Source organism: Nicotiana tomentosiformis, chromosome 12, assembly GCF_000390325.3.
Source record: "Nicotiana tomentosiformis chromosome 12, ASM39032v3, whole genome shotgun sequence".
In the NCBI taxonomy this organism is placed as follows: Eukaryota; Viridiplantae; Streptophyta; class Magnoliopsida; order Solanales; family Solanaceae; genus Nicotiana; species Nicotiana tomentosiformis.
In genome coordinates, this window is record NC_090823.1 from 8,046,935 (window position 1) to 8,107,882 (window position 60,948).

Below are 60,948 nucleotides of genomic sequence, written 5' to 3' on the forward strand. Positions count from 1 at the left end.
AGGACTTGTGTGCATATTTGGTTTGGAGCCCCAAGGGATCGGGTGAGTTTCGGATAGGCTACGGGATGTTTTGGACTTTGAAAATCTGGTATTTTACTGCAGCGGGTGTTCTGGCATGTCCTTCTTCGCATTCGCGAAGGTACTCTCGTGAACGCGAAGAGTAAATTGGGCAGCTGAAGTTTTCTTCTTCATGAACACGAAGGCTTGGTCGCAAACGCGAAGCGATGGGGGAATTACCCTTCGCGAACGCGACCAGCTCCTCGCGAACGCGTAGTGTTAGGCACATCTGGGAGCAGGTTGATCATCCATTCATCGCGAACGCGAGCAATGATCGCGAACGCGAAGGCCAGGGGGGAAAGCCTTCGTGAACGCGAAGGAGGACTCACGAACGTGAAAGCCACGGGCTGCTACTCATCGCGAACGCGACAAGCCCTTCGCGAACGCGAAGAAGGCCCGACACCTGTGACTTAAAACAGAACCAAAACGGGATTTTTTCCATTTTTCACAAACCCTCAATTATAACTCGGCTTAGGGGCGATTTCAAAGGAGTTTTTCACGATTTCGAACTGGGTAAGTGTCCTTTATTATATAGTGATTGTATTTCATAAATCTAAGCCTATATTCATCATTTATTTCGGATTTAGATAGAAGAAATTGGAATTTTTGTAAAACTTTCCAAAACCGAAAAAATAAGATTTGAAGGTCCATTTAATATCGAAATTGGACAAATTTTGTATGGTTGAACTCGTATCGGAACGGGTGTTCGGATTTCGCGAGTTTTTTTGGGATTTGAAATGTGGATCCCACTGCTGAATATTTTAATGAATTTCGGATTTTTATCCAGAAAATTTGTAAATTCATAAGGAATTAATTCCTATGATTAGTATTGAATTGTTTGTGAATAGATTTGAAGCTTTGGGAGGCAAATTCAAAAGGAAAAGCTGTGGTTGAATAGTTGATTTGGAATTTGCAAAGCGAGGTAAGTGTCGGGGTTAACCTTGACTTGAGAGAATAGAAACCTTAACTTATTTGTTATGTGAAATGCAAGTGAACGAAGTATAGGCGAGGTGACGAGTGTCTATACATCGTCAAATTGATTGTTTGCCTATTTACTTAAAAAATCATAAATTATTTTAAATCATGAATTAATTATTATAATAATTGTTTCTCTCATATTCTTTGTCAAACATTAATCCTTGAATTCTTCCATTAATTGTTTCATGCTATTTGAATTATGTGTCTTAATTGTTATTTGACATTTAACATATTAAATATTAAACTGCCTATTTTCTCCCTGATTTCTGTAATAATTTCCTATTTGTCATTGTTTGTTTCATAATTACTGTATGCTTGTTGTCTTATAGTTTTATATTAATTATTGCAATTACGGGAAAAATTTCTTCTATAAGAATTGGTAAATGAATATGTTGGAGGAGCGGGTTGCACGCCGCAACAGAATTGATTGAAATGGATATATATTGGAGGATCGGGTTGCACGCCGCAACAGACTTATTAAAAAGTCCATATTGGAGGATCGGGTTGCACGCCGCAACAGACTTATTAAAAAGTCAATATTGAGGGATCGGATTGTACGCCGCAACAGACTTATTTAAAAGTCTATATATATACTTGATTGAAATAAATACATGACAGACTTGATTAAAAGGAATATATTGGGAGAGCGGGTTGCACGTTGCAATAGAATTGAATGTGAATATAATATGAGAGCGGATTGCACGCTACAACAGAATTGGTTGAAATAATAATGGATTATGACTGCTGAGTTTGCTTCAATTATTATAAATGAGTTACCTGATTTATTTCTATTATTTGTTGTTGTTATTAATATTGCGTACAGGTTAATGTAAGTGAACTGCCTTAGCCTCGTCACTACTTCGTCGAGGTTAGGCTCAGCACTTACCAGTACATGGGGTCGGTTGCACTGATACTATACTCTGCACTTCTTGTGCAGATTTTGGAGTTGGTCCCAGTGGCGTACCATAGACTTGCTCGAATTTCAGCTACTAGAGGAAACTTGAGGTATAACTGCATGGCGTCCGCAGTTCTGAAGTCCCCATCTATTTTACTTTAGTTGTGTGTTTATTTCCAGACAACTATATTTTATTCAAACCTTTATTTGTATTTATTCTAGAAGCTCGTGCACTTGTGACACCAATTCAGGGATGGTATTAAGACACCATCGTTTTTATGGATTATTTCACCATATTCAAACTTTGCTTCCGTATTTTTTTCTTGATTATTAATAATTTAAAGATTGTTTAAATATTGGTTAATATTATTCTAACGTTGGCTTGCCAAGCAAGTGAAATGTTATGCGACATCACTATCCGAAGGTGGAAATTTTGGGTCGTGACAGTGGGTATCAGAGCACTAGGTTACATAGGTCTCACGAGTCACGAGCAAGCTTAGTATAGTCTGAAGGATCGGTACGGAGACGTCTGTACTTATCTCTCAGAGGCTATGAAGTTTAGGAATAATATCATTTCTTTCTTATTCTGTCGTGCGCTTTTATTCTATCATCGATGATTGAACCATTCTACTCTTATTCTCTCGCAGATGGTGAGAACACGTAATACCTCTACCGATGGACAGGGACCAGAACCCTCGGTGGCAACTATGGCCAGGGGTAGAGGTCGAGGCCGAGGCCGAGGCTGAGGTCGTGCTAGAGACCGAGGCTGAGGCCGAGGTAGAGCTCAGTCCAGAGCTCGAGCAGCTACACCTGTTGTAGAACCTCAGGTGGACCTTCAGGAGAAGGTTCCAATTCAGAATGTACCAGTTGGACCAGTTCAGGTCCCGGAAGGATTCATAGCCACTCCAGTACTTTAGGACGCTCTAGTTCGTTTGGTAAGTCTTATAGAGGGCGTGGCCCAGAATAGTACATTTCCAGTGGCACCAGACGTCTTACATGCTGGGGGAGGAGCACAAACTCCCACTACTCCCGTTCCGGAGCAGATGGTTCCCCAGAATCAGGCTCCAGTAGCCCCTCCAGTTGGGGTAGTTCAGCCAGTTATTGCGGCACAGATCGGTGATAGGCCCGCCATGTCCTTTGAGGCCTTATTGAGACTAGATAAGTTTACTAAGCTCTTTCCAGTTCACTTCAGTGATACACCTTCTGAGGACCCACAGGATTATCTTGAACGCTGCCACGAGGTACTGCGGAACATGGGTATAGTTGAGACAAATGGGGTTGATTTTGTTGTATTTCAGATGACGGGTTTCGCCAAGAGGTGGTGGAGAGATTATACATTGACCCGACCAGTTGGATCACCTGCACTTACCTGGGAGAAGTTCTCTCAGGTATTTCTGGAGAAGTTCCTCCCTATCACACAGAGAGGAATTACGCAAGTAATTTGAGCGTCTACTGCAGGGTAGTATGACTGTTACTCAATATGAGTCACATTTTGTGGATTTGGCCCGTCATGATCTCATTTTACTACCTACGGAGTGAGAAAGAGTGAGGAGGTTTATTGAGGGACTCACTCACCCTATCAGACTTTAGATGGCCAAGGAAACCGGAAGTGAGATTTCTTTTTAGGCGGCTGCTAATGTTGCCAGAAGGATCGAGATGGTTCTTGCACAGGAGAGAGGGCAGAGGTCTGATAAAAGGCCTCGTTAGTTCGGTGGCTTCAGTGGTGCCTCTTCTGGAGGCAGGGGTAATTTTGGTAGGGTTCATCCTCCCAGACCATTTCATTCAGCACTTTATGCATCTCCCGGTGCTTCAGGGAGTCACGGTCCTATTATGCCTTACGCTGGGTAGCCAGTATTCAGTGCACATTCAGCTCCTATCAGTGCACCACCACTCCAGAATTACTACAGTAGTTATCCGGCCCATTTGGGTCAGCTTCAGCTTCAGCAGCCACGGCATCAGGATGGGTGTTATGAGTGTGGGAACATTGGTCACATCAGGAGGTATTGCCCTAGATTGGCGAGTAACAGATCTCGGCAGGATTCTCGTGCCATCATACCGGCACCGGTTGCTTCACCGCCTGCTCAGCCAGCTAGAGGTAGGGGTTAGGCAGCTAGAGGTGGAGGTCAGGACATTAGAGTGGAGGTCAGACCGTTAGAGGTGGAGGCCAGCCAGTTAGAGGTCATCCCAGAGATGCAGTTTAGAGTGATGGGGCCCAACCCCGATTTTATGCTTTTCCAACTAGGCCTAAGGCCGAGTCATCTGATGTTGTGATCACAGGTATTATTCCAGTTTTCCATAGAGATGTTTCGGTTCTATTTGATCTAGGATCTACTTATTCATATGTGTCCTCCTATTTTGCTTCATATTTGGTTGTGCCTTGTGATTCTCTGAGTGCTTCTGTGTGTGTATCAGCACCGGTGGGAGACTCTGTTGTAGTTGATCTTGTCTATTGTTCGTGTGTGGTTACTATTGGTAATCTTAAGACTAGTGTGGATTTTCTACTTCTTGATATGGTAGATTTTGATGTCATCTTGGGTATGGATTGGATGTCTCCTTATCATGCTATATTGGACTGTCATGCCAAGACAGTAACCCTAGCTATGTCGGGGTTACCTCGGTTAGAGTGGAAAGGAACTCCTGGCCATTCTGCCAACAAGGTTATTTCTTATATGAAAGCTCGGTGTATGGTAGAGAAAGGGTGTCTAGCCTATTTGGCTTATATTCTCGATCCTAGTGTGGATGTCCCTTCTATGGACTTAGTACCAGTTGTTCGTGAATTTTTAGAAGTATTTCCTGCAGATTTGTCGGGGATGCCACCCGACAGAGATATTGACTTCTGTATTGATTTGGCTTCGAGCAGAAACCTGCTTCTGGTTTCCTTCTTCGCGTTCGCGAGGGGAGTCTCGTGTTCGCGAAGAGCAAATTGGGACTGTCACGTTTTGTGCTTCACATTCACGAATGGAAAGAGACTGGCCAGGAAAAATTAGCCTTCGCGTTCGCGAAGGGCATCTCGCATTTGCGAAGGCCAAGCCAGGCATGCTTCGCGTTCGCGAAAAGTAAAATTTGGGCAGTAGGAATTTGTGCTTCGCAAACACGAGGCACTGACCGCATTCGTGAAGGCTTGAGGTTCAAAGCTTCGCCTTCACGATAGAAGCCTCGCGTTCGCGAAGGGAAAGAGACTGGCCAGGAAAAATTAGCCTTCGCGTTCGCGAAGGCCAAGCCAGGCAAACTTTGGAATTGGATAATATTTGAAGGTCCATCTGATATTGGAATTGGATAATATTTGTATAGTTGGACTCGTCTCGGAATGGGTGTTCGGATTTCGTAAGTTTGTTCGAGATTTGAGACGTGGGTCCCATTGCCAAATATTTTAATGAATTTTGGATTTTTATTCGAAAAATTAGTAAATTCATATGGAATTAATTCCTATTATTCGTATTGAATATATCGAATTATTTGTGAATAGATTTGAAGCTTTTGGAGACAAATTTAAACGGAAATGTTGTGGTTGAATAATTGATTGAAATTTGCAAAGCGGGGTAAGTGTCGTGGTTAACCTTGACTTGAGGGAATAGAACCCTTAAATTATTTGTTATGTGAATTGTATGTGAACGACGTATAGGCGAGGTGACGAGTGTCTATACGTCGTCAAACTAATTGGTTGCCTGCTTACTTGAAAAATATTATAAATTATTTTAAATCATAAATAAATTATTATGATAATTATTTCTCTCCTACTCTTTGTCAAATATTAATTCTTGAATTTCTGCATTAATTGTTACATGTTATTTGAATTATGTGTTTTAATTGTTATTTGACATTTAGCATATTAAATATTAAACTGCCTATTTTCTCCCTGATTTCCATAATAATTCGCTATTTGTCATTGTTTATTTCATGATTAAATCATAATTATTGTATCCTTGTTGTCTTATAATTATATATTAATTGTTACATTTATTGGAAAAATTTCTTCTATAAGAATGGGTAAATGAATATGTTGGAGGATCGGGTTGCATGCCGCAACAGGATTGATTATAATAAATATATTGGAGGATCGGGTTGCACGCCGCAACAGACTTTTTAAAAGTCTATATTGGAGGATCGGGTTGCACGCCGCAACAGACTTATTAAAAGTTCATATTGGAGGATCAGGTTGCACGCCGCAACAGACTTTTTTAAAAGTCGACATACATATTTATATATTGGGGGATCGGGTTGCACGCCGCAACAGACTTAATTAAAATGAATATATTATAAGAGCGGGTTGCACGCTGCAACATAATCGAATGTGAATATATTGTGAGAGCGGGTTGCACGCTGCAACAGAATTGAATGTGAATATATTGTGAGAGGGGGTTGCACGCTGCAATAGAATTGATGGAAAATGATAATTGGTTATGACTGATGAGTTGGCTTCAATTACTATAAATGAGTTACCTGATTTATTTCAATTATTGTTGTTGTTACTAATATTGCATAAATGCAATGTAAGTGACCCGCCTTAGCCTCGTCATTATTTCGTCGAGGTTAGGCTCAGCACTTACCAGTACATGGGGTCGGTTGTACTGATACTACATTCTGCACTTCTTGTGCAGATTTTGGAGTTGGTCCCAGCGGGGTACCGTAGACTTGCTCAGATTTCAGCTACCAGAGGAGACTTGAGGTATAACTGCATGGCGTCCGCAGTTCTAGACTCCCCATCTATTTTACTTTAGTTGTGTGTTTATTTTCAGACAGCTTTATTTTATTCAGACCTTATTTGTATTTATTCTAGAAGCTCTGTACTTGTGACACCAATTCTGGGATGGTATTTAGACACTGTCGTTCTTATGGATTATTTCACCATATTTCAAACTTTGCTTCCGCATTTGTTTCTTGATTATTAATAATTTAAAGATTGTTTAAAAATTGGTTAATATTATTCTAACGTTGGCTTGCCTAGCAAGTGAAATGTTAGGCGCCATCACGATCTGAAGGTAAGAATTTCAGGTCGTGACAGTTGGTATCAGAGCACTAGGTTACATAGGTCTCACGAGCCACGAGCAAGCTTAATAGAGTCTGAAGGATCGGTACGGAGACGTCTGTACTTATCTCTCAGAGGCTATGAAGTTTACGAATAATATCACTTCTTTCTTATTCTGTCGTGCGATTTTATTCTATCATCGATGATTGAGTCATTCTACTCTTATTCTCTCGCAGATGGAGAGAATACGTAACACATCTACCGATGGACAGAGACCAGAACACCCGGTGGAAATTATGGCCAGGGGTAGGGGTCAAGGTCGAGGTCGTGCTAGAGGCCGAGGTAGAGCTTAGTCCAGAGCTCGAGAAGCTGCACCTATTGAAGAACCTCATGTAGACTTTCAGGGGGAGGTTCCAGTTCAGAATGTACCAGCTGGACCAGTTCAGGTCCCAGAAGGATTCATAGCTACTCTAGTACTTCAGGACGCTCTAGTCCGTTTGGTAAGCCTTATGGAAGGTGTGGCCCAGATTGGTACATTTCCAGTGGCACCAACCGTCTCACATGCTGGGGGAGGAGCATAAACACCCACTACTCCCGCTCCGGAGTAGATGGCTCCCTAGAATCAGGCTCCAGCAGCCCCGCCAATTGGGGTAGTTTATCCAGTTGTTGCGGCACAAACCGGTGATAGGCCCGCCATATCTTTTGAGGCCTTATTAAGACTGGATAGGTTTACTAAGCTCTTTCCAGTTCACTTCAGTGGTACACCATCTAAGGACCCATACTATTATCTTAAACGTTGTCATGAGGTGTTGCGGAACACGGGTATAGTTGAGACCAATGGGGTTGATTTTGCTGTATTTCAGATGACGGGTTCCGCCAAGAGGTGGTGGAGAGATTACACATTGACTCGACTAGTCGGATCGCCTGCACTTATATGGGAGCAGTTCTCTCAGCTATTTCGGGAAAAGTTCCTCCATATCACACTGAGAGAGGAATTCTGCAAGCAATTTGAGCGTCTACAGTAGGGCAGTATATCTGTTACTCAGTATGAGTCCCGTTTTGTGGATTTGGCCCGTCATGCTCTCCTTTTACTACCTACGGAGGGAGAGAGAATGATGAGGTTTATTGAGGGACTCACTCACCCTATCAGACTTCAGATGGCCAAGGAAACCGGAAGTGAGATTTCTTTTTAGGTGGCTGCTAATGTCGCAAGGAGGATCGAGATGGTTCTTGCACATAAAGAGGGCAGAGGTCCGATAAGAGACCTCGTCAGTTCGGTGGTTTCAGTGGTGCCTCGTCTGGAGGCAGGGGTAATTTTGGTAGGGGTCATCCTCCCAGACCATTTCATTCAGCACTTCATGTATCTCCCGGTGCTTCAGGGAGTCACGGTCTTATTATGCCTTACTCTGGGCAGCCAGTATTCAGTGCACATTCTACTTCTATCAGTGCATCAGCACTCTAGAGTTACTATAGCGGTTATCCAGCCCATTTGGGTCAGCTTCAGTAGCCACAGCATCAGGATGGGTGTTATGAGTGTGGGAACATTGGTCACATGAGGAGGTATTGCCCTAGATTGGCGAGTAACAGATCTCGGCAAGATTTTCGTGCCATCATACCGGCACTGGTTGCTTCACCGCCTGCTCAGCCAGCTAGAGGTAGGGGTCAGGCAGTTTGAGGTGGAGGTCAGGCTATTAGAGGTGGAGGTCAGGCCATTAGAGGTGGAGGTTAGACCGTTAGAGGTGGAGGCCAGCCAGTCAGAGGCCGTCTCAGGGATGCAATTCAGAGTGGTTGTGCCCTTCCCCGATTTTATGCTTTTCCAGCTAGGCCTGAGGCCGAGTTATCTGATGCTGTGATCATATGTATTATTCCAGTTTTCCATAGAGATGCTTCAGTTCTATTTGATCTAGGATCTACTTATTCCTATGTGTCCTCCTATTTTGCTTCATATTTGGTTGTGCCTTGTGATTCTCTGAGTGCTTCTGTGTGTGTATCTACACCGATGGGAGACTCTGTTATAGTAGATCATGTATATCGTTCGTGTGTGGTTACTATTGGTAATCTTGAGACTAGTGTGGATCTTCTACGTCTTGATATGGTAGATTTTAATGTCATCTTAGGTATGGATTGGTTGTCCCCTTATCATGCTATATTGGATTGTCATGCCAAGACAGAGTGACCATAGCTATGCCGGGGTTACCTCGGTTAGAGTGGAAAGGAACTCCTGGTTATTTTGCGAGCAGGGTTATTTCTTATATGAAAGCTCGGTGTATGGTAGAGAAAGGGTATCTAGCCTATTTGGCTTATATTCGCGGTCCCATTATAGATGTCCCTTCTATGGACTCAGTACCAGTTATTCGTGAATTTCCAAAAGTATTTCCTGCAGATCTGCCAGGGATGCCACCCGATAGAGATATTAACTTCTGTATTGATTTGGCTCCAGGCACTCAGCCCACTTCTATTCCACCATACTGTATGGCCCCGCCAGAGTTGAAAGAATTGAAAGAGCAGTTACAAGACTTGCTTGATCAGGGATTCATTAGACCCAGTGTCTCGCCCTGGGGTGCACCAGTATTATTTGTAAAGAATAAAGATGGCTCTATGCGGATGTGTATAGACTATCGGGAGTTGAACAAGGCCACTATCAAAAACAAATATTCGCTGCCAAGAATTGATGACTTATTTGATCAGCTTCAGGGTGCCAAGGTATTTTCGAAGATTGATTTGAGGTCTGGTTACCATCAGTTGAAGATTAGGGCATCTGATGTCCCTAAAATAGCTTTTCGAACTCGGTATGGGCATTACGAATTCCTAGTGATGTCATTTGGGTTGATAACTGCCCCAACAACATTTATGGATTTGATGAATCAGGTGTTCAAGCCTTATTTGGATTCTTTTGTGGTTGTATTCATTAATGATATCTTGATTTACTCCAGCAGTCGAGAGGAACATAAGCAGCATCTTCAAAGTGTGCTTCACACCTTGAAGAATAATCAGTTATATGCCAAGTTTTCAAAATGTGAGTTTTGGTTAGACTCAGTTGCATTTTTGGGGCATGTTGTATCATCAGAAGGCATAAAGGTGGATCCTAAGAAGATTGAGGCTGTTCAGAATTGGCCTAGACCTACTTCAGTTACAGAGATCCAGAGTTTCTTGGGTTTAGCAGGCTATTATCGTCGGTTCGTAGAAGGGTTTTCATCTATAGCAAGCTCATTGACCAGATTGACCCAGAAAGGTGTCCCATTCAGATGGTCAGACGAGTGTGAGTTGAGATTTCAGAATCTCAAGACCGCTTTGACTACGGCGCCAGTGTTGGTATTGCCCACAGGTTCAGGATCGTATACGGTATATTGTGACGCATCTCACATTGGGCTTGGTGCAGTATTAATGCAAGATGGCAAGGTAATTGCATATGCGTCGCGGCAGTTGAAAGTTCAAGAGAAGAATTATCATGTTCATGACTTAGAATTGGCAACCATTGTTCATGAGCTAAAGATTTAGAGGCATTACCTCTACGGTATCTCGTGTGAGGTATTTACTGATCATCGTAGCCTTCAGTATCTGTTCAAACAAAAGGATCTTAATTTGAGGCAGAGAAGATGGTTGGAATTGTTGAAATACTATGATATCACCATTTTGTATCACCTCAGAAAGGCCAATGTGGTGGCCGATGCTTTGAGTATGGGCAGTCTTGCTTATATTCCGGTTGGTGAGAGGCCATTAGCTGCAGATGTTCAGACTTTGGCTAATCAATTCGTGAGATTAGATGTTTCAGAACCCAATCGAGTTCTAGCTTGCATAGCCGCTCGGCCTTCTTTATATGAGTGCATCAGAGAGAGGAAGTATGATGATCCTCATTTACTTGTCCTTAAGGACACGGTGCGGCACGGTGATGCCAAATAGGTTGTTGTGGGGGAAGATGGAGTTCTGTGAATGCAGGGCCGTATTTGTGTGCCTAATATGGATGGCCTTCGTGAATTAATTCTTGAAGAGGCACACAGTTCCAGGTATTCTATTCATCCAGGTACCGCTAAAATATATCAAGATTTGCGACTACATTATTGGTGGAGGAGAATGAAAAAGGATATAGTTGCATATGTAGCTCGGTGTCTGAATTGTCAGCAAGTTAAGTACGAGCATCATAGACCTGTTGGTTTGCGTCAGAATTTAGAAATTCATGAGTGGAAGTGGGAGCGTATCACTATGGATTTTGTTGTTGGTCTCCCACGGACTCAGAGAAAATTTGACGCAGTTTGGGTCATTGTGGACAGGTTGACCAAGTCAGCACATTTTATTCCAGTGGCAGTTACCTATTCTTCAGAGAGGTTAGCTGAAATTTACATTCGTGAGATTGTCCGCCTTCACGGTGTGCCCGTGTCTATTATTTCAGATCGAGATACGCAGTTTACCTCACATTTCTGGAGGGCTGTACAGCGTGAGTTAAGCACGCGGGTGGAGTTGAGTACAACATTTCATCCACAGACAGACGGATAGTCAGAGCGTACTATTCAGATATTGCAAGATATGCTCCGCACTTGTGTTATAGACTTTGGAGGTTCTTGGGATCATTTCTTGCCACTTGCGGAGTTTGCTTATAATAATAGCTACCAGTCGAGCATTAAGATGGCTCCATATGAAGCGTTATATAGAAGGCGATGTCGATCGCCAGTTGGTTGGTTTGAACCGGGAGATGCTCGGTTGTTAGGTACCGATTTGGTACAGGATGTCTTGGATAAGGTCAAGATTATTCAGGATCGACTTCGCACAGCTCAGTCGAAGCAAAAGAGTTATGCTGACCGTAAAGTTCGTAATATTGCATTCATGGTTGGAGAAAGAATATTGCTCCAGGTTTTACCTATGAAAGGTGTAATGAGGTTCAGAAAGAAGGGCAAGTTGAGCCCTAGGTATATCGGACCCTTTGAAATTCTTGAGAGGGTGGGTGAAGTAGCCTACAGGTTTGCATTACCATCTAGCGATTCATCTGGTGTTCCATGTGTCTATGCTCCGAAAATATCATGGTGATCCGTCCCATGTGTTATATTTCAGCTCAGTCCAATTGGACAAAGATTTGACTTACGAGGAGGAGCCGGTGGCTATTCTAGCCCGGCAGGTACGGCAGTTAAGGTCTAAGAGTTATCCTTCAGTTCGAGTGCAATGAAGAGGTCAGTCGGTAGAGGCATCTACCTAGGAGTCCGAGTCGGACATGCGGAGTAAATATCTACACTTATTCACCAGCTCAAGTACTTTCTTTTCTAACTCCGTTCAAGGACCAACGCATATTACCATCATTTGAAATTAATCACCACCACAACGTGGCCATCATCAACCTTTCCCAAATAGTGCTTCACCCGGTGATCATTGACTCGGAATACTTCATTGTTTTTATTCTTCAAGTCCAATGCACCAAAAGGTATCACACCCACAATTTCAAAGGGACCACTCCATTTAGATTTCATCTTTTCGGGAAACATCCTCAACCGTAAGTTGAATAACAACACAAGATCGCCCACCTTGAACTCCTTGTTCCGAATTGTGATGACCCAAACTGTCATATTTAAATTTAATAAGTAATTCTGTATTCTAAGACCTCAAAAGGCTACATTTATCATTCCTCGACTTGCATGCGCAGTCCATAAAATTTTCCGGAAAGTTTTCATGTAAAAAATGAATTAAAATGTCAAATAGAGCTTTAAAACTCAACTAAGTTGACTTTGGTCAACATTTTGAGTAAATGGACCCGATCAGTGTTTTGACAATTCCGGTAGGTCCGTATCGTGATTTGGGACTTGGGCGTATGCCCGAAATCGAATTCCGAGGTCCCTAGCTCGAAGTATGAAATTTTGATGAAACATTAAAAGCTTGAAAGCTTAATGATTTCTAAGAAATTACTAATGTTGGATTTATTGACTTCGGGTTCGTATTTTGGTTTCGGAGCCCGGTATAGGTCCATTACAATATTTAAGACTTGTCTGCTAAATTTTGTGAGAATCGGAGTTGATTTGACGTGATTCGGACGCCCGGTTGTAAAAATATAAGTTTTAAAGTTTTTTTGGAAATTTCCTTTGATTTGGTGTCCGATTTGTAGTTCTTGATGTTATTTTGGCGATTTGATTGCGCGAGCAAGTTTGTATGATGTTTTAGGACTTGGGTGCAAGTTTGGTTTAGAGCCACGAGGGTTCGGGTTGGTTTCAGGTGGTAAACGGATCATTTTTGGACTTGAGAAAACTGCAGAAACCTGCTTCTGGTTTCCTTCTTCGCGTTCGCGAGGGGAGTCTCGCGTTCGTGAAGAGAAAATTGGGGCTGGCCAGGATATATTAGCCTTCGCGTTCGCGAAGGCCAATCCAGGCAAGCTTCGCGTTTGCGAAGTATCCCTCGCGTTCGCGAAGAGTAAAATTTGGGCAGTAGGAATTTGTGCTTCGTGAACGTGAGGCACTGACCGTGTTCGCGAAGGGTAAAAGTCCCAGAAACAGAACTTAAGTTCTGGAAAATGGGATTCGTCCCATTTTCAACCCTTTTCCATTTTTGAGCTCGGGTAAGGCGATATTTGGGCGATTTTCACGGAAAAACATTGGGGTAACTGTTCCTTATCCTAAATTGATTATATTTCATGATTTCATACTCAATTATATCATGAATCCGTGAATTTATGGAAGAAAAATTAATTTTTTTATAAAATCTTCCAAAAACGAAAATTTAAGATTTGAAGGTCCATTTGACATCGGAATTGGATAATTTTTGTATGGTTGGACTCGTCTCAGAATGGGTGTTCAGATTTCGTAAGTTTTTTCGAGATTTGAGACGTGGGTTATACTGTCGAATATTTTAATGAATTTCGGATTTTTATCCGGAAAATTAGTAAATTCATATGGAATTAATTCCTATTATTCGTATTGAATATATCGAATTATTTGTGAATAGATTTGATGCTTTTGGAGACAAATTTCAGAGGAAAAGTTGTGGTTGAATAATTGATTGGAATTGGCAAAGCGAGGTAAGTGTCGTGGTTAACCTTGACTTGAGGGAATAGAACCCTTAAATTATTTGTTATGTGAATTGCATGTGAACGACGTATAGGCGAGGTGACGAGTGTCTATACGTCGTCAAATTAATTGGTTGCCTACTTACTTGAAAAAAATCATAAATTATTTTAAATCATAAATTAATTATTATAATAATTATTTCTCTCCTATTCTTTGTCAAATATTAATTCTTCAATACCTCCATTAATTGTTACATGCTATTTGAATTATGTGTTTTAATTGTTATTTGACATTTAGCATACTAAATATTAAACTGCCTATTTTTTCCCTGATTTCCATAATAATTTGCTATTTGTCATTGTTTGTTTCATGATTAAATCATAATTATTGTATCCTTGTTGTCTTATAATTTTATATTAATTATTACATTTATTGGGAAAATTTCTTCTACAAGAATTGGTAAATGAATATGTTAGAGGAGCGGGTTGCATGCCGCAACGGGATTGATTATAATGAATATATTGGAGGATCGGGTTGCACGTTGCAAAAGACTTATTAAAAGTCTATATTGGAGGATCGGGTTGCACGTCGCAACAGACTTATTAAAAGTTCATATTGGAGGGGGTTGCACGCCGCAACAGACTTATTTAAAATAGACATATATTGGGGGATCGGGTTGCACGCCACAACAGACTTGATTAAAATGAATATATTGTGAGAGCGGGTTGCACACTCTAATAGAATTGAATGTGAATATATTGTGAGAGCAGGTTGCACGCTGCAACAGAATTGATGGAAATGATAATTGGTTATGACTGCTGAGTTGGCTTCAATTATTATAAATGAGTTACCTGATTTATTTCTATTATTGTTGTTGTTACTAATATTGCGTACAGGTAATGTAAGTGACCCGCCTTAGCCTCATCACTACTTCGTCGAGATTAGGCTCAGCACTTACCAGTACATGGGGTCGGTTGTACTGATTCTACACTCTGCACTTCTTGTGCAGATTTTGGAGTTGGTCCTAGCGGCGTATCGTAGACTTGCTCGGATTTCAGCTACCAGAGGAGACTTGAGGTATACCTGCATGGCGTCCGCAGTTCTGGAGTCCCCGTCTATTTTACTTTAGCTGTGTGTTTATTTCCAGACAGCTTTATTTTATTCAGACCTTATTTGTATTTATTCTAGAAGCTCGTGCACTTGTGACACCAATTCTGGGATGATATTTAGACACCGTTGCATTTATGGATTATTTCACTATATTTCAAAATTTGCTTCCTCTTTTGTTTCCTTGATTATTAATAATGTAAGGATTGTTTAAAAATTGGTTAATATTATTCTAACGTTGGCTTGCCTAGCAAGTGAAATGTTAGGCGCCATCACGGTCCGAAGTTGGGAATTTTGGGTCGTGACACGAATGTATTTGTCATGAAGGTATTTCATCTTCTCTTAGCACAAGGACGAACTTGCGTAGCCATGATACAGGAACTCATCCAATTCATTCAAATGTGCAACCCTCAAGTTAGCGGATGCATCCCAATCAAGATTCAACTTCTTTAGAGCCCACAAAGTTTTGTGCTCAAGTTCCACCGGAAGATGACAATCTTTGCCGAACACCAACCGGTATGGAGACATTCCGATAGGGGTTTTGGAAGCAACCTGATAAGCCCATAACCGGTATCAATGATTCAAAGCCATCATACGGCCTCCCTTTCTCCTCCAAACAAGACAAATGGTCTGCCACTTGACTTTTACTCCCTTTATGATCTTGGATGTCAATATAAAACTCTTGCAATAATAGCACCTATCTCACCAACCGAGCTTTTGAATCTTTCTTGCTCATAAGATATTGAAGTGTTGCATTATCCGTATGAATAATAACCTTTGCACCCATCATGTACGGGTGGAACTTCTCAATTACAAACACAATGGCAAGGAGCTCTTTCTCCGTAATGGTGTAGTTGACTTGGGCACCATTCATGGTCTTACTAGCATAGTAGACCGGATAAAAAGTCTTGTTGATGCGTTGCCCCAAAACAGCACCAACCGCTACGTCACTAGCATCGCACATGAGCTCAAAAGGGATACTCCAATTAGGAGCGGTGATAATGGGATTGGTTGTCAACTTGAACTTTAGCAATTCAAAGGCTCTCATGCAATCATCATTGAAGTGAAACTTCGCATCTTTCTCTAAGAGCTTTCACAACAGGTTTACCACTTTAGAAAAATCCTTCATGAAGCAGCGATAAAACCCCACGTGACCTAAAAAACTCTACACGCCTTTCACCGAAGTTGGAGGTGGAAGTATAGAAATCACCTCAATCTTTGCCTTGTCCACTTCTGTCATGACCCAAAATCCACTATAGGTCATGATGGCGCCTAACGCCGCCATCAGGCAAGCCAACAATGATTGATCCACTTAATTAGTCATTTTATTCTTTTTGAAATCATAATTTCCATTAATTAAATAGTATGAAATAGATTTTATAGTGTGAAACAATGATAATTACGTGAACTACCATACTAAACATCCAGTTGGAACCCCCAAAACCCGGCGTCACAAGTGCATGAACACCAACTAGGAAATATGATAAAATACAACATCTGTCTAGAATATAAATTAGACATGGAAATGTAATTAACTCCGATGGAGACTCTGTGTGCTGCGGACTCGTAACATGGGATGCAACTCACCTAAATCCCCGCAATAGCCGCGCCTATACGCCCACAAGACCACTAGACATATATGTACATGCACAAAATGTGCAACATGAGTACGTAAAATAACGTGTACCCAGTAAGTATCTAGTCTAATCTCGAAAATATAGTGACGAGGGGTCGACTTCGACACTTACTATGGGCTAACAATAAAATACCGAAATTATAATTAAGTATGGATTATGTAAATACAACTAAAAACTCAATAACAAGAAATAAATAAACAATTCTTTCACCGATAGTAAATCCTAAATTAATTTTCATCATTTAACAAATTAATCTCTCAAGCCAATGAAACAATATCAATTATAATTGGCTCCACGAATTATTACGCACGAATTATGCCGAGATCGTACGGCCCGATCCAACATACAAATATATAAATTGTGCACTACCTAAGGTCGAACGACATGAACCATATATGCATCTATCTACTACCGAGGTGTTCGGCCCGCTCCACGAGAAGAGAAAATACTTTATAAACACTCGATTCAAGATTATTAAGAGGTTAATATTCAAAGAAACACTAATTCTCACTAACAGTCAAGTGACTCATCCAAAACTCAAGTAAATGAAATTTAATCTTTTACAATTCATTTATCAAGTTCCAATATGATTTAAGCAATTAAATTAACAAGTAGGGTGCAACATCGCAAGTATAACATGATTTGGGTCCTAGACTACCCGGACATAAGCATAATTAGTAGCAACGTACAGATTCTCGTCACCTCATGCGTACGCAGCCCGCACAAATAGAAGCACGCAATACATCAATTCACCTATGGGGTTAATTCCCTCTTACAAGGTTAGAAAAGAGACGTACCTCGCTCCGAAGTTCCATAACCGAATTCAAAGCCTCTCTAACACCACAAATTGATCCCGTTGATCCAAAACTATTCAAACGATTGTGCAAACCAATCAAATATATTCTCATACCCATAATTAGTCATTTTAAATAATTTTCCAACTCTGCTCGAAAAGTCTATAAAAATCAACCCTAGGGCCCATGTGCCCGGATTCCAAATATTTTTTAAGATAAACTTTACCGATAGCCTCACGAACTCAAATATATAATTTATTCTCAATTCCACGTTCAATTTCGTGGTCAAAATCTAAAAATATCAATTTCTAGGTTTTCTACCAAAAATCTCAAATTCCTACTAATTTCCTTGTTTAAATACTTATAGAATCCATGTATTTAACTTGTAATAGATGGGAATCACTTACCTCGTGTTGCTTGATGAAAATCCCTCCTTGAAGCTCTCCAAAATTGCCCCAACCAAGTTAAAAATGAGAGAAGAAGAGCCAAATCCCGCTCTTAAATCAATTCTGCCCATCGATATTTTCGCATCTACAGGACAGTAGCTGCACCTGCGGCATCGCTTCTGTGACCACGCCACCACTTCTGCAAAAAATCACCCAAACACGATGCCTCGCGCCTGTGGATACATTCCCCGCTTCTGCGACATCGCAGGTGTGAGCCCTCTTCCGCTCTTGCACCTCCTCCCGCTTCTGCGCTCAACTCTTCGCTTATGCGCTTGCGTAAATGCGGCCAAAACTTTGCACCTACGGTCCTTCCCCTGGCTGACGTGCTCCGCTTTTACGACCCCCTACCTGCGGCCAAAACCATGCAGGTGCGATTACACCAGATGGCAGCAGCTTTATATCACAATCCAAAATCCAACTAGTCATGATGGCACCTAGCCCAACTCGCTAGGTAAGCCAGTAAACAACTAACCAATTCCAATAACAATAAATAAAGTAATTAAGTAAAGAAATTATCTGAATCTTATACATTCCCCAAGAACTGGTAGTACAAATCATGAGCTTCTAAGAATATAGTTTACAAAGCGGAAATGAAATAAATACATCGTCTGTTTGAAAAGTACATAAATAGAGTTTTATAGATCTAAGGCTACCATGAACAAGAGGCAGCAACGACCGGGACGCATGTATATCTTCAAATCCATCTCCCGTCGAACACAGCAACATCAACAGCCAACATCTGCACGCAAGGTGCAGAAGTGTAGTATGAGTACAACCGACCCCATGTACTCAATAAGTAACAAACTTAACCTTAGGTTGAAAGTAGTGAGGAACTAACAAAAAGGTCGGGTCCAACTCCAATATTACACAACAGTTCATAACAGCATAGTACAATAACAAAAGAAGAACCTCATAAATAAAAGGCTCAGTTCGTTCAAAGTTCTAGGAAAAAAAAGGCATTTCTTTTCAAGTATCTCAGTGAAAATCCAAATCTTTTACCGAAAAGCCAATATACGAGTAAGTTTGAAAACTGTGATTTTTCCCAAAACTCCTTTCAACAAATAGTAAGATGTTTCATTTTCAGATAGCATGAGGAAGGTACTTCTCTATGCCTACATGTCAAGATACAGGTGAAATCATAAATGTCCCCAAAACTGAGTAGCAGAAGGAAATACACCTCTATGCATGTATCTCAAGTACGCATGTCAAATGCAATGCATCTCGATGATGAGCTCATGTACTCACCCTCTTAGAGTACTCAATCTCACACTCTCTTACTATGCTCAGCACACTCAAGCACTCAGTGTTGTACCATACCCGCTGCGGCGTGCATCCCGCTCCCTATTTATAGTCGATTGCGCTCACTGGGGGTGTGCAGACTCCGGAGGGGCTCCTTTCATCCCAAGCGATATAATCCGCATGGACAACTCACATGCCATAATATCAATATCTGAAATCGCACGAACAACTCACGTACCGCACGGACAACTCACGGGCTATAATACCAACATCTGGAATCGCATGGATAACTTATGTGTTGCACGGACAACTCATGTGCTATAGTGACAACATCCTCACAAATAGGCCCCCGACCAATGTCATGAAACTAGTCTGACAACAATGATATGATGTATCAATAAATAACTAAGACTGAGATATGATATGAATGCATGAATATGACTGAGTATGAAATATCAATGAAATCAGTGACATGACAGTAAGAAACAACCACTATGGGTCCAAACAATATCGGCATAATGCCTAAACATGATATCTAGCACGATTGACAACTTAACTACTTTATCACATGGTGCAAACACGGATATCAACAAAATAGGACCAATATACAGTGCCATGGAAACAACAAAGTCCCAATTCACATGGTGCACGCCCACACGCCCTCCACCTAGCATGTGGGTCACCTTAATACCAATCACAAAACACGTATTTAGGAGTTTCATACCCTCATCACTAATATTAGAAGAGTTACTTACCTCGAACAAGCCAATTCCATCACCGAGCAAGCCAAGCGATGCTCCAAATGCCATCCTGCGCGTTCCGACCTCCGAACAGCTCGAAACTAACCAAAAACAACTCAAATACATCAAACAATGCTAAATGAACCAATCCCGATTGAAAAAGATCAAATCTTGAATCAAAAGCCCAAAATCGGCCAAAAGCCCAACCCAGGCCCGCACCTCGGTACCCGACAAAATTTACAGAATCCGATAACTCATTCAATTACGAGTCCAACCACACTAGTTTCACTCAACTCCGACTCCATTTCAATGTTCAAAACTTGAAAATTCATATTATGAAACTTTAGGCCAAAACCCCCCCAAATATTTCTTTAAACTCATCAACCAGTTGCTAAAAATGAAGATAGATTCATGAAATATAACCAAAACCGAGTAGAGAACACTTACCCCAATTCATATGGTGAAATTTGCTCCAAATTTCGCCTCAATCCGAGCTTGAAAATGTAAAAATAAAGCCAAAATCGCGAACCCTTGTATATAACATTTTGCTCGCATCTGGCATCGCACCTGCGACCTCTACTGACACTCTCCAACTCCGCACCTGCGCTCGAGCTGCCGCACCTGCGGCATCGCATATGCGCCCAAATCTCCTCTTCTTCAGTCTTCCTCATCCAGCTATCTTCTCGCATCTGCGATGCCTTTGTCGCTTTTGCGGCCATCGCACCTGCGCAAACCAACCATAGGTGCGATCATACCAGAACCAGCAGCCTTCAGCTTTGCACATGAAGTGAAAATGATCTGAACCTCATCCAAAACTTATCCGAGACACTCGGGACCCCGTCTGAATATACTAACAAGTCCAATAACATAACACGGACCTACTCGAGGCCTGAAATCATGCATAACATCATCAAAACGACGAATCGTACCTCAAATCGAAATCTATGAACTTTGAAAATTCAACTTCCATAACTGATGCCAAAACCTATCGAATTATGTCCGATTGACCTCAAATTTTTCACACACATCACATTTCACATTACACACCTATTCCAATTTCCAGAATCAGATTCCGACCCCGATATCAAAAAGTCAACCCCCCGGTTAAACTTCCCAAAAATTCAACTTTCGTCATTTCAAGCCAAATTTCACTACGGACCTCCGAATCACAATACGGATACGCTCCTAAGTCCAAAATCACCCAACGGAGCTAACAGAACCATCAAAACTCCGTTTCGGGTTCAAATTCACAAAAGGTCAAATTTGGTCAACTTTCCCAATTTAAAACTTCGACAATGAAATCCATTCTTCCAATTCGATTTCGAATAATCTGAAAATCAAAAGCGACGATTCACAAAAGTCATAATGCATCATACGGAGCTACTCATGCCCGTAAACTACCGAGCAAAGTGCAAATGCTCAAAACTACTGGTTGGGTCGTTACATTCTCCCCTACTTAAACATACGTTCGTCCTCGAACGTGCCGGGAGTTGTTTCCAAGCCACCACATCACTATTCTATATTACAACGCATGTACCCGGGGGTGACCCCACGTCACATTATCCCATATAGGCCTGATAATACCACATAACTGAAATTTCTTAATTCAACCTATTCCACAAGCCTTAGAATCCAATTTCTAACATCCGGAATTTCTTATAAGATCTGAAGCCCGCAACCTACACAATGTACAAGTCTGAACCAACTGTACCAAAAGCCGTAACCATAACTCAAATACCACATAGCTCAAATGCTTGAAGCAATGATTTCTAATAACAGTAGCTGCTCAAAACAACCCCATGCAAGTAATAAACCTCATATCAAACAATACTTCATTCAAAAACCTTCGTACACTGCCAATGATGAAAGAAACATGCAGAACTCATAACCATTCATCAGATCAACAAGTCATGATACTCCGTCTCCTTCGACAAAAACTATAGCAAATTTCTAAGCCGACTTTCGATATTATCCTTCCAACTATGTTGTAATCAATTCCGATAGTATCCATTCTAGGTCCGACGACATCATCTTATCAAATACCAGCTACTCTACTGACATTCCCCACCAATACTATCTAAAGCCACAACCCGTGCAAGCCGCGCTCCAATAAGCAACATTCCAAATGTACTCAATCATGGAAAATGACTCGGACAAGAGAACCATCCCCCAAGCTCGACGGTTACCACCCCAACGCAATCCTAAGAGCCCATTACACACCGTAGAACCATAACACACGAATCTAACACAAGGGATCATCTCTCAACATAACTCTGCTGCAATGCGTGACCCCATCCAAACACTGATCCATATGAAATATCTCAGCCACCTTGCTCAAAATCAATAACCACGCGCAATCCGACAGCAAGTACTCAAAGTGCACTACCATAACCATAGAGAAGCAAATGACACAATGCCACACAAACCCGAAAGAACATAATCAATGCGCAATCAATCATGCATCACCCAAATACCCATCTCGTGCAAATTCCGCCATAAGGTCCCACTAGAACTGCACCATGTGTGCATACAACCAATGAATCACAACTCCTCGTAGCATAGAAGAGTAAATCACAGATCATTTCAAAACACGAATAAGCTCAACATCAACCGAATGATACATCCCTCAACAATAGCAGTATGGAGCCAACCAATCAGGCTCGATATAGAATACACATCCTAATTGGGCCTACCAATGGACCCCACATCAACTCTGGTCACCCACAAACAAATAAATAACCCCCGAAAGTCCACAATGACTGAATCATAACACATACTATCGTCTAGCTTAGCTTCGGCCATGACTTCACAGTCCACAACCATGAAAACAACCTGCTCTTGAGAACTCCCAGTCTCCAAATCCATAGAACACACGAATCACAATATCTGATCCCAACTCCACTGCTAGAATGTCTAACTTATCTCTCATACATGATCATCCCACGAGGAATACTTCTAAAATTCTTCCGTGCCACATAGCAAAATTTGAATATCAGCAATCGATCAACTAGGAGAGTGCCGCAGTACCAGTGAAGTATCCATAATCACCCAACGGAGCTAACCGAACCATCAAAACTCCGTTCGGGGTTCAAATTCACAAAAAGTCAAACTTGGTCAACTCTCCCAATTTAAAGCTTCGACTTTGAAATTCTTCCAATTCGATTCCGAATAACCTGAAAATCAAAACTGACGATTCACATAAATCATAATGCATCATACGGAGTTACTCATGCCCGTAAACTACCGAGCAAAGTGCAAATGCTCAAAACGACCGGTAGGGTCGTTACACTTTAGCATTTTCATAAGGCCAAATTCAATCCGTTAACCATCCGGAATCCGGACCTTAACCAAATATACCAACATGTCCCAAAATACAATACAAACTTAGTCGAAGTCTTAAACCACGTCAAACAACATCAAAAATCATGAATCACGCCTCGAATCAAACTTATAATTTCCAAATTCTATAACTTGTACCGGATTGCGTTAAATCAAGTCCGATTAACCTCAAATTTTTCACACAAGTCATAATTGACATTACAGACCTACTCCCACTTCCGGAATCGGAATTCGACCCCGATATAAAAAATTCCACTCCCGGTCAAACTTCCCAAAAATCATCAAATTTCCAACTTTCGCCAATTGACACCGAAATGACCTACAAACCTCCAAATCAACGTCCGGACACGCTCCCAAGACCAAAATTACCATACGGAACTATTCTCAGGCTCAGAATCCCAAATGGATATCGATAACATCAAAATCCACTTCAAGACAAACTTATAAAATTCTTAAACTTTCAAAATGTTAAATTTCCATAATAAACGTAGAAATGCCCCTGGTGATCCGATACTCAACCCGAACATACTCCCAAATCTAAAATCATTATACGAACCTATTGGAACTTTCAAATCTCGATTTTGAGGTCGTTTACTCAAAAGTCAAATCTTAGTCAATTCTCCCAACTTAAAGCTTCCGAAATTAGAATTTTCTTTCCAAATCAACTCCGAACTTCCCGAAATTTAATTCTGACCACACGTACAAGTCATAATAGCTGAAGTGAAGTTTCTCAAGACTTCAAACCGCCGAACGACGTGCTAGATCTCAAAACGACCGGTCGGGTTGTTACATTCTCCCCCACTTAAACATACGTTCGTCTTCGAACGTGCCAAGAACTGCTCCGGAGTTGTCCAAAATCACTGTTTAACACCTCGTGAATCTGCCCGTGCTGCCACAACCCAGTTGAGTATATTAGCTTGAGCCAGACTGAAGATTCTCTCTTTTTATTTAGTCAATAATCCTTAGAACCAAATTCGAACCTCCGAATTTCCCTACAATATCTTGTTCTCACATACGAACATCGTATCGATCACTACACACAGTATCGAAACATGATTGTACACCTTTGCTGAATTCACACCTTACACCGCATAAATCACATGACCAGAATAATATCCTTTGACAACAATAACTACAATTCCAAAAATCATTGAGTCTCCTCCTGACAAGAACCATTACCTCATTCTTAACTAAATAACGATATTTGATCTTTGACATGCCCTATTATATAAATTCGATCGCACTAATCACAAGTCCAATAATCTCGTCTCACCCAGTACAAGATGCTCCGGCAATAAGCAATCGCAAACACTATCTAAGATTTCATATGACGCCATCAATGCGCCCACAAAATACAACTGGAATATGACACATAAGGAAGAACGAACTATGAAAAAGAACTATCCAGCTCGCGTAACGAATAAAATGGCCATCAAATATTATGAGCCTTTCTCAGAGGTAAGAAACGGGACACCCAAAATGAATATTAAGAATCGTGTTTAACATTTCACTGTTGCGGTGTGCAACCCGATCCAAACATGATGATGTTGTGGTGTGCAACCCGATCCACACAACATACCCGTGGCAGCGTGCCACCCGATCCAAACAATATATCTGTGGCGGCATGCCACCCGACCCGCACATGACAATCTAAAGAAAACACATATCAAGTCATAATGCTTATACTCATAAAATGTCTGAATATCAACCACAAGCACGCCAATGGCATAATACAAATCCTGGTGAGACGGATAGCGCCATACGTTATGAAACTCAAGCACAACTAAGGTGCGATATGTGACATGCATCTCGAGAGTCATCTTGCTCACATAACACTACAGCTGCGCGGGACCTCAACACAGGTGCGAATAATCAAGCTGTCTAACAACCCACATGGCACAAAAGAGTATTACATAAAATAGGTGACGACAAAAATAACATCCAATGTCCGAAGACTCCTCCATAAGAAACGTTATGCTGAATGAACTCACCCGGCCTAGTGTAGAGCACACATCCATATTTAGACCCATCAACGGACCTCAAGCCGATTATGATCATACCATGATGGGCAAATAACCTTTCAAGGACCCACAATGACCTATTCATGACACATAAGAACAACTGTCAAATTCGAAACAAACTCACACGATCTATAACCCAAGGAATAAAATGCCTCGCATGTATCAACTCTCGCATTTGCGATATTACCATAACCTCCATACTCGGTTCTAATCTATAATAATCAAGTGACTAACATGTCACACATATACAAATCCCCCGCGGGGTACTCTCCCATGACCTTCCGCTCAGGTAGCAAGGTCCGCACATCGATACCACCAACTGTTCAAATTTCGTAAAATGAAACAAAAATTCGCAAGTCAATACACAAAGCCTCTTCCATAGAACACCATTCTCAGGGGGCACTGGAGAAAATGCCAGCTTACTCTGAACATTTGAATTTCCCCCTTGCTTATCCGAGCCAGTGGAATTCTTGTAAGCACTGAATCGCAACCTTGATTCTCAACTTTCAATCCACATGCCGCTCACTGCCCCTATCGTGCCGTTATACGAGATTACCAGAACTCATCATAACTCCTGAACTACTAGTAAAATAAACACTTCCTTGGCTAGAAAACTTTTCACTCAACTCATTTCAGAAGAATCAACGCAACATACAACTGAATTCTCAAACCGCAGAAAATATAAACCTCGAGTCATGATCTAAACCGCCATAACTCTTTCGGAATCAATTTATACAATAAAGCCATTTGAATCAACTACCTCCCAAATGAGAGTGGGTTACACGCTGCAACAGAATTGAATGTGAATATATTGTGAGAGCGGGTTACACGCTGCAATAGAATTGGTTGAAATAATAATGGATTATGACTGCTGAGTTGGCTTCAATTATTATAAATGAGTTGCCTGATTTATTTATATTATTTGTTGTTGTTATTAATATTGCGTACAGGTTAATGTAAGTGAACTTCCTTAGCATTGTCTAAAACTTCGTCGAGGTTAGGCTCAACGCTTACCAGTACATGGGGTCGGTTGTATTGATACTACACTCTGCACTTCTTGTGCAGATTTTGGAGTTGGTCCAAGCGGCGTACCATAGACTTGCTCGGATTTCAGCTACCAGAAAATACTTGAGGTATAACTGCATTGCATCCGCAGTTCTGAAGTCCCCATCTATTTTACTTTATTTGTGTGTTTATTTTGAGACAACTATATTATATTCAGATCTTTATTTGTATTTATTCTAGAAGCTTGTGCACTTGTGACACCAATTCTGGGATGGTATTTAGACACTGTCATTTTTATGGATTATTTCACCATATTTCAAACTTTGCTTCCGTATTTGTTTATTGATTATTAATAATTTAAAGATTGTTTAAAAATTAGTTAATATTATTCTAACGTTGGCTTGCCTAGCAAGTGAAATGTTAGGCGCCATCACGGTCCGAAGGTGGGAATTTCGGATCGTGACAACACTTCTTTCTTCTTCAACCGCTCAAGGCCGGCAATTGTAGTATCTCGCCTTCGGCCATCATCTGGGATGTCCTGAACTGAAGTCTTTGATGCCTGGGGGCAGGTGTAGTGGAAGGATCTAGAGCCTGACTAGCACTCTTCGAATCCTCAGAGGTGCTATGTGATATCTCCCTGGTGGCCTTGATTGGACAGCTGGCTACTCATGTACAGAGGATGGGTTGCCCTCTAATGCTTCCCGAGATGGGGCATAAGAACTGGTCTCGGAAAGTTCTATACCCCTCTTCTACCAGCTTCTGTCTTCTTTCTAGCTTCAAGTTGTTGGGCACTAGGCAAGGGTCTTTTCCCTCGTCCCTAGGAAAGGTCACCCATTCCTTTTGAAGTGTCACCACGTCCTCTAAATTGAACCATGTTCTGTACCAAACAAAGGCAACTGCTAGTTGTAATTCAATTTCAGACATAGAAAAAATGCAAGGACACACAAGAGATTGCAGTGAAAAACATTATAGAAATATGATTGTGGGTTAGGGAAGTGTGGTCCGCAGAATGGGCATTGCGGACTGCACATTTTTCCAGTGCGGCCGCAGAACTGGGTTGCGGTCTGCACAATTTGCTTTGCGGCCGCACTTGAGATGTCACCAAAATGCCAACTCTCTGATGATAGAGAATTGGTTGTTTTGCGGCCGCAATCACGTTTCTGCGGTCCGCACAATTTGCTTTGCGGCCACACTTGAGAGTCACCAAATTAACAACTCTCTAATCACATGGATTAAGCTGTTCTGCGGCCGCAATGGGATTTCTACGGTCAGCACATTTTTCATTACAGCAGCAGAACCATGCCTTACTATAGTGACCTAATCTTTAACTTCTGCGGACCGCACAATTTCTTGAGCGGCCGCAGATTCTAACAATTATGAATAGAAGGTCGTATTTTACCTAGGGCTTCAAATATTTGCACAATTTTGACATGGAAACAACATCTAAGCATGAAAATCAATTTAATCATTCCCTTTAGAGCATTTACCAGGCTACCCACAACATATTTAACCCACATGGTTATTCAAATAGATTCAATCAGACAAATGGTCCAAAATTTCACTAAAAATCTAAAAATTAAAAGAACTTAATCAAGATGATGATGCATACCATATATGAATTTGTGCAAGAGACGAGTGATCAACAAATGTTAGGCTTGTGAGCAGCTAATTTAACACAAAATTTCAATTTATGCACTTTGTGAGATCAGAGGGGGAAAAAGGAAACAGTGCCCTAGCTTCTGCTATATATAGTCAACGAGTTCTGGCAAGGGAAAGGAGCTTGAGTGCGGACGCACAATTTCCATTGCGGTCCGCACTTTGTTACCTGAGGGCCCAGTTGCCCTAGCATTTTACGGTCCGCAGAATTAGTTGTGGGGCCGCAAGTTTTGTTGCGAACCACAGAATTCATGTCGCGCCCGCATATCGACCATTTCTCTGACGGACTAACTTCAGAGAGTTGACATTTTCCACCTTCAACTTGTGCGGTCCGCAATGTAATTGTGTGGCTGCGTAGAACCTTTTGTTGCAGCAACCAAAATTATGTGGTTCGCATAATACAACTGCGGTCCGTAATTCTTTCCACACTTAGCTAATTTTTTGGGCACAATTCCGGTAAAGTACACTCATCCCTGCAACATACTTCAAATCCAGTTAGCACAAAAATAAACCTATCTACCAAAGAAGAAAAGAAAAAAAATGAAACATGTGTTTCCTTCCAAGAAGCGCCTGATTTAACATCGCGGCACGACGCATATTACCATCATTTGAAATGAATCACTGCCACAACGTGGCCATCATCAACCTTTCCCAAATAATGCTTCACCCGATGATCATTGACTCGGAATACTTCATTGTTTTTATTCTTCAAGTCCAATACACCAAAAGGCATCACACCTACAATTTCAAAGGGACCACTCCATTTATATTTCATCTTTTTGGGAAACATCCTCAACCTTAAGTTGAATAACAACACAAGATCGCCCACCTTGAACTCCTTGTTCTGAATTGTGATGACCCAAACTGTCATCTTTAAATTTAATAAGTAAATCTGTATTCTAAGACCTCAAAAAGCTACATTTATCATTCCTCGACTTCCGTGCACAGTCCGTAAAATTTTCCAGCAAGTTTGCATGTGAAAAATGAATTAAAATGTGAAATAGAGCTTTAAAACTCAATTAAGTTGACTTTGGTCAACATTTTGAGTAAACAGACCTGGATCAGTATTTTGACAATTCTGGTAGGTCCACATCGTGATTTGGGACTTGGGCGTATGCCCGAAATCGAATTCCGAGGTCCCTAGCTCGAGATATGGAATTTTGATGAAAAATTAAAAGCTTGAAAGCTTAATGATTTCTAAGAAATTACTGATGTTGGATTTATTGAACTCGGGTCCGTATTATGGTTTCGGAGCCCGGTATAGGTTCACTATAATATTTAAGACTTGTCTGCCAAATTTGGTGAGAATCGAAGTTGATTCGGACGCCCGGTTGTAAAAATATATGTTTTAAAGTTTTCTTGAAAATTTTCTTTGATTTAGTGTCCGATTCGTAGTTCTTGGTGTTATTTTGGCAATTTGATCGCGCGAGCAAGTTCGTATGATATTTTAGGACTTGGGTGCATGTTTGGTTTAGAGCCCAGAGGGCTCGGGTTGGTTTCGGGTGGTTAACGGATCATTTTTGGACTTGAGGAAACTGCAAAAACCTGCTTCTGGTTTCCTTCATCGCGTTCGTGAGGGGAGTCTCGAGTTCGCGATGAGCAAATTGGGGCTGTCACATTTTATGCTTCGCGTTCGCGAAGGGAAAGAGACTGGCCAGGAAAAATTAGCCTTCACGTTCGCAAAGGGCATCTCGCGTTTGCGAAGGCCAAGCCAGGCAAGCTTCGCGTTCGCGAAAAATAAAATTTGGGCAGTAGGAATTTGTGCTTCGCGAACACGAGGCACTGACCGCGTTCGTGAAGGCTTGATGTTCAAAGCTTCGCCTTCGCGATAGAAGCCTCGCGTTCGCGAAGGGAAAGAGACTGGCCAGGAAAAATTAGCCTTCGCGTTCGCGAAGGCCAAGCCAGGCAAACTTCGCGTTTAAGAAGTAACCCTCGCGTTCGCGAAGGGTAAAAGTCCCAAAAACAGAACTTAAGTTCTAGAAAATGGGATTCGTCCCATTTTCAACCCTTTTCCATTTATGAGCTCGGGTAAGGCGATTTTTGGGCGATTTTCACGGGAAAGCATTGGGGTAAGTGCTCCTTATCCTATATTGATTATATTTCATAATTACATACTCATTTATATCATGAATCCGTGAATTTATGGAAGAAAAATCAGATTTTTATAAAATCTTCCAAAAACAAAAATTTAATATTTGAAGGTCCATTTGACATTGGAATTGGATAATATTTGTATATTTGGACTCGTCTCGGAATGGGTGTTCGGATTTCGTAAGTTTTTCCAAGATTTGAGATGTGGGTCCCACTGCCGAATATTTTAATGAATTTTGGATTTTTATCCGGAAAATTAGTAAATTCATATGGAATTAATTCATATTATTCGTATTGAATATATCAAATTGTTTGTGAATAGATTTGAAGCTTTTGGAGACAAATTTAAATGAAAAAGTTGTGGTTGAATAATTGATTGGAAATTGCAAAGCGGGGTAAGTGTCGTGGTTAACCTTGACTTGAGGGAATAGAACCCTTAAATTATTTGTTATGTGAATTGCATGTGAACGACGTATAGGCGAGGTGATGAGTGTCTATACGTTGTCAAACTAATTGGTTGCCTGCTTACTTGAAAATATATATAAATTATTTTAAATCATAAATAAATTATTATGATAATTATTTCTCTCCTATTCTTTGTCAAATATTAGTTCTTGAATTTCTGCATTAATTGTTACATGTTATTTGAATTATGTGTTTTAATTGTTATTTGATATTTATCATATTAAATATTAAACTGCCTATTTTCTCCCTGATTTCCATAATAATTCGCTATTTGTCATTATTTATTTCATGATTAAATCATAATTATTGTATCCTTGTTGTCTTCTAATTGTATATTAATTGTTACATTTATTGAGAAAATTTCTTCTATAAGAATTGGTAAATGAATATGTTGGAGGATCGGGTTGCATGCCGCAACATGATTGATTATAAAGAATATATTGGAGGATCGGGTTGCACGCCGCAACAGACTTTTTAAAAGTCTATATTGGAGGATCGGGTTGCACGCCGCAACAGACTTATTAAAAGTTCATATTGGAGGATCGGGTTGCACGCCGCAACAGACTTATTTAAAAGTCGACATACATATATATATATATATATTGGGGGACACACACACACACACACACACACACACACACACACACACATATATATATATATATATATATATATATATATATATATATATATATATATATATATATATATATATATATATCGGGTTGCACGCCGCAACAGACATGATTAAAATGAATATATTGTAAGAGCGGGTTGCACGCTGCAACATAATCGAATGTGAATATATTGTGAGAGCGAGTTGCACGCTGCAACGAAATTGAATGTGAATATATTGTGAGAGGGGGTTGCATGCTCCAACAGAATTGATGGAAATGATAACTGGTTATGACTGTTGAGTTGGCTTCAATTATTATAAATGAGTTACCTGATTTATTTCAATTATTGTTGTTGTTACTAATATTGCGTACATGTAATGTAAGTGACCCGCCTTAGCCTCGTCACTTTTTCGTCGAGGTTAGGTTCAGCACTTACCAGTACATGGGGTCGGTTGTACTGATTCTACACTCTGCACTTCTTGTGCAGATTTTGGAGTTGGTCCCAGCGGCGTACCGTAGACTTGCTCAGATTTCAGCTACCAGAGGAGACTTGAGGTATAACTGCATGGCGTCCGCAGTTCTGGAGTCCCCGTCTATTTTACTTTAGTTGTGTGTTTATTTCCAGACAGTTTTATTTTATTCAGACCTTATTTGTATTTATTCTAGAAGCTCTATACTTGTGACACCAATTCTAGGATGGTATTTAGACACTATCGTTTTTATGGATTATTTCACCATATTTCAAACTTTGCTTCCGCATTTGTTTCTTGATTATTAATAATTTAAAGATTGTTTAAAAACTGGTTAATATTATTCTAACGTTGGCTTGCCTAGCAAGTGAAATGTTAGGCGTTATCACGATCTAAAGGTGGGAATGTTAGGAATAATATCACTTCTTTCTTATTCTGTCGTGCAATTTTATTCTATCATCGATGATTGAGTCATTCTACTCTTATTCTCTCGCAGATGGAGAGAACACGTAATACCTCTACCGATGGACAGGGACCAGAACCCCCGGTGAAAACTATGGCCAGGGGTAGGGGCCAAGGTCGAGGTCGTGCTAGAGGCCGAGGCAGAGGCCTAGGTAGAGCTCAGTCCAGAGCTCGAGCAGCTGCACCTGTTGAAGAACCTCATGTGGACCTTCAAGGGGAGGTTCCAGTTCAGAATGTACCAGCTAGACCAGTTCAGGTCCCGGAAGAATTCATAGCTACTCTAGTACTTCAGAACGCTCTAGTCCGTTTGGTAAGCCTTATGGAGGGTGTGGCCCAGAATGGTATATTTCCAGTGGCACCAACCGTCTCACAGGCTGGGGGAGAAGCATAAACTCCCACTACTCCCGCTCCGGAGCAGATGGCTCCCCAGAATTAGGCTCCAGCAGCCCTGCCAGTTGGGGTAGTTCAGCCAGTTATTGCGGCACAGACCGGTGATAGGCCCGCCATGTCTTTTGAGGCCTTATTAAGACTGGATAAGTTTACTAATCTCTTTCCAGTTCACTTTAGTAGTACACCTTCTGAGGACCCACATGATTATCTTGAACGTTGTCATGAGGTGTTGCGGAACACGGGTATAGTTGAGACCAGTGGGGTTGATTTTGCTGTATTTTAGATGACGGGTTCCGCCAAGAGGTGGTGGAGAGATTACACATTGACCTGACTAGTCGGATCGCCTGCACTTATATGGGAGCAGTTCTCTCAGCTATTTCGGGAAAAGTTCCTCCATATCACACTGAGAGAGGAATTCTGCAAGCAATTTGAGCGTCTACAGCATGGCAGTATATATGTTACTCAGTATGAGTCCCGTTTTGTGGATTTGACCCGTCATGCTCTCCTTTTACTACCTACGGAGGGAGAGAGAATGATGAGGTTTATTGAGGGACTCACTCACCCTATCAGACTTCAGATGGCCAAGGAAACCGGAAGTGAGATTTCTTTTCAGGCGGCTGCTAATGTCGCAAGGAGGATCGAGATGGTTCTTGCACAGAAAGAGGGCAGAGATCCGATAAGAGGCCTCGTCAGTTCGGTGGTTTCAGTGGTGCCTCGTCTGGAGGCAGGGGTAATTTTGGTAGGGGTCATCCTCCCAGACCATTTCATTCAGCACTTCATGTATCTCCCGGTGCTTCAGGGAGTCACGGTCCTATTATGACTTACTCTAGGCAGCCAGTATTAAGTGCACATTCAGCTTCTATCAGTGCATCAGCACTCTAGAGTTACTACAGCGATTTTCCGGCTCATTTGGTTCAGCTTCAGCAGCCACTACATCAGGATGGGTGTTATGAGTGTAGGAACATTGGTCACATAAGGAGGTATTGCCCCAGATTGGCGAGTAACAGATCTCGGCAAGATTTTCGTGCTATCATACCGGCACCGGTTCCTTCACTGCCTGCTCAGCCAGCTAGAGGTAGGGGTCAGGCAGTTTGAGGTAGAGGTCAGGCTATTAGAGGTGGAGGTCAGGCCATTAAGGTAGAAGTCAGACCGTTAGAGGTGGAGGCCAGCCAGTCAGAGGCCATCCCAGGGACGCAATTCAGAGTGGTTGTGCCCAGCCTCGATTTTATGCTTTTCCAGCTAGGCCTGAGGCCGAGTCATCTGATGCTGTGATCATATATATTATTCCAGTTTTCCATAGAGATGCTTCAGTTCTATTTGATCTAGGATCTACTTATTCCTATGTGTCCTCCTATTTTGCTTCATATTTGGTTGTGCGTTGTGATTCTCTGAGTGCTTCTGTGTGTGTATCTACACCGGTGGGAGACTCTGTTGTAGTAGATCATGTATATCGTTCGTGTGTGGTTACTATTGGTAATCTTGAGACTAGTGTGGATCTTTTACGTCTTGATATAGTAGACTTTGATGTCATCTTAGGTATGGATTGGTTGTCCCCTTATCATGCTATATTGGATTGTCATGCCAAGATAGAGTGACCCTAGCTATGCCGGGGTTACCTCGATAGAGTGGAAAGGAACTCCTGGTCATTTTGCGAGCAGGGTTATTTCTTATATGAAAGCTCGGCGTATGGTAGAGAAAGGGTGTCTAGCCTATTTGGCTTATATTCGCGGTCCCAGTATAGATGTCCCTTCTATGGACTCAGTACCAGTTATTCGTGAATTTCCAAAAGTATTTCCTGCAGATCTGCCAGGGATGCCACCCGATAGAGATATTAACTTCTGTATTGATTTGGCTCCAGGCACTCAGCCCACTTCTATTCCACCATACCGTATGGCCCCGCCAGAGTTGAAAGAATTGAAAGAGCAGTTACAAGACTTGCTTGATCAGGGATTCATTAGACCCAGTGTCTCGCCCTGGGGTGCACCAGTATTATTTGTAAAGAAGAAAGATGGCTCTATACGGATATGTATAGACTATCGGGAGTTGAACAAGGCCACTATCAAAAACAAATATCCGCTGCCAAGAATTGATGACTTATTTGATCAGCTTCAGGGTGCCAAGGTATTTTCAAAGATTGATTTGAGGTTTGGTTACCATCAGTTGAAGATTAGGGCATCTGATGTCCCTAAAATAGCTTTTCGAACTCGGTATGGGCATAATGAATTCCTAGTGATGTCATTTGGGTTGACAACTGCCCTAGCAACATTTATGGATTTGATGAATCAGGTGTTCAAGCCTTATTTGGATTCTTTTATAGTTATATTCATTAATGATATCTTGATTTACTCCAGCAGTTGAGAGGAACATGAGCAGCATCTTCGAAGTGTGCTTCACACCTTGAAGAATAATCAGTTATATGCCAAGTTTTCAAAATGTGAGTTTTGGTTAGACTCAGTTGCATTTTTGGGGCATGTTGTATCAGCAGAAGGCATAAAGGTGGATCCTAAGAAAATTGAGGCTGTTCAGAATTGGCCTAGACCAACTTCAGTTATAGAGATCCGGAGTTTCTTGGGTTTAGCAGGCTATTATCGTGGGTTCGTAGAAGGGTTTTCATCTATAGCAAGCTCATTGACCAGATTGACCCAGAAAGGTGTTCCATTCAGATGGTCAGACGAGTGTGAGTTGAGATTTCAGAATCTCAAGACCGCTTTGACTACGGCGCCAGTGTTGGTATTGCCCACAGGTTCAGGATCGTATACGGTATATTGTGACGCATCTCACATTGGGCTTGGTGCAGTATTAATGCAAGATGGCAAGGTAATTGCATATGCGTCACGGCAGTTGAAAGTTCAAGAGAAGAATTATCATGTTCATGACTTAGAATTGGCAACCATTGTTCATGAGCTAAAGATTTGGAGGCATTACCTCTACGGTGTCTCGTGTGAGGTATTTACTGATCATCGTAGCCTTCAGTATCTGTTCAAACAAAAAGATCTTAATTTGAGGCAGAGAAGATGGTTGGAATTGTTGAAATACTATGATATCACCATTTTGTATCACCTCGGAAAGGCCAATGTGGTGGCCGATGCTTTGAGAAGAAAGGCTGTGAGTATGGGCAGTCTTGCGTATATTCCGGTTGGTAAGAGGCCATTAGCTGCAGATGTTCAGACTTTGGCTAATCAATTCGTGAGATTAGATGTTTCAGAACCCAGTCGAGTTCTAGCTTGCATAGCCGCTCGGCCTTCTTTATATGACTGCATCAGAGAGAGGTAGTATGATGATCCTCATTTACTTGTCCTTAAGGACACGGTGCGGCACGGTGATGCCAAATAGGTTGCTGTGGGGGAAGATGGAGTTCTGCGAATGCAGGGCCGTATTTGTGTGCCTAATATGGATGGGCTTCGTGAATTAATTCTTGAAGAGGCACATAGTTCCAGGTATTCTATTCATCCAGGTACCGCTAAAATGTATCAAGATTTGCGACTACATTATTGGCGGAGGAGAATGAAAAAGGATATAGTTGCATATGTAGCTCGGTGTCTGAATTGTCAGCAAGTTAAGTACGAGCATCAGAGACCTATTGGTTTGCTTCAGAATTTAGAAATTCATGAGTGGAAGTGGGAGCGTATCACTATGGATTTTGTTGTTGGTCTCCCATGGACTCAGAGAAAATTTGACGCAGTTTGGGTCATTGTGGATAGGTTGACCAAGTCAATACATTTCATTCCAGTGGCAGTTACCTATTCTTCAGAGAGGTTAGCTGAAATTTACATTCGTGAGATTGTCCGCCTTCACGGTGTGCCCGTGTCTATTATTTCAGGTCGAGATACGCAGTTTACCTCACATTTTTGGAGGGCAGTACAGCGTGAGTTAGGCACGCGGGTGGAGTTGAGTACAACATTTCATCCACAGACAGATGGATAGTCAGAGCGTACTATTCAGTTATTGCAAGATATGCTCCGCGCTTGTGTTATAGACTTTGGAGATTCTTGAGATCATTTCTTGCCACTTGCGGAGTTTGCTTATAATAATAGCTACCAGTCGAGCATTCAGATAGCTCCATATGAAGCGTTATACAGAAGGCGATGCCGATCGCTAGTTGGTTGGTTTGAACCGGGAGATGCTCGGTTGTTGGGTACCGATTTGGTACAGGATGCCTTGGATAAGGTCAAGATTATTCAGGATCGACTTCGCACAGCTCAGTCTAAGCAAAAGAGTTATGCCAACCGTAAAGTTCGTAATATTGCATTCATGGTTGGAGAAAGAATATTACTTCGGGTTTTACCAATGAAAGGTGTAATGAGGTTCAGAAAGAAGGGCAAGTTGAGCCCTAGGTATATCGGACCCTTTGAAATTCTTGAAAGGGTGGGTGAAGTAGCCTACAGGCTTGCATTACAACCTAGTTTATAAGCGATTTATCCGGTGTTCCATATGTCTATGCTCCGAAAATATCATGGTGATCGGTCCCATATGTTAGATTTCAGCTCAGTCCAATTGGACAAAGATTTGACTTACGAGGAGGAGCCGGTGGCTATTCTAGCCCGGCAGGTACGGCAGTTAAGGTCTAAGAGTTATCCTTCAGTTCGAGTGCAATGAAGAGGTTAGTCGGTAGAGGCATCTACCTAGGAGTCCGAGTCGGATATGCAGAGTAAATATCTACACTTATTCACCAGCTCAGGTACTTTCTTTTCTAACTCCGTTCAAGGACCAACGCATATTACCATCATTTGAAATGAATCACCACCACAACGTGGCCATCATCAACCTTTCCCAAATAGTGCTCCACCCGATGATCATTGACTCGGAATACTTCATTGTTTTTATTCTTCAAGTCCAATGCACCAAAAGGCATCACACCCACAATTTCAAAGGGACCACTCCATTTAGATTTCATCTTTTCGGGAAACATCCTCAAGCGTAAGTTGAATAACAACACAAGATCGCCCACCTTGAACTCCTTGTTCCGAATTGTGATGGGCAAAATTATCATATTTAAATTTAATAAGTAATTCTGTGTTCTAAGACCTTGAAAAGTACCATTTATTATTGCTCGACTTGCGTGCGCAGTCCGTAAAATTTTCCGGAAAGTTTTTACGTGAAAATGAATTAAAATGTCAAATAGAGCTTTAAAACTCAACTAAGTTGACTTAGGTCAAAATTTTGAGTAAATGGACCCGATCAGTGTTTTGACAATTTCGGTAGGTCCGTATCGTGATTTGGGACTTGGGCATATGCCCGGAATCGAATTCCGAGGTCCCTAGCCCGAGATATGGAATTTTGATGAAAAATTAAAAGCTTGAAAGCTTAATGATTTCTAAGAAACTACTGATGTTGGATTTATTGACTTCGGGTCAGTATTTTGGTTTCGGATCCCGGTATAGATCCATTATAATATTTAAGACTTGTCTGCCAAATTTGATGAGAATCGGAGTTGATTTGACGTGATTCGGATGCCCGGTTGTAAAAATATATGTTTTAAAGTTTTCTTGGAAATTTCCTTTGATTTGGTGTCCGATTCGTAGTTCTTGATATTATTTTGGCAATTTGATTGCGCGAGCAAGTTCGTATGATATTTTAGGACTTGGGTGCAAGTTTGGTTTAGAGCCACGAGGGTTCGGTTTTGGACTTGAGGAAACTGCAGAAACCTGCTTCTGGTTTCCTTCTTCGCGTTCGCGAGGGGAGTATCGCGTTCGCGAAGAGAAAATTGGGGCTGGCCAGGAAAAATTAGCCTTCTCGTTCGCGAAGGCCAATCCAGGCAAGCTTCACGTTCGTGAAGAAACCCTCGCGTTCGCGAAAAATAAAATTTGGGTAGTAGGAATTTGTGCTTCTCGAACGCGAGGCACTGACTGCGTTCGCAAAGGCTTGAGATTCAAAGCTTCGCCTTCGCGAAGGGAAAGAGACTTTCCAGGAAAAATTAGCCTTCGCGTTCGCGAAGGCCAAGCCAGGCAAGCTTCGAGTTTGCGAAGCATCCCTCGCATTCGCGAAGAGTAAAATTTGGGCAGTAGGAATTTGTGCTTCGCGAACGTGAGGCACTGACCGTGTTCGCGAAGGGTAAAAGTCCCAGAAATAGAACTTAAGTTCTGGAAAATGGGATTCGTCCAATTTTCAACCCTTTTCCATTTTTGAGCTTTGGTAAGGCGATATTTGGGCGATTTTCACGGGAAAACATTGGGGTAACTGTTCCTTATCCTATATTGATTATATTTCATGATTTCATACTCATTTATATCATGAATCCGTGAATTTATGGAAGAAAAATCAGTTTTTTTTATAAAATCTTCCAAAAACGAAACTTTAATATTTGAAGGTCCATTTGACATCGGAATTGGATAATTTTTGTATGGTTGGACTCGTCTCGGAATGGGTGTTCAGATTTCGTAAGTTTTTCCGAGATTTGAGACATGGGTTACACTGTCGAATATTTTAATGAATTTCGGATTTTTATTCGAAAAATTAGTAAATTCATATGGAATTAATTCCCATTATTCGTATTGAATATATCGAATTATTTGTGAAGAGATTTGAGACTTTTGGAGACAAATTTCAGAGGAAAAGTTGTGGTTGAATAATTGATTAGAATTGGCAAAGCGAGGTAAGTATCGTGGTTAACCTTGATTTGAGGGAATAGAACCCTTAAATTATTTGTTATGTGAATTGCATGTGAACGACGTATAGGCGAGGTGACGAGTGTCTATACGTCGTCAAATTAATTGGTTGCATGCTTACTTGAAAAAAAATCATAAATTATTTTAAATCATAAATTAATTATTATAATAATTATTTCTCTCCTATTCTTTGTCAAATATTAATTCTTGAATTCCTCCATTAATTGTTACATGCTATTTGAATTATGTGTTTTAATTGTTATTTGACATTTAGCATACCAAATATTAAACTGCCTATTTTCTCCCTGATTTCCATAATAATTTGCTATTTGTCATTATTTGTTTCATGATTAAATCATGATTATTGTATCCTTATTGTCTTATAATTTAATATTAATTGTTACATTTATTGGGAAAATTTCTTCTACAAGAATTGGTAAATGAATATGTTGGAGGAGCGGGTTGCACGCCACAACAGGATTGATTATAATGAATATATTGGAGGATCGGGTTGCACGCTGCAACAGACTTATTAAAAGTCTATATTGGAGGATCGGGTTGCACGTCGCAACAGACTTATTAAAAGTCCATATTGGAGGGGGTTGCACGCCGCAACACACTTATTTAAAAGTAGACATATATTGGGGGATCGGGTTGCACGCCACATCAGACTTGATTAAAATGAATATATTGTGAGAGCGGGTTGCACACTGCAATAGAATTGAATGTGAATATATTGTGAGAGCGGGTTGCACGCTGCAACAGAATTGATGGAAATGATAATTGGTTATGACTGCTGAGTTGGCTTCAATTATTATAAATGAGTTACCTGATTTATTTCTATTATTGTTGTTGTTACTAATATTGCGTACAGGTAATGTAAGTGACCCGCCTTAGCCTCATCACTACTTCGTCGAGATTAGGCTCAGCACTTACCAGTACATGGGGTCGGTTGTACTGATTCTACACTATGCACTTCTTGTGCAGATTTTGGAGTTGGTCCCAGCGGCGTACCGTAGACTTGCTCGGATTTCAGCTACCAGAGGAGACTTGAGGTATACCTGCATGGCGTCCGCAGTTCTGGAGTCCCCGTCTATTTTACTTTAGCTGTGTGTTTATTTCCAGATAGCTTTATTTTATTCAGACCTTATTTGTATTTATTCTAGAAGCTCGTGCACTTGTGACACCAATTCTGGGATGATATTTAGACACCGTTGCATTTATGGATTATTTCACTATATTTCAAACTTTGCTTCCTCTTTTGTTTCTTTGATTATTAATAATGTAAGGATTGTTTAAAAATTGATTAATATTATTCTAACGTTGGCTTGCCTAGCAAGTGAAATGTTAGGCGCCATCACGGTCCGAAGGTGGGAATTTCGAGTCGTGACACGAATGTATTTGTCATGAAGGTACTTCATCTTCTCTTTGCACAAGGACGAACTTGCGTAGCCATGATACAGGAACTCATCCAATTCATTCAAATGTGCAACCCTCAAGTTAGCGGATGCATCCCAATCAAGATTCAACTTCTTTAGAGCCCACAAAGTTTTGTGCTTAAGTTCCACCAGAAGATGACAAGCTTTGCCGAACACCAACCGGTATGGATACATTCCGATAGGGGTTTTGGAAGCAACCTGATAAGCCCATAACCGGTATCAATGACTCAAAGCCATTATGCGACCTCCCTTTCTCCTCCAAACAAGACAAATGGTCTGCTACTTGACTTTTACTCCCTTTATGATCTTGGATGTCAATATAAAACTCTTGCAACAATAGCACCCATCTCACCAACCGAGCTTTTGAATCTTTCTTGCTCATAAGATAGTGAAGTGTTGCATTATCCGTATGAATAATAACCTTTGCACCCATCATGTACGGGCGGAACTTCTCAAACACAATGGTAAGGAGCTCTTTCTCCGTAACGGTGTAGTTGACTTGGGCACCATTCATGGTCTTACTAGCATAGTAGACCGGATGAAAAGTCTTGTTGATGCGTTGCCCCAAAACAGCACCAACCGCTACGTCACTAGCATCGCACATGAGCTCAAAAGGGATACTCCAATTAGGAGCGGTGATAATGGGATTGGTTGTCAACTTGAACTTTAGCAATTCAAAGGCTCTCATGCAATTATCATTGAAGTGAAACTTCGCATCTTTCTCTAAGAGCTTTCACAACAGTTTTACCACTTTAGAAAACTCCTTCATGAAGCACCGATAAAACCCCGTGTGACCTAAAAAACTCTGCACGCCTTTCACCGAAGTTGGAGGTGGAAGTATAGAAATCACCTCAATCTTTGCCTTGTCCACTTATGTCACGACCCAAAATCCACTATAGGTCATGATGGCTCCTAACGCCGCCGTCAGGCAAGCCAACAATGATTGATCCACTTAATTAGTCATTTTTATTCCTTTTGAAATCATAATTTCCATTAATTAAATAGTATGAAATAGATTTTATAGTGTGAAACAATGATAATTACGTGAACTACCATACTAAACATCCAGTAGGAACCCCCAAAACCCGGCGTCACAAGTGCATGAACACAAACTAGGAAATTTGATAAAATACAACATCTGTCTGGAATATAAATTAGACATGGGAATGTAATTAACTCCGATGGAGACTCTGTGTGCTGCGGACTCGTAACATGGGATGCAACTCACCTAAGTCCCCGCAATAGCCGCGCCTATACGCCCACAAGACCACTAGACATATATGTACCTGCACATGTACATATGGGCTAACAATAAAATACCGAAATTATAATTAAGCATGGATTATGTAAATACAACTGAAAACTCAATAACAAGAAATAAATAAACAATTCGTTCACCGATAGTAAATCCTAAATTAATTTTCATCATTTAACAAATTAATCTCTCAAGCCAATGAAATAATATCAATTATAATTGGACTCCACGAATTATTACGCACGAATTATGCCGAGGTCGTACGGCCCGATCCAACATACAAATATATAAATTGTGCACTGTCTAAAGTCGAACGACATGAACCATATATGCATCTATCTGCTACCGAGGTGTTCGGCCCGCTCCACGAGAAGAGAAGATACTTTATAAACACTCGATTCAAGATTATTAAGAGGTTAATATTCAAAGAAACACTAATTCTCACTAACAGTCAAGTGACTCATCCAAAACTCAAGTAAATGAAATTTATTCTTTTACAATTCATTTATCAAGTTTCAATATGATTTAAGCAATTAAATTAACAAGTAGTGTGCAACATCGTAAGCATAACATGATTTGGGTCCTAGACTACCCGGACATAAGCATAATTAGTAGCAACGTGCAGACTCTCGTCACCTCATGCGTACGTAGCCCCACAAATAGAAGCACGCATTACATCAATTCACCTATGGGGTTAATTCCCTCTTACAAGGTTAGAAAAGAGACGTACCTCGCTCCGAAGTTCCATAACCGAATTCAAAGCCTCTCTAACACCGCAAATTGATCCCGTCGATCCAAAACTATTCAAACGATTGTGCAAACCAATCAAATATATTCTCATACCCATAATTAGTCATTTTAAATAATTTTCCAACTCCGCTCGAAAAGTCTATAAAAATCAACCCTAGGGCCCATGTGCCCGGATTCCAAATATTTTTTAAGATAAACTTTACTGATAGCCTCACAAACTCAAATATATAATTTATTCTCAATTCCACGTTCAATTTCGTGGTCAAAATCCAAAAATATCAATTTCTAGATTTTCTACCAAAAATCTCAAATTCCTACTAATTTCCTTGTTTAAATACTTATAGAATCTATGTATTTAACTTGTAATAGATGGGAATCACTTACCTCGTGTTGCTTGATGAAAATCCCTCCTTGAAGCTCTCCAAAATTGCCCCAACCAAGTTAAAAATGAGAGAAGAAGAGCCAAATCCCGCTCTTAAATGAATTTTGCCCATCGATATTTTCTCACCTACGGGACAGTAGCCGCACCTGCGGCGTCGCTTCTGTGACCACGCCACCGCTTCTGCAAAAAATCACCCAAACACGATGCCTCGCGCCTGTGGATACATTCTCCGCTTCTGCGACATCGCAGGTGTAAGCCCTCTTCCGCTCTTGCGCCTCCTCCCGCTTCTGCGCTCAACTCTTCGCTTATGCGCTTGCGCAAATGCGGCCAAAACTTTGCACCTACGGTCCTTCCCCTGGCTGACGTGCTCTGCTTTTACGACCCCCCACCTGCGGCCAAAACCGCGCAGGTGCGATTACACCAGATGGCAGTAGCTTTATATCACGATCCAAAATCCAACTAGTCATGATGGCACCTAACCCAACTCGCTAGGTAAGCCAGTAAACCACTAACCAATTCCAATGACAATAAATAAAGTAATTAAGTAAAGGAATTATCTGAATCTTATACATTCCCCAAGAACTGGTAGTACAAATCATGAGCTTCTAAGAATATAGTTTACAAAGCGGAAATGAAATAAATACATCGTCTATTTGAAAAGTACATAAATAGAGTTTTATAGATCTAAGGCTACCACGAACAAGAGGCAGCAACGACCGGGACGCATGTATATCTTCAAATCCATCTCCCGTCGAACACAACAACATCAACAGCCAACATCTGCACGCAAGGTGCAGAAGTGTAGTATGAGTACAACCGACCCCATGTACTCAATAAGTAACAAACTTAACCTTAGATTGAAAGTAGTGGGGAACTAACAAAAAGGTCGGGTCCAACTCCAATATTACACAACAGTTCATAACAGCATAGTACAATAACAAAAGAAAAACCTCATAAATAAAAGGCTCAGTTCGTTCAAAGTTCCAGGGAAAAAAGGCATTTCTTTTCAAGTATCTCAGTGAAAATCCAAATCTTTTGCCGAAAAGCCAATATACGAGTAAGTTTGAAAACTGTGATTTTTCCCAAAACTCCTTTCAACAAATAGTAAGATGTTTCATTTTCAGATAGCATGAGGAAGGTACCCTCAGCACTAATATTAGAAGAGTTACTTACCTCGAACAAGCCAATTCCATCACCGAGCAAGCCAAGCGATGCTCCAAATGCCATCCCGCGTGTTTCGACCTACGAACAGCTCGAAACTAACCAAAAACAACTCAAATACATCAAACAATGCTAAATGAACCAATCCCGATTGAAAAAGATCAAATCTTGAATCAAAAGCCCAAAATCGGCCAAAAGCCCAACCCGGGCTCGCACCTCGGTACCCGACAAAATTTACAGAATCCGATAACCCATTCAATTACGAGTCCAACCACACTAGTTTCACTCAACTCCGACTCCATTCCAATGTTCAAAACTTGAAAATTCATATTATGAAACTTTAGGCCAAACCCCCCCAAATATTTCTTTAAACTCATCAACTAGTTGCTATAAATGAAGATAGATTCATAAAATATAACCAAAACCGAGTAGAGAACACTTACCCCAATTCATATGGTGAAATTTGCTCCAAAATCCGCCTCAATCCGAGCTTGAAAATGTAAAAATAAAGCCAAAATCGCGAACCCTTGTATATAACATTTTGCCCGCATCTGGCATCGCACCTGCGACCTCTGCTGACACTCTCCAACTCCGCACCTGCGCTCGAGCTGCCGCACCTGCGGCATCGCATATGCGCCCAAATCTCCTCTTCTTCAGTCTTCCTCATCCAGCTCTCATCTCGCATCTGCGACGCCTTTGTCGCTTTTGCGGCCATCGCACCTGCGCAAACCAACCATAGGTGCGATCATACCAGAACCAGCAGCCATCAGTTTTGCACATGAAGTGAAAATGATCTGAACCTCGTCCAAAACTCATCTGAGACACTCGGGACCCCGTCCGAATATACTAACAAGTCCAATAACATAACACGGACCTACTCGAGGCCTGAAATCACGCATAACATCATCGAAACAACGAATCGTACCTCAAATCGAAATCTATGAACTTTGAGACTTCAACTTCCACAACTGATGCCGAACCCTATCGAATTACGTCCGATTGACATCAAATTCTTCACACACATCACATTTCACATTATAGACCTATTCCAATTTCCAGAATCGGATTCTGACCCCGATATCAAAAAGTCAACCCCCGGTCAAACTTCTCAAAAATTCAACTTTCGTCATTTAAAGCCAAATTCCACTATGGACCTCCGAATCACAATCCGGATACGCTCCTAAGTCCAAAATCACCCAACGGAACTAACAGAACCATTAAAACTATGTTTCGGGTTCAAATTCACAAAAGGTCAAATTTGGTCAACTTTCCCAATTTAAAGCTTCGACAATGAAATCCATTCTTCCAATTCGATTTCGAATAACCTGAAAATCAAAAGCGACGATTCACATAAGTCATAATGTATCATACAGAGCTACTCATGCCCGTAAACTACCGAGCAAAGTGCAAATGCTCAAAACGACCGGTTGGGTCGTTACATTCTCCCCTACTTAAACATACGTTCGTCCTCGAACGTGCCGGGAGTTGTTTCCAAGCCACCACATCACTATTCCATATTACCACGCACGTACCCGGGGGTAACCCCACGTCACATTATCCCATATAGGCCTGATAATACCACATAACTGAAATTTCTTAATTCAACCTATTCCACAAGCCTTAGAATCCAATTTCCAACATCCGGAATTTCTTATAAGATCTGAAGCCCGCAACCTACACAATGTATAAGTCTGAACCAGCTGTACCAAAAGCCGTAACCATAACTCAAATACCACATAGCTCAAATGCTCGAAGCAATGATTTCTAATAACAGTAGCTGCTCAAAACAACCCAATGCAAGTAATAAACCTCATATCAAACAATACTTCATTCAAAAACCTTCGTACACTGCCAATGATGAAAGAAACATGCAGAACTCATAACCATTCATCAGATCAACAAGTCATGATACTCCATCTCCTTCGACAAGAACTATAGCAAATTTCTAAGCAGACTTTCGATATTATCCTTCCAACTATATTGTAATCAATTCCGATAGTATCCATTCTAGGTCCGACGACTTCATCTTATCAAATACCAGCTACTCTACTGACATGCCCCACTAATACTATCTAAAGCCATAACCCGTGCAAGCCGCGCTCCAATAAGCAACATTCCAAATGTACTCAATCATGGAAAATGACTCGGACAAGAGAACCATCCCGCAAGCTCGACGGTTACCACCCCAACGCAATCCTAAGAGCCCATCACATACCGTAGAACCATAACACACGAATCTAACACAAGGGATCATCTCTCAACATAACTCTGCTGCAATGCGTGACCCCATCCAAACACTGATCCATATGAAATACCTCAGCCACCTCGCTCAAAATCAATAACCACGCGCAATCTGACAGCAAGTACTCAAAGTGCACTACCATAACCATAGAGAAGCAAATGACACAATGCCACACAAACCCGAAAGAACATAATCAATGCGCAATCAATCATGCATCACCCAAATACCCATCTCGTGCAAATTCCGCCATAAGGTACTAATAGAACTGCACCATGTGTGAATATAACCAACGAATCACAACTCCTCGTAGCATAGAAGAGTAACTCATTGATCATTTCAGAATACGAATAAGCTCAACATCAACCGAATGACACATCCCTCAACAATAGCAGTATGGAGCCAACCAATCCGGCTCGATGTAGAATACACATCCTAATTGGGCCTACCAATGGACCCCACATCAACTCTGGTCACCCGCAAACAGATAAATAACCCCCGAAAGTCCACAATGACTGAATCATAACACATACTATCGTCTAGCTTAGCTTCGGCCATGACTTTACAGTCCACAACCATGAAAACAACCTGCTCTTGAGAACTCCCAGTCTCCAAATCCATAGAACACACGAATCACAATATCTCATCCCAACTCCACTGCCAGAATGTCTAACTTATCTCTCATACATGATCATCCCACGAGGAATACTTCTAAAATTCTTTCGTGCCACATAGCAAAATTTGAATATCAGCAATCGATCAACCAGGAGAGTGCCGCAGTACCAGTGAAGTATCCATAATCACCCAACGAAGCTAACCGAACCATCAAAACTCCGTTCGGGGTTCAAATTCACAAAAAGTCAAACTTGGTCAACTCTCCCAATTTAAAGCTTCGACTTTGAAATTCTTCCAATTCGATTCCGAATAACCTGAAAATCAAAACTAACGATTCACATAAATCATAATGCATCATACGGAGTTACTCATGCCCGTAAACTACCGAGCGAAGTGCAAATGCTCAAAACGACCGGTTGGGTCGTTACACTTTAGCATTTTCATAAGGCCAAATTCAATCCGTTAACCATCCGGAATCCGGACCTTAACCAAATATACCAACATGTCCCAAAATATAATACGAACTTAGTTGAAGTCTTAAACCACGTCAAACAACATCAAAAATCATGAATCACGCCTCGAATCAAACTTATAATTTCCAAATTCTATAACTTGTACCGGATTGCGTTAAATCAAGTCCGATTAACCTCAAATTTTTCACACAAGTCATAATTGATATTACAGACCTACTCCCACTTCCGGAATCGGAATTCGACCCCGATATAAAAAATTCCACTCCTGGTCAAACTTCCCAAAAATCATCAAATTTCCAACTTTTGCCAATTGACACCGAAATGACCTACAAAGCTCCAAATCAACGTCCGGACATGCTCCCAAGACCAAAATCGCCATACGGAACTATTCTCAGGCTCGGAATCCTAAATGGACATCGATATCATCAAAATCCACTTCAAGACAAACTTATAAAATTCTTAAACTTTCAAAATGTTAAATTTCCATAATAAACGTTGAAATGCCCCTGGTGATCCGATACTCAACCTGAACATACTCCCAAGTCCGAAATCATTATACGAACCTATTGGAACCTTCAAATCTCGATTCTGAGGTCGTTTACTCAAAAGTCAAATCTTAGTCAATTCTCCCAACTTAAAGCTTCCGAAATTAGAATTTTCTTTCCAAATCAACTCCGAACTTCCCGAAATTCAATTCTGACCACACGTACAAGTCATAATAGCTGAAGTGAAGTTTTTCAAGACTTCAAACCGCCGAACGACGTGTTAGATTTCAAAACGACCGGTCGGGTTGTTACATTCTCCCCCACTTAAACATACGTTCGTCCTCGAACGTGCCAAGAACTGCTCCGAAGTTGTCCAAAATCACTGTTTAACACCTCGTGAATCTGCCCGTGTTGCCACAACCCAATTAAGTATATTAGCTTGAGCCAGACTGAAGATTCTCTCTTTTTATTTAGTCAATAATCCTTAGAACCAAATTCGAACCTCCGAATTTCCCTACAATATATTGTTCTCACATACGAACATTGTATCGATCACTACACACAGTATCGAAACATGATTGTACACCTTTGCTGAATTCACACCTTGCACCGCATAAATCACATGACCAGAATAATATCCTTTGACAACAATAACTGCAATTCCACAAATCTGATGCCCACAACATACCTCATGACGCATATAAGTCATGTTCCAACTCTTGCAATACTGCCACGACGGAAGAGATGTGTAGAAATTCATAACCACCTGCCGAATCAACAAATCATTGAGTCTCCTCCTGACAAGAACCATTACCTCATTCTTAACTAAATAACGATATTTGCTCTTTAACATGCCCTATTATATAAATCCGATCGCACTAATCACAAGTCCAATAATCTCGTCTCACCCAGTACAAGATGCTCCGGCAATAAGCAATCGCAAACACTATCTAAGATTTCATATGACGCCATCAATGCGCCCACAAAATACAACTGGAATATGATACATAAGGAAGAACGAACTCTGAAAAAGAACTATCCAGCCCGCGTAACGAATAAAATGGCCATCAAATATTATGAGCCTTTCTCAGAGGTAAGAAATGGGACACCCAAAATGAATATTAAGAATCGTGCTTAACATTTCACTGTTGCGGCGTGCAACCCGATCCAAACATGATGATGTTGTGGTGTGCAACCCGATCCACACAATATACCTGTGGCAGCGTGCCACCCGATCCAAACAATATATCTATGGTGGTATGCCACCCGACCCGCACATGACAATCTAAAGAAAACACATATCAAGTCGTAACGCTTATACTCATAAAATGTCCGAATATCGACCACAAGCACGCCAATGGCATAATACAAATCTTTGTGAGACGGATAGCGCCATACGTTATGAAACTCAAGCACAACTAAGGTGCGATATGTGACATGCATCTCGAGAGTCATCCTGCTCACATAACACTACAGCTGCGCGGGACCTCAACACAGGTGCGGATAATCAAGTTGTCTAACAACCCACATGGCACAAAAGAGTATTACATGAAATAGGTGACGACAAAAATAACATCCAATGTCCGAAGACTCCTCCATAAGAAACGCTATGCTGAATGAACTCACCCGGCTTAGTGTAGAGCAAACATACACATTTAGACCCATCAACGGACCTCAAGCCAATTCTGATCATACCATGATGGGCAAATAACCTTTCAAGGACCCACAATGACCTATTCATGACACATAAGAATAACCGTCAAATTCGGAACAAACTCACACGATCTATAACCCAAGGAATAGAACGCCTTGCATGTATCAACTCTCGCATTTGCGATATTACCATAACCTCCATACTCAGTTCTAATCTATAATAATCAAGTGACTAAAATGTCACACATATACAAATCCCTTGCGGGGTACTCTCCCACGACCTTCCGCTCAGGTAGCAAGGTCCGCACATCGATACCACCAACCGTTCAAATTTCGTAAAACGAAACAAAAATTAGCAAGTCAATACACAAAGCCTCTTCCATAGAACACCATTATCAGGGGGCACTGGAGAAAATGCTAGCTTACTCTGAACATTTGAATTTCCCCATTGCTTATTCGAGCTAGTGGAATTCTTGTAAGCACTGAACCGTAACCTTGATTCTCAACTTTCAATCCACATACCGCTCACTGCCCCTATCGTGCCGTTATACGAGATTACCATAACTCATCATAACTCCTGAACTACTAGTAAAATAAACACTTCCTTGGCTAGAAAACTTTTCACTTAGCTCATTTCAGAAGAACCAACGCAACATGCAACTGAATTCTCAAACCGCAGAAAATATAAACCTCGAGTCATGATCTAAACCGCCATAACTCTTTCGGAATCAATTTACACAATAAAGCCATTTGAATCAAGTACCTCCCAAATCAACCAAGTTGTGGTGGCGCTCAAGCTCAAGTGTACAATCACAAACTACATGTATAACTTCACACACCGAAGGGACTGATCATTGCCACAATCATGCCGATTCAACCATTATTATCCGACCCAACGTCTTCCAATTTACTCTTGACCTGACTTAGAAATATAATATCTACATTCACAACATAACGAACTTGATTCGCACTCACCCCGAGTGACCTAAATCGCGAGACCACATCGTCTCCATACTCATGAACCATCTCATACCCACCTTATGTGCTCAATAGCACCTCCAACTGGTACACCCATTCTGCAAGCCCTTCCGCGAATCCGAGACTATTTCTTCCTTTCCTCCAATACTGCACTGCATACCCGATGATAACATAGAACATTCCAAGTCTTGTTCACAATCCGCTGTGAAGAATCGATCCTTAACCACACGACGGACCTGAAATCCTTAGGCACCGCACTTTAATTCTTGAACCCACTAGAACCGTTGTTGAGAGTCACCCACTCTGACCTAATCCCGAATATCACCAAACTTCAATGCTCTGCTAGTGCATGAACACACTATCAAAGAAGCAACTAGCTAAATTCTTTTCCTTGTACATTACATCCACAAGAAGCATAAACTCCGAGTCTTCCTAAAACATGCACCTCATTCGATAAGGCGAAGTATAGCACATATTCATCAAGCTCCTTGCTCGAATTACTCCTGATATTTTCTTTTCTTAGTCATAAATAATCCACCAATGCATCGATAACCAGAAAGCGCACAAGCAAACAACCACGCGATCCAATCGTAGACAGTGGGGCTCCCCCACTTAGTTTTAGGCAACCCTCACATAATGTAGAGCCCACAACGATTCCTCCTTCTCAATTACCATGATCCCGTACCGTTAACCTGCCAAATTTCTTGAAGTTTTTTGTTAAGCTCTTCATGAACATTCTGAATCATCAGTCACAATCACGTATTCGACCTCTTACTGGGTAGCAAGTAGTATTCTTTGCAGAAGCTTCATCAACATCATGCAACTGCTATCCTGCTCACCGGAGATAACCCACATGTGGAATTTGTTACCAACATCTTCCAACGACGTTGCAGTGGGTACAACTACTACGTAATCAGTAAATCCTTCTGAGCCCATGCTCATTCACCAGTTGTACAAGTCCGTTAACTCCTCATTGACATCAACTAAAAGTGCGACAATATATTTCAATTCGAAGTCATGTTGCATTCCCCTTCATATCAAGCAAACTCCTTTTTGTCGTATCCAATCTTCCTCAGTATAGTAGCCAACGTTCCAAATTAAGTCAGTAGACCTAATCACTATCCACCATGACTCCCAAATCACTCTAAACTTTTCTCAAATCATGTGGCTATCCTACCATAGAATCTATACGCTACTCTGTCACCCCCACTTCGGCTAAACCATTTTCTTTAAGTAATTTCTCGACATCTGCTTTTCATACTTGATCTGCTAGTAATTCAACCACCGCGAGACACCTCCCGTCATGTCCTTCCTCATTCTTCATTGCCTAAATATTGCCTCAAATCAAATCCATACCTGTAGCACTGGAACCAATGGATTGCTACCAACTATAAACCTCTTAGAATACCATCTTTCTCGAGCCATCAATATTAGAAACACCGATTCGATTTTGAACCGCTGCGTACCGCTATCTCTGACGACCGCTTCCCCCAGCGTGCTTTCACATTGAAGAAGACCATAACACCGACGAACTTAATACATTCAAACAAGGAAAACGACACCATATCATAGATAAAAATTCCACCACGCTCGAAAATACCAAGTCTCGTTACTCCATCAACCCAAGCCTGAACATTCATTGTCTGATTGCCTTTTCTTTGCTGGAAATAAACGCCGAACCTCTAAATTCTGTGCTGAGAAATCCTCATTTCAAGTCATTCAGTGCTTCGACACATAAACAAACACCTCAATATTACACCAACACTGTGCGATAACAATGTCTGAACATCATAGCAATCTGCGCGTAGCCTCGACGCCATCGAAAATACAGCTACTGAGTTGAAATGACAAAACATACTTCCGTAAGAAGACGATAATAACTTGCTCGAATGTTCAGGGAGAAACATCTTGCTCCACGTCTGTAGTACCACTGCAACTCCTCGATGCCCAACTGACACAAGTGCCCAACACCCTACAAGAATGAATAGGAAGGAAATAAAGGCATAAGCCTTGAAGGAATCAAATCGCACGATGAGGAATCAAGAAGGGAAGTGACGAGGGGTCGACTTCGACACTTACTATGAGCTAACAATAAAATACCAAAATTATAATTAAGCATGGATTATGTAAATACAGCTAAAAACTCAATAACAAGAAATAAATAAATAATTCTTTCACTGATAGTAAATCCTAAATTATTTTTCATCATTTAACAAATTAATCTCTCAAGCCAATGAAACAATATCAATTATAACTGGACTCCACGAATTATTACGAGGTCGTACGGCCCGATCCAATATACAAATATATAAATTGTGCATTGCCTAGGGTCGAATGTCATGAACCGTATATGCATCTATCTGCTACCGAGGCATTCGACCCGCTCCACGAGAAGAGAAAATACTTTATAAATACTCGATTCAAGATTATTAAGAGGCTAATATTCAAAGAAACACCAATTCTAGTGCTTCATTTGCGGCCGCACAATTCCTATGCGGTCCGCAATTTGCTACAAAACCTGTTGGGATTTTCTTCATTATTTGCTACCGCAAAGTGAATTATGCGGTTCGTACTTTGCAAGCTCTTGTGTCTTTTGTTGCCTTGTGTTTTGATTACTCCTTGTTGAGTCGGATTTCATCTCGGGAGTCCAACTCTCCTGCAATTTTTGCACATTTTATCAGTTTCGGGAACACAATTAAACGATTTTAGACTAAAATAAAAGCTAAAAGGCGCTAATAAGCAGTCAAAATCCCCACTTATCAGCCTTATAACAACAAGTTAAATTGAATTCATAATTTTCGACGCGCAACACAAATTTATGTGCAAAAGTTTACTCATTTCACAATAAATTATATGAATCCATAACTTAAAAAATATAATGTGATCAATACTAAAAACATTAAATGTTGAATCTATAGAGAATTTTGGATCCACCTCTGCATAGGCTAAACATTAGGGGTATTATCACTTTTTGTCCGTACCAAAAATTATTTATATTCGGTAGTCAAAAAATATATAAAATTTATATAAATTTTATATATAGTATATATATATAATATAAAAAAATTAAAAAATATATATTTTGTGATTATTAGTTTGAGAACGTCTATACAGTCATATTTCCCTAAACTCTTTACATATTAAACCCAAAGTAGCAACAAAATCACAAAGCCCAGTAAACAACCCAAAAAAACAGCCCGAGCCCATACCCATTCAACACTGACCCCCCCCCCCCCCCAACACACAAACCAATCGCTAGGGTTTTTAACCTTCACTTCACAGTTCAGTCGCTCAATTATCAGCCGCTTTGTCACAAATTTCGTTTCTCTCAAATTCCTCCTCTATTGCGCTTTTATATTATACCAAAAAAAATTCATCTCAATGGATTTTAATAACTAAAGTTTTCTTCTGATTTTAACCTTTAGTATTTCTATTTGTTAGGACTCAGGAAAAAAAAGAGTGAAAAATAATAATGGCTACACTGAATCCATTTGACCTATTGGATGATGATGCTGAGGACCCAAGTTTGGATGAGTTGAAACTGGCTCAAGCTCAGGCTTCAACTGTTTCCTCTGTACCCAAGAAAACGGTCTCAGTTCAGGCCCAAGCCCAGCCCGCTAAGCCTGCTGCTAAGTTGCCTTCCAAACCAGTTCCACCTTCTCAGGCTGGTAAATATGCATTTCTAATCATTTTTAAATATATTCTTTTGTTTTAGGTTACTGTATATTCGTTCATACTTTTTTTTTGTATTTTGGGTTCATATTTTGTGTGAAACTGGCCGATGGTGCTGAACGAATATAGAAGATTCTTATAGCTGGCCCGTTTAGTTTGGATTGAAACGTAGTAGTTTTTATTATTATTATTATTATTGTTGTTGTTGTTGTTGTTGTTGCCGTGGTAGTAGTAGTGAATAAGTATGGTTTTTAATTAGTTATGTTGTAAGTTATGTACATTGACAGTGTAATGAAATTTTTATGTCATTAGTGAAATTTCACTTGGTATAGCACGTCACTTACTATTTATTTTAGGCTGCTAATCAATGCTTATTAAATGAGTTTGAGTTCTATACACTGAGGTGCTAATTTTTTTTTACACATTTAGGTCACATATTATGTAATTACAGGCGAATACATTGATAAGCATTAATTCTTGATCTAGTAAAAATGATGCTCCAACTAACATGCTGTTACTGTTTCATAGTCTTTACAGTGTCAGTGTATATATAGCTTAAATCCTTATTAAATGTAGTTACTTGCAATTACCCATTAAGTGACTTGATGGTGTAAAAATTCATTAGACCGTCAATGCACATAATTATGCTCATTGGAGATTATATGAACGATGAGGAAAAAGATAAGTGTGCAGAAAGTTGTGGTGGTTGCCTAAACGTCGATGAACTCGACTAATAGCTTGGTTGGCCAAGCTTCTAAAATCAGCTTATTTTGAAAAGTATTTTTTTTAAAAGTGCTTTTGTGAGAAGCAAATTGTGTTTGGCTAATCAATTTGAAAAATACTTTTATGGTAGCAATTAGTGTTTGTCCAAGCTTTTAAAAAGTGCTTCTAAGTGTATTTTCTCAAAATTGATCTGGAGAGAAGCTACTTCTTTCAGCTTTTCAATAAGCAGTTTCTGCATCTACTCAGTAACACTTTTTTTCATTCCAAAAGGGTGGCCAAATATCTTAACTTTGGAAAATAGCACTTTTGGCTAAAAAAGCACTTTTGGCCAAAAAAGCTTGGCCAAACAGGCTATAAGGCTTGAGTTTTCAACTTCTTAGTTGTTTTTAAGAGAATACGTGCTATTTACAAGGTGATGCTTGTTCTCTTCTCTTTCTATGTCTATTGCATAGCTGCCTGAAGTATTTATTGTGGGAATGTTTTTGCTCTTCCCAATGTGACACTGTTATGTCATAGTATGGGATTATGTTTATCTTTAATGCTTATACTTTTAGGTGATACAAATCAATCAATCAATTAAGTCTCAGTCCATAATTAGTTGGGTTTGAATCAATCAACACTTTTAGGCTTTAAAAATTACTTGGAATTAATGGTGGTTTACTAAATGTTTATGCAATTATTTTCTGTCTGTTCTCTAAGTAAATATGATAGCTTGCATGTGGATGGGAAGAGAATGTGCTCTGTGATTGCCAGATAAAGTAGGGTTATACTGCCGAAATTTGATTAGCAGGATCTTTGTTACAAGTGGTAGATAAATCTAATAGAGAATGTGTCATTCTTGCGTCCCTTGACTGTCTGCCGTGTGCGTCTCATATTTGATTTTGATGTTCTGGTGTTCAGTACTTACCACATCTCTATATCAGACAAGTAAGCACTCTGGAATTTGCTATTGTTGTGGTCTCCTTCATTCTAGCTCGCTATCCACCTTTTGTCTATTAACTTCTAGCTCTCGGTACTGAGTTACTCAATTGGGTATTTGTGTAACAATTTCTGAACAGTGAGGGATGCAAGGAGTGACAGCCAGCGTGGAGGAGGCCGCTGGGGTCCACGTGGGGGAGGCCGTGGACGTGGGCCTGGGCGTGGACGCGGGTTTAACCAAGAATCTGCTGATGATGAGAATGCTTTTGGCAGCAACAATGGATTCTCTGGGCGGTACAGAGTTCAAGAAGATGGAGAGTCAGGAAAGCTCTCTGAAAGGAGAGGTGGATATGGTGGACCTCGTGGGGGGTTCCATGGAGGTCGTCGTGGTGGTTTCAATAATGGAGATGCTGCAGAAGGAGAAGGGGAACGCCCACGGAGAGTGTTTGATCGACGAAGTGGAACTGGCCGTGGGTAAGTGATTCTGCTGTATTTAAAAATCATCCTACTGCATTCCACAATCCAATTTGTCTGGGTTGTTCAATCGCTCTAAATTGTGGTTATTGTGATTGTCATTGTTTCTTGGGCATATGATGCGTATCTTTATTGACATGTCCTATTGTATAGGAATGAGTATATTAAGCGGGAGGGCTCTGGTCGTGGAAATTGGGGAACTCCCGCAGATGACATTGCACAGTGAGCACTGTTATCTCAATTTTTTGTTTTCTTATTCCTCTTGCCTTTACGTATGAGCTTTTTGTGATAGTTGAATGCTGGTTTTTATCCAAATTCAGAGAGACTGAAGTGCCTGTTAATGATGGCGAGAAGATTGTTGAGGCTGAGAAAGAAGCTGGACAGGAAGAAGCTGAAGACACCAATAAGGATTCTACTGCTGCTGAGCCAGAAGAGAAGGAACCTGAGGAGAAGGTAACAGTCATTTTCTGTTGAAGGTCGTTTTTTGTTTTGCTTGTTTACATGCTCTAAACTCTACTCCTGCAAATTAATATCCGTCTCACTTCATCCTTTTTGGTGATGGTTTTGGGGGATATAGGAGACATAAATTTCAATATTGAATTTCTGGACTGTCTCATTGTCGTTTTTAATCAGTTTGGATAATGAATATCAGCTCAGTTGCGTCTAATTGTCAATATACTAATGCAATCTAACCTTTTTGAAACCAGTAATCTGGTTTATTTATTGTTGATAAGACTCAACATTATCCAAGTATCTGTCTCATTGTCGTTTTTAATCAGTTTGGATAATGAATATTAGCTCAGTTGCGTCTAATTGTCAATATACTAATGCAATCTAACCTTTTCGAAACCAGTAATCTGGTTTATTTATTGTTGATAAGACTCAACATTAGCCAAGTATCTGTCTCATTGTCGTTTTTAATCAGTTTGGATAATGAATATTAGCTCAGTTGCGTCTAATTGTCAATATACTAATGCAATTTAACCTTTTCGAAACCAGTAATCTGGTTTATTTATTGTTTATAAGACTCAACATTATCCAAGTATTTTCTACGGTAGTATCATTTCCTTCCAATAGACCAGGAAATAACGGCCACGTGTGCTCGTATTAACATGTAAGATTAAGTTGAAACAGCCATCCTATTAAAGATTTATTCTTGTAGTTTGGATCGTGCATTGAAGGGTAATAATATGAATTTGGGAATAGTCACCGTATTCTTATGAATGATTCTTGACATCAGTTGGAGGATATCTTGCTACAATTATTCCCTCCATCTTTGCCAACTTCTGAAAAGGGCCTTAGGTTAGGTGCAGACACTGTCCACCGCTATTCCAATTGGGAACATCATTTATTCTTGTTGGCTTTAGTCCCTCGTTCTTGACTAGAGCCATTTCTTTTAAAAATGGCATCATACTCCTATCAATGTTACCTGCAGCAGATGTTTCTGTGAAGTAGATATGAACTTGGACTACTGTTTTCTGATAGACTAGGTACTTCTTAACCTTGATTCGTATTTGTTGGATTAACTTTTTTGTAGCTATTTATTTACACTGTTGTAGATAGTGTTATATGCATAGATTCCAGTAGTTTTTATTCACATGTATCTCTTATCATTATTCGGAACTAATATCATTCATATCTGTTTGTGTTGGTAGGAGATGACCCTTGAAGAGTATGAGAAGCTAATGGAAGAGAAGAGGAAGGCGTTGCTGGCTCTAAAGCCTGAGGAAAGAAAGGTTAATTTGGACAAAGAACTTGAATCCATGCAACTTCTCTCAAACAAGAAGAATGATGATGAAATCTTCATTAAATTGGTGAGTTTTTTTAGGGCTTTCCTGCTAATTTATAGTTGCTTAATTCTTGTATTAATAACTAATCGTTGTATTAAGAACTTGATTGTGCTGTATGGTAGCTTATTCATCATGCTTGAAATTTTGTGGCAGGGTTCCGAGAAAGAAAAGAGAAAAGAGGCCGTGGAAAAAGCCAGAAAGGTACTTTAATTTTTCTCTTTAAGTGGCTAAATTTGTATCATAGCAATTGGAGACATGATTTGTTATGCATCTCTTTGTTGGGAATCCCTTCCATTTCATAAACCCAGTGTTTAAAAATGCCAAAAGGGCAAAATTGCCTCAAGACCTATGGTGCTTGAACGAAAAGCGATTTGTGAAGCTCTTCTTTGAAATGAAGCACACAATTTTGGAAAATTAAAAAAATGACAACTTGATGATTTTAGTAGTATAATAATCAAATTTTAATTAAAATAACTTATTTAAACATCCAATATACAATAATGCCAATGTTGAAACAACTCCTCAAATTTGAGATTTAAAGAACCGCCATTTTTCTTTTGGGTATCTTTGCATGTCATTGTTTAAAGCACACTTTTTCCTGAAGCACATCGCTTTACCCATAAAGCGGTTACCCTTGCTTCGCATCGCATTGCTTAGGCGTTAGCTTTTAATAACACTGCATAAACCTACTGTTATATGTGCCTTTTTATTGTCAAAAGTTATGCACCTAAGGGACTCTTCGCGCAAGGGAGAACAATTCATCCTGCCACCCTTCTACCCCTCCCAATAGAGAAAAATTGTGTTATTCTGAACTTTCAGGATTATGGAAAATAAAATTTCAGTTAATGCTTTCTAAGACCGTAAGCTGTCTATGCTCTTGGTTGTTTAGTTGTATATCAGTTTCCGACATGATGAAAACTATTCCCAAGTCATGGAGGTTTGACTCGTACTTTGATTACTCGCTTCAACAGCCTCTCCCCTTGATTTCTAGTGGGGCAAGAGTAGGGTAGGGAAGTGATTTTATGTATGCAGTTATGCTGGTGTCAGTATTATAATTTATCTGGTTTCACCTCAAAATCATTTAATTTTGCACTGGCTCTCTTTCAAAGGAAGAGCGTGAAAGTCTACACTTTTGTAGGATGTGTGCAAGTATAATATAAAGACAATATATTGATTCACTAACTTTTGAGTGGAATAGATTTAATTATTGATTAAGTATGAGGCTTGATTGATTTTATTTCTTGCAGACTCAAAGCATAAACGAGTTCCTGAAGCCTGCAGAAGGAGAAAATTACTCTCGCCGTGGTGGTCGTGGCAGGGGACCGGGCCGTGGAAGAGGTGGTTTTGGTGGTGGTGTTGGTGGAAACAAAAGCTTTTCAGCCCCATCAATTGAAGATGTTGGCCAGTTCCCGTCCTTGGTTGCCAAATAAGGGAGCAACTCGCGCATGGATTAGGTAAAAGGGAGCTACTCTTGCCATCTGAACTGTCTTCTTTTCTCCATATTTATGATATTTGGGCTTTTTGAGGATAGCTGAATATTTCCTGGAACCTTTGAGCATTCCTCTATTAGAATGGTTTTGATCAACCTTATAATAGTTCTGTATGTGTGTAAATTTAGATGTTTTATGGGATTGGTTTCTTTTTGTTAACTTTTGACATGCATGGAAACCCTTCTCTTCATATATAGGTGCAAGGATCTAATTTAATGTTTTTTGTTTACTTGTCAAATCAGTTTTTACGTGCAAAATGGATAATGATTCATACAGTTGATCCTAGCTAATTTGATATTGAGATGTTTGTGACAGTTGATTTCTTATCTAGATTGCACTTCTAGTGGTTCTTTTGAGAAAATTTGGAAGGTCTTTTACCCTAAATATGTTTGCTGCTGTGTAGGATGAAATTTGATCAGCCTGAAAGTTGACAGAGGCCAGTTTCTGCGTCTATAACAGACATTTTTGATTATTGTATGAACATGGAGCAAATGAGAATGTTACAAAAATGGTTCATGCAGAAGACTTTTATTATGTTTCTGGTAGTTGTAATGTTGTGTTTCTTATGTTTTTGTAGTGATAAAGGGATTTCTAGCAAGAGCTTAATTCATGATTTTGAATTTGCATCTTAGTTTGTCTTTCTCACCTGTAAGTGCATCATTAGCCAATGGCATGACACAGATGCAGCCATAACCATATGGTTAAAAAGATGGAGCAAACATGGAGAGTAACATCCAATTTTGAGTGTTGCAAGTGGACTTGGCAAATTGTCTTCCCATTCCAGGACTACGTGCAAAATGTTTCCATATCTTCGGAGTAGTCAAAGGAAGTACGGCGAGTCCAAGAGGGAATAAATTGACTAAGTATCGATGTCGGGTTCTCTCTTCTCTTCATGAATCTTAGTTGGAAGCCTCCGTTTTCAATGAAGTAGGAGCTTGCACCCTACCTAGCGGTACTTCTATCGCTTGCCTCTTGTGGTTCTGTTTGAAAGACAATTGCGAGAACCTAGTCTTAGATGGTTCGTCACTTGTGGTCCTGTTTGAAAGACAATTGCAGTTTGAGCTGTCCTTCCTGGGCAGCTACGGCTAGGAGTCCCTAGACCTAGAATCAGATTAATAGTCAATAGAAGTCCTGGGAAATAGGAATGGCAGGTGGGGCAGGGTGGGTTTTGTCGGAACCCACATAATTTCAACCCGCCCCTGCATAGGATTTAAACCCGCATCCACCTGCCCCACACCCCACCCTTGTTCACCTGCCCTGCATAGTATTTAAACCCATGTCCACCCCCCACACTTCACCTGAGTTAACCCGTCCTGTCCCGCAATTTTTTTAAATTAAAATTCTCTTTTTTGTGGGTCTATTTTGCCAATCCGTGACCTGTCCTCCCTCGTGCGACTATTGAACCTGCCCCGTCCTGCAACATCTGCCCTGCTAACACTCAAACCCGCACAGTCCCATTGCCATCTGTATTAGTAAAGGAAAATATGAACTCCA

General features: G+C 40.6%; 1 protein-coding gene across 2 annotated transcripts; it reads left to right on the forward strand.

The window, feature by feature from the left end:
* Nucleotides 1-53,680: 53,680 nt before the first annotated feature.
* On the forward strand, nucleotides 53,681-60,085 carry LOC104106729 (RGG repeats nuclear RNA binding protein A). Of its 2 annotated transcripts, XM_009615340.4 has the most exons (8): nucleotides 53,681-54,055; nucleotides 55,841-56,174; nucleotides 56,328-56,396; nucleotides 56,495-56,627; nucleotides 57,830-57,988; nucleotides 58,118-58,165; nucleotides 59,212-59,418; nucleotides 59,858-60,085. In XM_009615340.4, exons 1-7 carry the CDS (start codon nucleotides 53,860-53,862, stop codon nucleotides 59,392-59,394), a joined length of 1,122 nt encoding a protein of 373 aa, XP_009613635.1. In that variant the 5' UTR covers nucleotides 53,681-53,859; the 3' UTR covers nucleotides 59,395-59,418; nucleotides 59,858-60,085. The 2 variants fall into 2 exon arrangements, with proteins under 2 accessions (XP_009613635.1, XP_009613636.1); XM_009615341.4 differs by lacking the exon at nucleotides 56,328-56,396.
* Nucleotides 60,086-60,948: the final 863 nt, after the last annotated feature.

Bases quoted from the DNA above. Each gene is read 5' to 3' on its own strand.
- LOC104106729 (XM_009615340.4), top strand. From the start codon at position 53,860: ATGGCTACACTGAATCCATTTGACCTATTGGATGATGATGCTGAGGAC. The intron at 54,056-55,840 runs GTAAATATGCAT...ATTTCTGAACAG, and splicing joins AGTTCCACCTTCTCAGGCTG to TGAGGGATGCAAGGAGTGAC. The intron at 56,397-56,494 runs GTGAGCACTGTT...ATCCAAATTCAG, and splicing joins CCCGCAGATGACATTGCACA to AGAGACTGAAGTGCCTGTTA.